The 71274-nt window shown below is 47.8% G+C and overlaps 1 protein-coding gene across 1 annotated transcript; it reads right to left on the reverse strand.

The window, feature by feature from the left end:
• Positions 1-12827: 12827 nt before the first annotated feature.
• On the reverse strand, positions 12828-50916 carry P2rx7 (purinergic receptor P2X 7). Its single transcript, XM_036172641.1, has 13 exons — positions 50556-50916; positions 40300-40468; positions 38952-39020; positions 35943-36015; positions 34472-34577; positions 31199-31279; positions 30389-30518; positions 29287-29423; positions 22822-22912; positions 21248-21313; positions 20815-20964; positions 18066-18167; positions 12828-14550 (listed from the first exon to the last, which is right to left on the reverse strand). Exons 1-13 carry the CDS (start codon positions 50678-50680, stop codon positions 14053-14055), a joined length of 1797 nt encoding a protein of 598 aa, XP_036028534.1. The 5' UTR covers positions 50681-50916; the 3' UTR covers positions 12828-14052.
• Between the last annotated feature and the right edge of the window lie 20358 nt (positions 50917-71274).

A 71274-nucleotide genomic window follows, 5' to 3' on the forward strand; every position in this document is an offset into this window, starting at 1 on the left:
AGAAGAGGGCGCCAGATCTCATTACAGATGGCTGTGAGCCACCATGTGGGTGCTGGGAATTGAACTCAGGACCTCTGGAAGAGCAGCCAGTGCTCTTAACCTCTGAGACATCTCTCCAGCCCCCCACTTTTTTTAGAAGTCAATTGCCAGTTGACTCTAAAGATTTTGTCCTCAGCCTCCGGTGGCCAACATGAGTTCTGGCATCTCACCTGCTGGGGTCAGCGGTTGCAACATTGTGTAAATAGAGCATAAGAGTCCAGGTGAACATTCTGGCTGTGACCGGAACAGAACAAAAGAGCTCCAGTACTTACTGTGTTGTGGATTTTCTATTGGTGAGATAGGATAAATCGATACCCGACTGGAAACTTCTGTTTTCAAAATGACTAGGATCTTTCCAACACTTGAATCAAAAAACCAACTAACAGCCGGGCGGAGGTGGCGCACACCTTTAATCCCAGCACTCGGGAAGCAGAGCCAGGTGGAGTTGGAGGCCAGCCTGGTCCACAGAGTGAGTTCCAGGACAGGCACCAAAACTACACAGAGGAACTCTGTCTCGAACAACCCCTGCCCCCCCCCCCCAAAAAAAAATCCCAACTAACACACTTTTAGAAGAACTTAAGTTCTAGATCCTGGCTTCTTAAACTCTGGGTCATCATTCTGCAGAACTCAGTGTGGGGTTTGCAGAAAGTTTGGCAACAGTTAAAGGTTTCTGAACACGCACCAATTCCAAATTAATTCAAAAGAAACACACAGTGGATCCGAGGTGTTTCCAGCAGCACCCAACTTTGCCGTGTGGCACAGCTTCACTGAAGCCCTGGTTCTAGGCATGCCCTTGAGCCACATGGTACCAACAAACAGCTGCCTGGAATACCGCACATTCGAGACTCTTGTCTGTGATAAATTGTGGTGTTTTCACTGTATGTTCCAAGTTCTGCTCTTATAGAAACAAAATGGTCTAATAAAGAGAAGCAAAGACTAGTATTTTCCTACTGTCCAGTCCTCAGAATGCAAGTATTGAATTCGTCTATCCATCCATTTTTTGAGACAAGGTCTCCCTATGTGTCTCAGGCTGGCCTTGAACTTGTAATCCTCTTCCTGAGTGCTGAGATTACAAGTGTGTACCAGCATGCTAAGCCTCATTATTCTAAACAGAAACCATGAAGCAGTCCCCATTTTCCTGTCCCGAGGTTCTGGTTACCCCCAATCTGCTTTCTCTTTGTTTCCATGGATTTACCTATTCTGTATATTTCCAATAAATAGACCTGTGATGTGTGACCTTTTGTATTAGTCTTTTCATTGAACACCGTGTTTTGAGATTTATCCACACTTTAGCATGAGTCGCTATTCTGCCCTTTTCATGGCTGAATAATATTCCAGTGGGTGGCTACATCACATGCTGTTTATCTGTTAATTCACCAGTAGACACAGGCTTGTTTTCTCCTTTGTGAGTAATGCTGCTATAAACACATCGAACATGATCCCTTCAATCTGTTTTCCATTCTTTCCAGTATCTGCCTAGGCATATATTTACTGGATTATATGGTAATTCAGTGTATAAACGTTTTCAGAATCCTGTTTTCCTTCTTTGCTTTTCCGACCTATGATATGTGTAGCTGTGGCACTCTTAGCCAGGCGTTCAGAGTTGTGGAGTGGCTCCATGCAATAACAAGGTTTGGTGACAATGAGCCATTGATACCTCTGATCCCTTGACCTTTCCCAGGATCCACTCTCTGTTCCAGCTGGGTGGAGCTGCCAGAAGCAAACAGAAGCCTCTCCTATAGGAGGAGCCTACCCAGCTTCTCTCTGTCAGCTCAGTAGAGACGGGCACGCTTGCATCCAGCAAACGCTCAGTGGAGGCCTGTGCTGTCTCTGGGGCCAAGGAAACAAAAGCCCTTGTCCTAGTGAGCTTGTACTCCAGCGCCAAGAGGCAGAGAGTGGACAGTGCAGACCAGTCAGAGTAGCCAGGGAACCCGCTCTGGTTCGTGACCATGAGTGTGTAATAGTCTTGGTATTTTAAAAGTCTCTTGTGTGACTCTGTGTTGTTTTTTTTTTTTCCTAGACACATCTCTACAAGCCTTCCATCTTAATAATCTTTTTAGAAGACGGCCTTTAGTTTTGTTTTCTCGAATTTTCATTTCACTGATTTCTACTCCGGCTTTTCCCTTCGTGTCTCATGGTTGGTCCTATTATTCTCCAGTGTGTTAAGTTGGACGTTTAGCTTAGTTTTTCATCTTTCTAGTTCCCCGATGAATTATTTAGGGCTGTGGGTTTCTTTCTGCCTGAAGTACCGCTTTAGTTGGGTCTCCCTGTTTTGACTTGTAGTGTTTTCATTACCTTTGATTCTATAAGTTTCCAGGAATCGTTTAGCCATCATTGACAGGGGTTCCAAGTATTTTCTGAAATGTGTCCTTTGAAAATTCATTTTGGGTTTCCCTGAAGTGTGCTTGAAGAAACTGTTCTATACTACACTGAGCACTGGGGTGTAGATGGCCTGATGCATGTCTGCCTATTTTTATAAATGTTCCATGGACCTCCTAGAAGAGAAAGTACATTCTTGGCAGAGTGTTGAATTCTCTGTGTGTCTGTTATCTGGGAAGAAGTGTGTTCGAGTCATTTATTCTGATAATTTGTGTGTGTGTGTGTGTGTGTGTGTGTGTGTGTGTGTGTGTGTGTGTGATATTCTAGGCAAAGAGAACAGCAAGAATGAAGGCCATGAGTAGGGATGAGCTTGCTACATTCCAGGAACACAGAGAGAATGAATTTAGCAGAACAGGCTAGGAAGGAAGTAGTGGAGCTCAGGCCCCAAGAGGTCACCAGCAGCCAGAGCAAGTGGGGCCTTTGAAGCTATGGTGTGGACTTTTGCTGGCACAGTGGACTCTTGACCATTTACCAGGTGGTGTGCTAAGCACTTTCCATACGCTTAATGTCAATTGTAAATTGGAATTCATCTTACATAATGGAGATTAAGAGTACCCAAGAGGTCCCGGTCTTTCCCTTTGCAAATAAGAAAACTAAGAGGAATTCTGGACAAGTTTCTGCAGTTCAGAGCAGAGTTCTGGATACCCATCCCCTGTCTTTGAAGGAGTATTATGAGTTCAAGACCAAGCTGGACTACATAGCAAGTTCCAGTCCCGTCTGGGTTACATGGCAAGACCTTGTCTCAAAGAAAGGAAAAAGATGGGCTGGAGAGATGGCTCAGAGGTTAAGAGCACCAACTGCTCTTTCAGAGGTCCTGAGTTCAATTCCCAGCAACCACATGGAATGAGATCTGGCACCCTCTTCTATAGTGATATTTTATTTGTACTGAAATGTGATTTTATTTGTATATTAATAAAGTTGCCTTGGGGTCAGAGCAAGCCATAGCAGAAGCTGGGTGGTGGTAGTACATGCCTTTAATCTCAGCACTTGGGAGTCAGAGCTACACAGGATCTCTGTGTTCAAGGACACGGCCATCATGGCGACACCAATACCAACCATAGAAGACCTGGCAGTGATGAGGAGGTCATGTGGTTGGGTTTACAACCAATGAGAAAGCAGAACAGAAAGTCTACAAAAAGAAAAAACACAGAAGTAGGTCTCTTGCAAAACACACAGAAGTAGGTCTCTTGAGGAGAGGAAAGACAGCAGAAGCAGTGAAGGGTAAGGTTTTCAGCTCTTGCTCTGATCTCGTGGCTTTTAACTCTGCAATTGGTTCTGTGTTTCTTATTTAACAAGACGGTTACATCTACACTCTTCTGTATACATAATAAATAAATAAATCTTTTTAAAAAAAAAGAAAGAAAGGAAAAAGAAGAGTCGGTGTTCATAATTTTATTCAAATGCTATTGAAAGGGATGTGTCTCATGAACCCCACTGTAAAACAAAACCCACTTACCCATCCAGGTATTTATTTTGTAAATGTAGGTTTTTCCTGCTGGGTAGTGGTGGCCGCGCACGCCTTTGATCCCAGCACTCAGGAGGCAGAGCCAGGCGGATCTCTGTGAGTTCAAGGCCAGCCTGGGCTACAGAGTGAGATCCAGGAAAGGTGCAAAGCTACACAGAGAAACCCTGTCTCGAAAAACAAACAACAACAAAAAAAGAACGTGCTGCTCTTCAGAGAACCCAGGTTTGGTTCCCAGCACCCACAAAGCTATCAAGTGGCTGGAACTCCAGTTAGAGGGAATCCAGCCATGCTTACTTCTGGGCGTCCATTCTGCTTCCACAGGTACCAGGCATGCACAAGGTGCACAGATATACATGCAAGGCAAAATACCTGCATACATTTAAAAAAGTAAAGGAGAACAAAAGCAGGAAAATGAAAAACAAGGCTAAATGGTTGAGAACACTTGCTATTTTTGCCGAGGACCTGGGTTCAGATCCCAGTAACCACATGGCAGTGTACAACCATCTGTAACTCCAATTTCAGGACATCTGACCCCTTCTTCTGACATCTGATGACACCAGGTATACACACACACACACACACACACACACACACACACACACACGTGCAGGCAAAATACTCATACATACAAAATGAAACAAACCAACAACAACTTTGTGTTACAAAGTGAGCATGGCCAGAGTCATTTCTGTTCATCTCTTTGATCTTTTACGTGGGTTCTCCATGACACTGAAGTAAGTACACCCCAAAATCCTTCAACCATCTTTTCTTTTTAAAATTATGACCTTACACTGAGCATCCTCAAGAAAGTACTCCTTAACTCAGTGTGCTCAGGAACAGACTTCCTTAAGGGAGTATGCTTAGACATGGGCCCAACCAACTCTGTGTGAATGTGTCTAAACCTCACGTTTTCTTGGCTCCACAAGGTTATGGCTTTGGAAATGACCCTGTGGTGGCCTTGCCTGCTGCAGGCAATAAATCCTCCTATCTTTCATGCCTGGGCTGGGTTGTCTTGGCTTCGCACTCACTAAGATGGGACTCCATTAGGGTTGGTTACACAGCCATGCTCTTGCAGTGACACTGTAGCCAGTGCGGGTGAACCTGAGCAAGCCAACTTCTCCCTGTGACACACAGGAGTCCTGGACTCTGCAGTGGGTACAGGGCCCGCCTGCTACCTGCCTCCCAGCCTGCCTCACAGTCAGGGAGCTGAACTCAGTGTACTTTACGAGACAGGGTTTCTCTGTGTAGTTTTGCGCCTTTCCTGGAATTTACCCTGTAGCCCAGGCTGGCCTCAAACTCACAGAGATCCGCCTGGCTTTGCCTCCCGAGTGCTGGGATTGAAGGTGTGCACCACCACAGCCCGGCAGACTTTACCCTTAGTGCCTTATTGGAGGAAGTGCTGGATGAAGACCAAATGGATGCCTCAGGCAAGGTCCAGCCTGTGATTCCACACCAACAAAGCCAAAAGGAAGATTGATATATTCCCACCTACTAGTTTATCCCATGTCTGTAAATCCCTGTTCTGTCTGTCCTAAAATGTTCCATTCTCCCCCTTTCCTTGGCTTCCTGACCAAGGTGTAGTTTCCAGTAGAATATATTCCAAATGAAATAAGGTAATATGCAATATGGAGAGTATACAAGCCCAGGAGTGAGACTCAGAAGTAAGGATAACAAGATTCAGAAAAGAAAGGAGAAGAGAAGGAAGAGTGGGGGATGGGAAGAGGAGGAGGAGGCGGCAGTGACCTGTGAGCTGGAGGCCAGCCTGGGCTACATAGTGACACCCTGTCTCAACAAAAAGAATATTCCCTTATCTCCAGAATTTTTGGTTTTGTTTTGTTTTTCCCCCCAAGACACCGAGACAGGGTTTCTCTGTGTAGCCCTGACTGTCCTGGAACTTGCTCTGAAGACCAGGCTGGCCTCGAACTCAGAGATCCACCTGCCGCCACTGGGATTAAAGGCATGTGCCACCACCGCCCTGCCAGGTTGTTTTTACTTTAAAAAATTGTATTTATTCTGTGAGGACTTTATACAATATAAGATCTTATTCTTTCCCTCCCCCCAACTCCTCCCAGATCCTGTTTTTTTGTTTTTACGGATATTGCTGCTTCAAATGGTCATGAGTGCCCGGCCGCCTTCAACCCAAAGGGTGTGTACTGAGAAGTAGAACTGATGACTCATAAGACATTTCCATTTTCACTTCTTTTTTTTTTTGCCAGAGCTGAGGATCGAACCCAGGGCCTTGTGCTTGCTAGGCAAGCGCTCTACCACTGAGCTAAATCCCCAATCCCCATTTTCACTTCTTTAAGGAACTATTAAACACAAGTATTAGATTTTTGTATCCAGAATTATTTGTCACACCATAGGCCATAACGGCACATGTCTGTAATCCCAACATTCAGGAGGCTGAGTCAGGAGGAGCCTGAATTCAAGGCTAGCCTGTGCCACCTGGCAAAACCTTGTCTCAAAAGGCTCAGGGCTCAGGGCTGGAGAGATGGCTCAGCAGTTAAGAGCACTGGCTGCTCTTGCAGAGGACCTGGGTTCAATTCCCAGCATCCACATGGCAGCTCACAATTGTCTGTAACCCCAGTTCTAAGGGATGTGGCACCCTCAAACAATCATGCAGGCCAAAACACCAATGCACATAAAATAAAAATAAATAAGTCATAAAAACAAAACAAAACAAACAAACAAAACCAACTGAGGACTGGGTGCTGGGGTGATGGCTCAGCAGCTTTGGGTTCTTTCTGAGCAAGTCTGAGCAAGTGTGAAGACCTGAGTTCAAATCTCCAAACCCATGTAACTAGCCAGACATTTGTTTATAAACACAGTTCTGTGGGTGTAGAGAGGGGGATCACTGGGGCTTGCAGGTAGCCAGCCTAATCTAAGCTCCCTGAGATACCCTATCTTAAGGGACTACGGTGAAGAGATAGATGCCATGTCCTTATGTAACATCTGTCCTCTGGGCTCCATGAGCACCTGAGTATGTATATATGCCACATACAAGTACACCATACACATAAACACACACACACAGAAAGACAACTATGTCAGGAGGCAGAGGCAGGCAGATCTTTGTGAGTTTGAGGCCAGCCTGGTCTACTAAACAAGATCCAGGAAAGGCAAAGGCGCAAAGCTACACAGAGAAACCCTGCCTCAAAACAAACAAACAAACAAACAAACAAAACAAAACAAAACAAAACAAAAAAGACAACTATGGGCTAAGGATGTAGCTCAGGAAGAGAAGACTTGCTCAACACAAATCCATTAAGAAAACTTGAAAGAGAGCCTTCACTTGATTTCTGGATACAGGAATCTACTAACCTTTTCTGGAATCTCTCAGTGATTGAATTTGTTCTTGTCCACGACACATTCATATACCAATGAAGAGCTAGGCTATTCTTTATCTACTTAAATGTGTATTCAGTTTTGTATTAGTCAGGGTTCTCTACAGTAACAGGACTTATAGAATGACTGTCCTATATATCTACATATTTATGTGTGTGTATAATGAATATATATGTGCATATGGGATTTATTAAAATGACTTACACGCTGTGGGTCCAGCTAATCAATGACGGCTGGCTGTGAATGGAAAGTCCAAGAATCTAGTAGTTGCTCAGCCCATGAGGCTGGAAATCTCAGCTGGTTTATCAGTAGACACTGGAATCCCAAGGAAGTCAGCTCCACTGCCAGTGAAGGAAGAGGCTTGCTAGCAAGGTGAGGGCAAGCAGGCAAAGAGCAAAAACCTCCTTCCATGTCCTTATATAGTCTTCCAGTAGAAGGTGTGGCCCAGATTGATTGATTGGCCTGGGGAGATGGCTCAGTGGTTAAGAGCACTGGCTGCTCTTCCAGAGGCCCTGAGTTCAGTTCCCAGCACCCACATGGTGGCTCACAACCAGCTGTAATGAGATCTGGTGCCTTCATCGGGCCTGCAGGAATATATGCAGAAAGAACACTGTATACAAAATAAATTAATAAATCTTTAAAAAGAAGAATTTCTCTCTGGCCATCCTGGAACTCTGAACTCACAGAGATACACCTGCCTCTGCCTCCTGAGTGCTGGGATTAAAGGTGTGCGCCACCATGCCCAGCAAGAAGTATTTTGAAAGTACTTTCAGATTCTTCTCTTTCTTTCTGCCGGGAGCACCAGGTGGCTTCTGGGTGATCCCATGTGATCCCAGAGTTCTGAGTGATGTCTCCTCCCCAGGGTTCCCTTCTGCTAGTGTCTCCAGGGTTGTTATTTACAATGCTGCCAAGTGAACTCAGGCCTTTCCACATGGTAAGTGGAAAGTATTTTCTCTCTTCCATTGAGCTACATCCCCAGGCTCAAGAGTATTCTTGCCCCTTCTCCCATCTTTTATGTGTGTCTGTGTATTTTTGTACATTTTTGCATGTTTGTAGGTATGTGTGGGCATTTTTTTTCCCCCGAGACAAAGTTTCTCTGTATAGTTTTGGTGCCTGTCCTGGATCTTGCTCTGTAGTCCAGGCTGGCCTCAAACTCACAGAGATCCACCTGCCTCTGCCTCCCGAGTGCTGGGATTACAGGCATGCGCCACCACCGCCCCGGCATGTATGGGCATGTTCAAGCACCTGGAGGCCCCGGGTTGAAGTCAAGAATCATCCTGATTTCTCTTCCATCTTAATTCACCGAGGCAGGGCCTCTCAGTCAAACCCAGGGCTCACTGGTAGAGTCTTGCCTGCCAGTTTGCTGTGGAGACCCACAGTCCCTGCTTTCCAAGGCTGGAATCACAGATGTCCCAGTCACTATCCGCACCTATCCTTTTGAGACAGGTCTACCTATGTACCTCTCAGCCTAGCCTTAAAGCTGAGATCCTCTGCCCGAGCCCCATTTGCACGCCTGGACTGCAGGGCTGTGTTACCCTATCTCACCCAAGGACAGGTGAGTGAGTCACAGCTCTCGTGAGACCAGACAGCCCAGCAGTGGCTCTCGGTAGCTTTACAACTTGGTCAACAACCCCAGCCCTTTCTCTTTGAAGGTTTTTCTCAGCTCATCCCCCATGTGACTGATCATCATTTACTTTCTTCTCCGTCTGGGGCATGAGACAGGCAGGGCTCTGTGGGACCTCAGCCTGGCTCACACCGTGGTATCCATGGGAACGACATTTCTCTTGGGATGTGTCTCTGCTTCAGCTTAGTGAGGCCTGCCCACATCTCATGGGCCTGTCAAGATCTCAAGATTATATGTGAATCTGCGTTGTCTGCCTCCCTTTGGGCTTCTGTTCTGTGGAATGGGATCCCATGGCCTGTGAGATAAAACAACTATAGCCATGCAACACCGAGTACTCAACAGCTAAGTTCAGCGACAGTTTACTACCCGTGGGCACTCACAGCTCTGGAAAGGACAGCTCGCATGGCCCCAGAGCCACTTACAGCAGAGTGAATGAGAGCCTGGCTTTGCAGTGTCAGGGGGTGAAGAGCTGTACCAGCTTCTTTCTTTTTTTTTTCTGGAGCTGAGGACCGAACCCAGGGCCTTGCGCTTGCTAGGCAAGTGCTTTACCACTGAGCTAAATCCCCAACCCTGACCAGCTTCATTCTTTTGCTGTGATAAAAACACTCTTGACTAAAAGCAGCTTAGGGAGGAAGATGCTTATTTGGCTTACGCGTCCATGTTGTGATCCATCAAAAAGGATCGTCAGAGAAGAAACCTGAGCAGAAACCACAGAAGAACACTGCCCATTGACTTTCTTATGTGGCTCACACATTCACAGGTGCATGCTTAGTTAACTTTCTTGTACAGCCCGGGACTACCTGCCTAGGGATTGTGCTGCCCACAGTGGCCTGGGCCCTCATACATCAATTAGTAACCCAGGTGATTCCCCAATGTCATACCCACAAGCCACTTTGATCTAGTCCATTCTAGATTGAGGCTTTCCTCTCAGATGACTTTATATCAGCTTGACAATTGGTGCTTCACTAGAACAAGGACCCAATTCTGAGGGAGAATGAGATCGGCTTATTTGGCCAATCCTATCAGTGAGCAGGAAGTACATCTGATCTGTTGGACGAGGCAAGGTGCCTGGCCAGACCTTTTCAAGGTGGGGGCTAAGGATTACCAGCGATCAGGTCATTCTCAGGTTCCTGACTTCACCAGTTAATGAGCTAGCACCTTTGACATTGTGACACAATGTCATCACCTATAAAATCCACACTTGAGGACCAGGCGATCGAGTTAGAATAAATAAAACCTCCAAACCCTCACTGTTTGAAGTAGGTTTACAGTTTGGTGTTGGACCACATTCAGAGCTGTCCTGGGGCGCAGAGAGGCCACGGGCACTGTTGGAAGACGGTTTCAGACTGTCCATCACAGGAACTCCTTGGTGGGTTCTGATGACCGCTTTCCATTTCTCCGTGTGACGGACACGTCTGTCCCTGGCCTGACACTCAGCATCCTCCCCAGCCTGGTCTGGGGAAGTTTCTAAGATCAAAGCACACCGGGGCTGCTCCTCCTTGTCTCTCACTGCTTGTCCTCTGGGAGGAGGAAGGTAAGGGAGAAGGGACTTTCATAGTAGGGAAAAGGTTGAATTTAAAACCATACCTACCCAAATTCATATTTTCTGCATAGTGATTTTTTTTTTCTTTCAGTACTAAGTCTTGAACCTGGGGCCCACAAGACAAGTTTACCAGTGAGGTCTAGCCTCAGCTTCAGAACGACCCTTTACTTTATTTATTTGTTTTTGTGTGTGTGTGTGTGTGTGTGTGTGTGTGTGTGTGTGTGTGTGTGTAGATAGGGTTTCAATATATCCCCCTGTCTGCTCCGGCATTTTCTATGTAGACCAGGCTGGCCTCAAACTCAGAGGTCTGCCTGCTTCTGTCCCTGAGTGCTGGAAGGTGTGTGCCACACCATGCCTGGCTCAGAGTGACTTTTTAAAATATTAAATGTGATCTTACCAGATTCCTGATTCAAACCCTTCGTGACTACCTGTCTACTGAGTTCAACATAAGGACATACTCTTTATCAGATCTGTGACAACCCCCCCTCCCCTCCCCACTTACCTCCCCCCCCCCACCCCCACCCCACCCCCACCCCACCCCCACCCGTGCAGGACACATGTTGTAAGCACTACCTGGAATGCTCTACCCTGCCCCTTTTAGAATTCTAGTTAACTAGGAGTTTCCTCTACGTTTTTTAGCTCAGTCATTGTTTCCCCGGGGAGAACTCCTCTGATCTCTGCACATAGGTCAAATTCTCCCATTAAAGGACCTCAGGGCATCACTTACCTTCTTCAAGCAAGTTTTTACTGCTCAAATCATTTGATCCCTGTCTATGCTCATATTCCTTAGGAGGAATAACCTCATCTACTGGGAAAATGAATGAATTCACTGAGACTCGAGATTCTCCTGGGGGAAAAAAAAAGGAATCAAAGAGAAGACTTAAATAAATGAATTTAAATCCATTTTTATTATTAAAATAGTTAAGAAAACTTACATTGCCAACCTGAAATTAGGAAACGTTTAGAAGATGGTTCCCATTAAAGAGAGAAGTGAATCCACCCTGAGTGCTGCATGCAGTCAGTAATCTGCATCAGTAAACATCTCTCTCTCTTTTCTGACTGAGGAAGCCATGACTACTGGGTAATGGACAGAACAGAATGAGGCTAACAGCGAGGAACTGGATCCTGCACACTGGGCTGCTCACAGCCCCGGACCATGGCAATACCCACGCAGGAAGGATGCACGGACCACTGCAGCTGCAGAATAGCTTGTCACCCTCACCACAGCACCAGCAACCAAGGCAAAAGAAAACACTAGAAGGATCCAGTGATCATTCACTATCTGAGGCCTCAACAAGGTAATGTAAGCACACTAGGAAGGAGGCATCGAGATGAAGGTATGCAGATTCTGAGGCCACAGGACGAGAAGCCTGAAGCTCTTACATAGAATCCTTAGACTAAAAAGTTCAACTCTGAGGTCAAATACAACCCACTTTAAAAAAAAAATCTCCAGCCAGGTGGCGCTGGCGCACACCTTTAGTCCCAGCACTCGGGAGGCAGAGCCAGGCGGATCTCTGTGAGTTCGAGGCCAGCCTGGTCTGGAGAGTGAGATCCAGGACAGACACCAAAACTACACAGAGAAACCCTTGAAAATAAATCTCCAAAACGATAGGAAAAAATGAAAATCAAAGCTGGTACAACTAGTGTGATTCCTGAGTTTAAAGCTAGATAAAACTCTGGGCTTTAAAAAAAAAAAAAAAAAAAAAAAAGGTTTTATCCGTGCTGTTTTCCATCACTACAGTAAAAGTCTCTGTTTTTAAAACTTACGTCATGTACTGGGGGTGGCCAGTGCTTGCGTGTGGAAGTCAGAGGACGCCTTTTGGAGTGGGTTCTCCCCTCCCACCACGTGGGTCAGGCCAGGCCATCCGGCTTATCAGCAAGTACCTCTCTTCATTAGGCCATGTCAGCCCCACCCTTTCAATCTATAGTTATTGCTTCTGGCTCTTCAAAGTCTCAAAATGGCAAGTCTCAGAGTAGGTCATCAGTCACAGTATCTCATAATACTCACAGTCTCTATTCTGCAGAAGAGTCTTTTAGAAACAAGCAGCCATGTCTAATGAAAAAACCATAAAAAAGAAATCTTTTTCCTTTTTCTTTCTTTTTTTCTTTTTTTAGTTTTTCGAGACAGGGTTTCTCTGTGTAGCTTTGCGCCTTTCCTGGAACTCACTCTGTAGCCCAGGCTGGCCTCAAACTCACAGAGATCCGCTTGGCTCTGCCTCCCGAATGCTGGGATTAAAGGCGTGCGCCACCACTGCCATAATTATGATTATTTTCTTAAAGACATGGTTTTGAAGCTGGAGAGATGGCTCAGTGGTTAAGAGCACTTGCTGCTCTTGTGGAGGACTCAGGTTCGGTTCCCAGCACCCACGTGGTGGCTCATGACCATCTGCAACTCCAGCTCCAGGGGCTCTGACACCCTCTTCTGACCCCCACAGGCACCAGGCATGCATGGTGCACAGACATACATGCAGGCAAAACACTCCACCTTCCTTCCTCGGCCTTCTGGGCATTGGGATTGCTCTGCATCTGGCAGTTTTGGGTAGCACTCAGATTGCCTCCACTCATTGGCTGTAAAGTCCAGGATGTTAAAGGCACAGAGGTGGCTTTTACCAGTTTCTGACAATAGTCACTTAAAACCATAGGCTAGCAATGAGGATCAGACTATAGCTTGTATACGTTAGATGTCATGGCTTCTAGGCTGGGTTAACGTGTCCTCTTACAACTGCCCAGTAGAGTGTTACATTTTGCGGTGACTCCAGGCCTCCATGTCCACCTCTTGTCCCAGTTACCTATTGCTGTGTGACAGCCTCCTCCCCACCAAACTTAAGACAGAAGGGCAGACCTCTGGGTGGACTGGGCAGTTCGAGCTTGGCCTGACTCCTGCAGTTCCAGTCACATGTTAGTAGGGGCTAGAATCACCCAAGGCAGCTTCTCTCCCTGTGTGGTGACTGGGCTTCAAGGCAATGAGCTGGCAGCAGGTTGGGTACTTCTCCATGGGGCTGCTCCGGCTTTCTCACAACAGAGAAGCCTCAGAGAGTCAGAATCTCGACTTGGGCTGGCTTCCCTTCAGCAAGAGTTCCAAGGACAGGAAGTGGAAGCTATTAGCCTCTTAAAACAAGGTCCTGGAATAGATACAATGTCACATCTACTACTGGACGAAGCCACCAGAGCTGCCCATAATGGGGAGGGGAAAACAATGTTTTGGGGTCTTGAGGGTTGGGAGGGCGGGGTGGGGGGCATCAAAGAATTTGTGGCCATCTTTAATCTCTCAGGGCATTCTCAAATGCCAAAGGTTTAGTTTTTAGGGTTGGACCTTTGCATCCAGGGAGCGATGTAAACATTTATAAGAGATCGCCTACACCATCTCAATCCATTCTCAAGCTAATTCAGAGAAAGTAGGCTAGGAAATGAGGACCCTATGTACACATTCAAGGTTGAGGGTAGCACAACAGCCAGGGTCAGACTCCAGGCTCAGATCTGCATTTGGTTCTCATTCATGTGGCCAGGGCTTGGGCGCCTGTGGGTTGGTCTAATCAGGTCTTCAACACACAACGAGCATACAAGAGAGGAAAGCTAAGTTCCCTTTGTCTGAAGATGTGGCTGTAGGTCTTGACAAGACTGTGTACGATGAGCCACCATAATGTGCCAGCTATCCTGTCAGTAGGGACACTTGAAGCCGCTGTACTGCCCCTCGGTCTTAGGGAACTCCTTCCGGATCCGCCAGCGACAGCAGCTGGGCAGGATGGCAAAGTCAGCCACGTCCTGGGAGCCGAAGCGCCAGATGGTATAGCACCTGTACGCACAGTGCCGTAGCCTGCGGTTGGTGACCTCTTCCTCCAGCACCAGCAAAGGTTCCTGGTAGAGCAGGAGTAGCTGCAGGGTTTGTCTGGATAGCACCAGCTTCCAGAAGAGCTCCGAGGTGGTGATGCAGGGTCCCCGCTTCCTCCGGCAACACAGCTCCTCCAGGGCCCTGCGATTCTCTGGTAGACGTGACGGGAGGCAGTTTCCACACTGGCACCAGCCTGGGCTGTCCCCGGACCTGGGGGCCACCTCTTCACGAAGCAGCTGCATTTCCTCGGGTTGCCCAGGAATGAGAGGTGAGTCGTGGAGAGACAGGGACAGCCTAGACAGGTTCGTGATATCCACCTGAGGCCTCTGAAAAAGTCAAGTTTCCAGACCCTTCAGCGTTGGGATTTAGGTCCAGCAGCTATATTAACCTATGTGATCACATGTAATATTACAGCAACTGGAGCAGCTACCACCTTTATATCTGTATCAGGGTGGGGCTGCTGTTCTGCCTTTGAGTCTGTTACGAGCCTCTTGTAATGCAAATGCTTGTCTCCACTTTAAATGTTTGGAATATGAAATTCAGAAAAGCCAGGTATCAACTGGGACATGGCCTCTTGCCCTGGCTGCCTTTGGAGGGCGTCTGTCCTGCTGGGTGATTCTCCCATCACATCAAGACAGTGGACTGCCTTCTTCATGGGACTGACCCCTCTGGAAGGATCTTACTAGGTAATATGTTTCTTTGGTGACTGTTGTCTTCTAGGGGAGAGCAGGAGCTATGTTTATCTGCTCCATATCCTTGGTGCCCGGGGCAGTGCCCCGTACACAGCAGATGGTGAGTATTTGTTGACTCATTCCTACTATTGCTAGACTCTCGACCTGGCATACCCATTTGTTATCTTCCCAAGTTGCCGGAAGTGCCGCGCCTAGTCTATGTGACATCTGCCTTCATTCACTGCGTGAAGAGTATGTGAATGGTCACAGCAGCACTATTTATGAAAGGCTGAACAACCCCAGGATCCACCGACTAGTGGGGAGAGAAACAAAAGCTGACCTATCCAGGCAATCTGTCTATCCACGAAGACTACTGAGCCATAAAACAGACCGAAACAGTGGCAGATCGAAACACACAGCAACATAGATGAGCCTTGAAAACACAATGTTAAGTGAAAGGGAGACAGAAGGTTCACATAGTATATGACCCACCTTCTGCAAATTTCTAGAGTAGACAGAGCAATAGGAAGTAGTGGAATATTTGTTTAATGATGCAAAGATGTGTTGCCTTCTGTTATATTGCATTTGTTTAACTCCGAGGAGCTGTGTGACTGTGCCTGTCTAAAACACCTGATGGTCTAATAAAGATCTGAACAGCCAATAGCGAGGAAGGAAAGAGGATAGGTGGAGCTGGCAGGCAGAGAGAATGAAAAGGAGAAATCTGGGAAAGGAGATCTAGGAGAGAGAGAGAGAGAGAGAGAGGAGGAAAGGAGGACTCCAGGGGCCAGCCACACAACTACACAGCTAGCCACAGAGTAAGAAGTAAAGAAAGGTACACAGAAATAGAGAAAGATAAAAGCCCAGAGGCAAAAAGTAGACGGGATAAGTTAAGAAAAGCTGGCAAGAAACAAGCCAAGCGAAGGCCAGGCATTCATAAGAAAGAATAAGCTTCTGTGTGTGTGTGTGTGTGTGTGTGTGTGTGTGTGTGTGTGTATTTGGGAGCTGGGTAGCAGGCTCCCAAAAAGTAAAAGAATAAGACACCACCACCCAGCCTTTGTAAATCAATAAGTTCCAGCGCCGAGGATCATCCCTGGCAATTCACCAAGACTTTGTCCTGAAATCACATGGGAGTCCAGTACTCCGTAGTATTACATTCCCCTAGATATTCAAGGACTTAGGTGCAAACCCCAGTATTCCCCAACCATTGAAATCATTGAAATTCACCTATTACAGGAAAAAGGAAATCTCACAGATTATTTAAAAAGAAGTAGAAAAAATATTTTTAAATTCCTTATCCATTCATGATTAAAAACAACAACAACTCCTCACAAACTAAGCACAAAAGAGAAATTTCTTGAATCGGATACCACTTTTTTTGTTTGTTTGTTTGTTTTTGTTTGTTTGTTTTTCGAGACAGGGTTTCTCTGTGTAGCTTTGCGCCTTTCCTGGAACTCACTTGGTAGCCCAGGCTGGCCTCGAACTCACAGAGATCCACCTGCCTCTGCCTCCTGAGCGCTGGGATTAAAGGAGTGTGCCACCACTGCCCATCCCTGATACCACATTCTTAAAAGCTCACCAAAACCCAGCTGGGGCTGGCAGGAGGATTCTTCCCTAAAGGCTCCAGCGGAAACCAGGGCCCTGCTGAGACCTTTAACCTCAGCCGGTTAGCTCCAGACTGGGCTGTAAACCTGCTGTGGAAGCTGCCTAGTTTGTGGTCGCTGGTTATGGCCACGGGAAATCAATACATCTAGCAAAAGTGCCCAACGGCCGGAAGTGTGGGGAACACACATGATCACAGCCACCTCGAAATGCTGAAATGGGTAAGTAAAATGAATGTTTACAAAGCAGAAATTATACAAAAATGAGCATGAACTATCACCAGTCCTCCCAAGGCAGCATAGTGAGACCTTGTCTCCAAAGAACAACAAAAACTTAAATCCTAACCCTTAGATGCAGAATGAGGACTGTTTTTAAGAGAAGATGGCAATTCAGGAGAGGCATAAAAGGGACTTCTGGAATATTCAGTCTTTTTCTGTCTTTCCTCCTCTGGATAAGTACTCTACTATTAAATCCCAGCACTTGAGAGGCAGAGGCAGGCAGATCTCTTTGAGTTTGAGGCCAGCCTCATCTACATAATGAGTCCAGCACAGCCAGGGCTACACAGAGAAACCCTATCTCAAAAAACCAAAAACCAAAACAAAACAATAAAACCCCCACAAAACTCCCAAACTCGGGCTGGAGAGATGGCTCAGAGGTTAAGAGCACTGGCTGCTCTTCCAGAGATCCTGAGTTCAATTCCCAGCACCCACATGGTGGCTCACAACCATCTGTAATGAGATCTGGCACCCTCTTCTGTACACATAATAAGTAAATCTTTAGAAAAACAAAAAACAAAAAACAACAACAACAACAACAAACAAAAAACCCAGACTCTACCATGAGCTATACAAACACATCTCATTTTACTAGATTTATTTGCATGTGCATTTGTGTGTGTGTGTGCGCGTGTGTGTATGTGTGTGTGTGTATGTGTGTGTGTGTATGTGTGTGTGTGTGTGTGTGTGTATGTGTGTGTGTATGTGTGTGTGTATGTGGTGTATGTGTGTGTGTATGTGTGTGTATGTGTGTGTATGTGTGTGTATGTGTGTGTGTATGTGTGTGTATGTGTGTGTATGTGTGTGTATGTGTGTGTGTATGTGTGTGTATGTGTGTGTGTATGTGTGTGTATGTGTGTATGTGTGTGTATGTGTGTGTGTATGTGTGTGTATGTGTGTGTATGTGTATGTGTATGTGTGTGTGTGTATGTGTGTGTATGTGTGTGTGTGTATGTGTGTGTGTATGTGTATGTGTGTGTGTATGTGTGTGTGTATGTGTGTGTGTGTGTGTGCGCGCGCCCGCGTGCGTACCACAGGAGATCAGAGTCTAACTTGCTGGAATTGGTTATTTCCTTCCCCGGACCCAACTCAGGTCCTCAGCTTTGGCAGCAAGCACCTCCACCCTCTGAGCCACCCACCAGTCCCAAAGCAACTCATTTTTCAATCTGGGTGCTGGTTCCATGAGTATGTTTACTTGGCTAAAATTTATCAACTGTGATTTATATAAATATCTACAAGTGCAAAATCTTTAAGAGCAAAATTCCCTTAAAAAAAAGACTAAGTGTTTTCACTTACTGGAACTTCTTGGCCTTTGACAACTTGCAGACTCTTCCCGAGAAGCTGCTGGTCCACCATCCGAATGTAGGGCTCGTCCACAAAGGACACATACTTTAATGTCTAGGAGAAGGAGGACAAAAGTCTGCTCTGGAGCCCGGCGGCGGCGGTGGTGACACATGCCTTTGATCCCAGCACTCAGGAGGCAGAGGCAGACGGATCTCTGTGAGTTCGAGACCAGCCTGGGCTACAGAGTGAGATCCAGGACAGGCTCCAAAGCTAAACCTGTCTGTGGCGGGGGTGGGGGTGGGGGGTTGGGGTGTGTGGGGGGTGTGGTGGTGGTGGTGGAGGCAGGTTTGTGTGTGCTCTGTACAGAAATTACAAGAATCTCCTGTTCAGACGTATGTGAACTCATCTGCTAATCGCACTGAGCACACGCCAAAGCAAGCTAGCCAAGACCTAAAGGGAAGTCAGACAAGGAACCCCTCGCACCCTAACTGGGCCTGGCCACAGTCCAGCGAGTCCCAGCACAGTGGAATGGCCTGTGCTGAGCTCTCCTGAGTTCAGTGTCCATAGGTGCAGTCTCTGGGGGGCTGTGGTGTTGTTCTTTATTTGTTTACGTGTTTATTAAATTTCACTCATCTGGGAGGGGCCATGTTGAGCTTTAGTTATAAAGGTGAACTAATCTTCCTACCTTCCTTCCTTCTTTCCTTCCTTCCTTCCTCCCTCCCTCTCTTCCTCCCTCCCTCCCTCCCTCCTTCCCTCCCTCCCTCCCTCCTTCCCTCCCTCCCTCCTTCCCTCCTTCCCTCCCTCCTTCCCTCCTTCCCTCCTTCCCTCCCTCCTTCCCTCCCTCCCTCCCTCCCTCCCTCCTTCCCTCCCTCCCTCCTTCCCTCCCTCCCTCCCTCCTTCATTCCTTCCTCTCCTTTCTTCTTCTCTCCTCATTTTCTTTTTTGAGTCAGGGTCTTATTCTCCAACCTAGACTAGCCTCAGATTCGACATGCTCCTGCCTCAGTCTACCTACTGCTGGGACTGCAGGCTGGGGCACCCCCCTGAGCTTGTGTAACTTTCGTCCCCATCATGAGCACAAAGACAGTAAACAAGAACTGTGCCTTTGGCTCCTGGAACAGGACAGTGACGTCCCGGGAAAACAAAATGACCCTCTTTGTTCTCAAGGAGCCAGCGGTTTCTCTTTGGGGAGCGTGAGAGTGAACAGAGCAGACCTGCCTCACAAATTAGTGAAATCAGAACAGGACAGGTGTGCCTACCCTCCTGCCTTAGGCTCTTTGTCAGAAGCCACCAGCAACCACTGCTGTCAACACTCCAGGACACACACAGGCACATATACATGTATATGTGTGACATGTACGTATAGAGAATGTGTAGAAGTAGATTATGGGTGCAGTTGCCTTTTGAACCTGTAAATGGTGATATATAGTTCTTCTATTTACTTTTTTCCTCTCAACAAAACATCTTGGCTATTTGCTCAAGTTCTCACCTGTACTTAAGTGGTTATAGCAGATTCTGGGGCCAGCTAGCCTCGGGGAATCCCAGCTCTACCATTTACTGTGTATGACTCTGGACACAGCAGGGTTTAATCTCGATCTCTCCCCCCCCCCCCCATCTCCATGTCTCACTCCAGACCTATGACTGTTTCTTGTTTTGTTTTGTTTGAGACAAGGTCTTATTCTGTAGCCTAGACTAGCCTTGCACTCAAGGCAATCCACCTGCCTTAGCATCTCCAGTGCCAGGAGTGTAGACATGAGGCTCCACATCCAACTTTCTGGGTTTATTTGTTGTTATTGTTGTTTTGGGTTGATCTGGAACTCAGATTCTTCCTGCCTTAGCCTCCTATGTGGTTCATCTACCTCATGCTAGTGAGTGGTGGGTGTGTGTGTGTATGTGTGTGTGTGTGTGTGTGTAGCTAAAGGCTTTATTTCCTTTCTTGCCAATAATACTGACTTGAGTGATAACTAGTATTGTTTACTATGGATTTATCAGGGCGTCTTTTGCCATTCACCCAGTGGACATTTGGATCAAACCCAGGCCTCATACATGCTGAGCAAATGTTGTATTACTGAACTATTCCTTGGCTATTAGTAATTCAACAAGTAGTATTAATAATTTAACAACATTTAGTGACCACCCTAAACACTGTGTGCCGTCTGTGTAAAGGTTTCTCTAGAAATATATGAAGAAATGGAAAACCGGGACAAAACACTCCCATTGAAATATTATTAGTCACTGCCTTATGATTTGTTCTCTGAGGCCATTGTATACATGGGGTCTGGGAGGGGCGTGCCGATTTAATAAATGACCAAATCCGGACGGGAACGTAAAAATTTATCTTCCCGGACGGTCGGTGGTGGCACAGGCCTTTAATCCCAGCACTTGGGAGGCAGAGGCAGGCGGATCTCTGTGAGTTCGAGGCTAGCCTGGTCTACAGAGCGAGATCCAGGACAGGCTCCAAAGCTACAGAGAAACCCTGTCTCAAAAAACCAAAAAAAGGAAAAGAGAAAAAAAATTGTCTCCCCGTCTATGTCAATTCTCCATTTTTGCTTCTCTTCCTTCTCAAAACCAAAGGACTCATCAGAGAGACAGTTGTTCGGGGTTGTCAAGGAACTGACCCACTTAGGGATGAAACCGTGATTATGGCCTATTCCTCCCCCCCCCCCACTTTTTAGCCACCTAGAAGAATCTGTGTGTGTGTGTGTGTGTGTGTGTGTGTGTGTGTGTGTGTGTGTGTGTGTCTGACAGGGGCAGCATGCCTTACCGGCTTCGGCTCCACCACCGATTCACACTTCTTCTTGTAGTAATACTCATTGACTGCACAGGGTTCACAGCACGTACAATAGGGGTAAACGCTGGACCTGCAGAAGGCACTTGAGTAGGTGTTGATGAGCAAGTCGATGAATACAGTGGCCTGTGGAAAAGCAGACACCGCGCCAGTGAGACGTCCTCTGCCAAGTCATGTCCTTTGGTGTTTTGGGGGCTGTTGTGTTTTCAAGCCTGTTTCTCACCATGGACACCGGGCTAGCCTCAAGCTCACAGAGATCCGCCTGCCTCCTTTCCTGGATCTCACTCTGTAGACCAGGCTCACAAAGATCCGTCTGCCTCTGCCTCCCAAGGGCTGGGATTAAAGGCGTGCGCCACCACCCGCCCGGCTTGAATCGCTTTCTTAAAGGATGGGGAAGAGAATCTCTTACCAAGCCAAAGTAGGACAGTGTGGATCCAATGTACACAACCAGCTGGATGATGTCAAATTTTCCTCCCTGAAACAGAGCGGGGAGCATTACTCTACTGAACTCTAAGTGGCACCTTTTCTTGGTAACTTGCAGTTGCTGCATCTAGCATGCGCAGAAGCCGGTGATAGCATTGAGGCACGCACCCGAGTGCTCAACTGTCAGAGAGACCGTGAGACATCATGCTTCTCCTTTCTGCCATCTAGAACGTTTTAGAGAGATGTGGTCGGTCCGTAAGGGGAGGACCTCTGAGATGAGGGTTTCAGACAAGCTCTCCCATAGTGCAGGATAGATAACTTGGGGAGTAGACGTGTCTACATCCATCTGTGCTTTGTGTGTGTGTGTGTGTGTGTTTGAGACAGGGTTTCTCTGTGTAGCCTTGGCTGTTCTGTCATTCCATGCTTAGACCAGGCTGGCCTCAAACTCACAGAGATCCACCTGCCTCTGCCTCCTGAGTGCTGGGATTAAAGGCTTGTACCACCACCACCCAGCCCATCTGTCTTGTTATTGGTCTCCTCAAGGTCCGCTCTCAGTGGCCTTTCCATTTGCTCAGTTTCATGGGTTCTATTCTCTTCCTTTCTATTTATTTATTTTGAGACAGAGTCTTACTATGTAGCCTTTACTGGCCTAGTGTGTAGCCCATGCTGCCCCCAATGAGATCACATGCCGCTGCCTTCAGAGTGCTGGGATTAAATGTGTGTACTACCACACCCGATTTTGCATGTCATTGATTCTTTTGTTACAATGTGGCATCAATCACATGCCGCCAAGCATGGTATGCTTTACATGGTGAGATCAAACCCAGGTCTTCTTATCTTTCATAGGCATGCATTCCACATGCTGAGCTACACCCCCAGCTCAGTATCAGATGTGGTTTATTTATTGACAGTGTGCACTGTCTGTTATATGTGCATGTGTATGTGTACAGGTGTGTTTACCCATGCAAACCTGTAGAAGAGGTTGATTTTGGAATATCTTTCCTCAATCTGTGTGCTTGCTTTTGAGATGAGTTTCTCAGTGAACCTGGCTGGCCACTGAGTCCCCAGAATCCTCCTAGCTCTCCCTCCAGTGTTGGGGATGACGGGCATGCACACACTGCGGTGCCCAGCCTTTTGCCTGGGTTCTGGGGGTCTGAACTCAGGTCCTCATGCTTGTAAACACTTTACCCTCTGAGCCGTCTCTCCAGCTCCGCGTTAAAGTATCTGAAAAGTTGAATGTTAGAGCTAGGTGTATTGGTGCATACCTATAATCCCAGCACTTAGAAGGATGAGGCAGGAGGATTGGGAATTCAAGGCCAGCTGGCTACGTAGCAAAAGCCGGTCCCAGAAAAATAAAAACAAAGATTGGATATTTGGATTTCCCCTCAGTCATATTTCATGTTCTTCAGATGTTTTGTTCACCAAACACAAGCCCAGATACATTTCTCTCCCTTATCTCATTCCACAAGTGAATTGCACAGAGCCAGCTCCTGATTCCGGCTGCAGCAGTCACTGCTCACTACGTTCATAATTAGACAGCCACAGGAAAGAGAGACTCACGGTGCCGAAAACCAGGATGTCAAAACGGATCCCATAGGCTTTGATCAGTGTCCGCTTTTCCACGTTGTTTTCTTTGTAGTACTTGGCGTATCTACGGGAGAAGAGCAGCCACATTTACAACAGTCTCTCCGGAAGTGCTGCTATCTTATGGGGAGAAAGAGCAAACCAGTAGCCAGTCCAGTCTTCCTCATTGGCTTTTTAAAAAAAAGATTTATTATTATTATTATTATTATTATTATTATTATTATTATTATTTTGGTTTTTCGAGACAGGGTTTCTCTGTGTAGCTTTGGAGCCTGTCCTGGATCTCGCTCTGTAGCCCAGGCTGGCCTCGAACTCACAGAGATCCACCTGGCTCTGCCTCCCGAGTGCTGGGATTTAAGGCGTGTGCGCCACCTCCGCCCGGCTTATTTTATTATTATTATTATGTATACAGTATGTATGTCTGCAGGCCAGAAGAGGGCAGCAGATCTCATTACAGCTGGTTGTGAGCCACCATGTGGGTGCTGGGAATTGAACTCAGGACCTCTGGAAGAGCAGTCAGTGCTGTTAACCTCTGATCCATCTCTCCAGCCCCCGTCATTGGCTTTTGATGCCTGCCACAGTTGGCAGAGGAAAGATTACAGTCCACCCCTTTGATTACTCTCTGCCCAAAGAGTGACCCCAAGTTACCTCACCTGCTTCCATCATCCCTGAGTAACAGAAAATTGGCTTTTAGTTTCCTATTAAAACATTCAACTTTTGCCAGGCGGTGGTGGTGCACGCCTTTAATCCCAGCACTCAGGAGGCAGAGCCAGGTGGATCTCTGTGAGTTCGAGGCCAGCCTGGGCTACAGAGTGAGATCCAGGACAGGCTCCAAAGCTACACAGAGAAACCCTGTCTCGAAAAACCAAAATAATAAACAAAATAAAAAACAAATCCAACATTTAAGGCAATATAAAATCAACAATAAGCAAAGAAACTTTATAGAGTAACTTCAGGCAATGTGTTTTTTTCTCTTCTCTCTGGGATATGTAAAGCTTTAGGTTTAAGTCCAGTGACATTGACTTCCCCATGTTATCATACAATCACCTTTACGAAGTAACCTGGTACAAATCACAACCACCCCAAACAGCTGCACAGGTGAAGTGTGTGTGTGTGTGTGTGTGTGTGTGTGTGTGTGTGTGTAACTTTATTTTTCATAAATAATCAGGAAAATGTAAACCACGTATGTTTAGCAGGGTATGGGAGTACACACCTGTTATCTTGGCACTTGGAAGGCTGAGGCAGGAGGATTGCCTTGAATTTAAGGACAGCCTGGGCTGCAGTAAATTCAAGGCTAGCTTGGACTATATAGTCAGACCCTGCCTCACAAAAGCAAGACAAAACAATGCAGTCCAGTGCAGCAGCACAAGACCACAAACCTCATGAGGCTTTGGCACGATTCTCTCTACCCTCTGCGGGTTGTTCTTACATAAAAACACACATTTTCTTTCTGAGTCGTTCACAGCCTATTTCCAGGTTCAGGAAGAGAAGAAAATAGAAGACAGATGCTCTGCCAGAATATCACCTGGAATACTTCGGATCCTGTCTGTGAAAAGCGCTCAGTTCCTGAGACTGAAGCCAGGCGGTGGTGGTGGCGCACGCCTTTAATCCCAGCACTCGGGAGTCAGAGGCATGTGGATCTCTGTGAGTCTTAGGCCAGCCTGGTCTACAGAGTGAGTTCCAGGACAGCCAGGGAAAAAACCCTGTCCCGGAAAGCCAAACCAATTAAACCAACCGAACAAGAAGAATAACAAACCCCAAGACTGAATCAGCCAGCCTCAGGGACTTCAGATTTTATTTTTAGCCAGAGGGGTTCCCATTGTCTTGATTCAGATTGTTTCATTCCGAGACAGTTCTCTCCTTCCCGCTCTGTCAAATGATTTACTTTCTAACCCACGAGGTAGCATGCATCAGTACTCCACGCTTGTGGTTGGTTTGCCTGGGAAAATTAATTTTGTAAGTACTTGAATTTCTGCTTCTGGGCTCTTGCCATTGTAGATCATAATGGAAGGCAAGGATTATATGGGGAGACTATTCAAAAAGGGGGGCCTCTGGGCCTGAATGCGGAAGAGGGGTTTCAGAAGGTCTGAGCAGTTCTAGGAGTCCATCTCAGTACGGGCAGGCAGGAGGTGCGTCTCTGAGGGACACGGGACAAGGATGTTTTCCTTCCCGTAATGGATAGTGGACCCCAAAGATGACAGGTCCAAGTACTTAACCCCAGGGCAGCACAGTGAATGTGACCTTACTTGGAAACATAGTTCTGCAAATGTATATAAGCATCTCAAGATGAGCGTCCCCTGACTTCCTGGCAGTCCTACATCCCATGATTAGCGGCATCCTTATAAGCTAAAGGGGATGGGAACTTAGACCGGAGGACCATAGCGAAGCCATTTGGGATGAAAGCAGAGATTGGCGTGGTTCAGCTATGAGGTGAGAGATTCCTGGAGCGGACAGAAGTAGGAAAGTCAAGGGAAGACCCCCCCCCCCTCCTCCAAGCCTTCAGAGAGAGCAGGGCCCTCAGGTCTCAGACTTCCCGTCTCTGTGAGAGAATCATGTAGTAAGCATTCACTGTTCACTACAATCGCCTTAAGACATTTGTGGTAATCTGTTACAGCAGCCACCGGAAACTCATACTTATCCATACATGTTCTGGACCCAAGAAATGCATCTTATACCCCAGTATCACACATATAAATCAGTGAGGTCAGGGTTAAGCTCGCCAGAGGAGGACATTCTTGCGTCGTCTTTATTTTCATGTGTGTTTGTGTGTGTGGAGACCGGGGGTCCGCACCAAGTATCTTTCTCTATCACTCCCTACATTTTTTTTTTAAAGATTTATTTATTTACTATGTACACAGAAGAGGGCGCCAGATCTCATGACAGATGGTTGTGAGCCACCATGTAGTTGCTGGGAATTGAACTCAGGACCTCTGGAAGAGCAGCCAGTGCTCTAACCACTGAGCCATCTCTCCAGTCCTGTCACTCCCTTTCTTATTTTGTCAGACATGGTCTCTCCCTGAACCTGCTGCTCACCAGTTTGTCTGGACTGCCCAGCCAGCAAGTCCCAGGAATCCCCCTGTCTCTTTTTACCCGGCACTGGGATTCTAGGCACACACCACTAGGTCTGGCTTTTCACATGGATGTTAGGGAGCCGAGCTCATGTCCTCTTGCTTACACAGCAAGCTCCTTTCTGACTGAGCCATCTTTCCAGCCCCCATACATCTTTTTCTTGAGGACAAAGTTACATAATTGTGAACTTTTTAACTTCCTGTAAAAAGAGAAAGCTATATTTCCCTAAATACCTCACAGAGCCTGTAATTTCCTTCTCTTTTGTGGTGCCGTTTGAAAAGAACTTGTTCTTTTGCCTATCGGCTCTCCACAATTTATTTTTGGCCAAAGAGTTCTCCTGGTGCTCATTCAACAACAAATCTGCTAACGCTTTATTCTAAAAAAATACTGACGTCATAACCCCCTCTGGCTTCTAGAGAGCTCAGTCCCACCAGGAGCGGATGTTCTTAGGTTCAGCTCAGAGAACAGGAGGACGCTGGCCAGTGTCTGCGTGGTACATTACGCTGCATGCTTTGGCTGACTGCTAAATAAAAATGCCCAGGGCAGTCAGGGGACCATTCTTCATGTCCTCTCTTGCTTGCTAATGGCCACAGCCTCTTCAGCACATCACCTTATTCAGTAAGGGTGATCAAAACATTACTTGAACTAAGAGCCTCTTCCTGAGCCAGGGATGAAACTCCACAGACCCAGAGGAGGCAAAAGGACTCAGTCAGCTTGATGCTGAGTCAAGAGTCTCCAACTGGGATCTCCACAGGGGCCAGGCATAAAGGATGCAGATCACAGAGAAGGACATAAAGGCCAATGGGAGTGGATGGAGGTGGTTGGTATGTAAAGTTCAAAAAAATTTTTTTTGAAATAAAATTGAGGGAGACCAACTCCCTCTTATTCCCCCAGGATACTCTTTGTTTTTATTTATTTATTTATTGGAGCTGAGGATCGAACCCAGGGCCTTGCGCTTGTGCTCTACCACTGCGCTAAATCCCCAGCCCCCTCCCCCAGGGTACTCTTGAGCAGGGAGAAATGAGGAATTTGTAGATAGAAGGATATATAGAGAAAGACAGATAGAAAACACAGGATAGCCTCGGGAGGGCCTGGGTCCAAACCCACCAGCCCCTTCGGTCTCTGCTAAAGGGCTTTTTAAAAGAATGCCAAGGGATGGAGCAAAAGACCTCCCCCAGCACAGCCAAGTGCAGACCATCCCAGACACCTGGCACACAGTCAAGCCATCCCCTAACGCAGCCCTGCTGTGTAAAGCAAGCTCAGGTCTCACTAGAAAGCCTTTGTGGGCTCCCACATAAAATAAAATGTTAAAAACAAAACAAAAGAAGGACATAAGGAAGTGGTAAGAACAGCGTCAATGAGCTCTTCCTCCAGGGCCCACACCAACTCCAGTCAGGGCTGTCCTAGGGCATCTGGGCCCAGTGTTACTTAAACTTTATAAACTCGGGCTGGCGTGATGGCTCAGTGGTTAAGAGCACCAACTGCTCTACCAGAGGACCTGGGTTCAACTCCCAGCACCCACATGGCAGCTCACAACTGTCTGTAACTCTAAGATCTGACACGCTCACACAGACACACATGCATATACCAATGCACATAAAAAATAAAGATAAATAAATGGTAAAAAAAAAAAGAAACAAAAAAAAAACAAACAAACTTTATAAACGCTTCGTCAAGCACATTAGCTTTTCAGGAAAAAGAGGAAGCCCAAATCTTTGTGTAGAATATTACAAGGTTTAAAACATTCTACAGGTGCAGAGAAATAAATGGAGTCTCCAGGGGTGTCCAGTGCAGGTGTTTGCTAAGTTGGGGGTGGGGAGGTACTGTGATGCTCTGCACCATAGCAGGCACCCAAGTGAGGCCCCTGACCCAGGTTCCGGGATGGAGCTCTGAGGACAGGCGTCTGCATCAAGCAGGGTTCAAATTCAAGTGAACAGCAGAGCCCCATGGAGACTTGTGAAAATGTCGATCACAGGCCCACCTCTGTACAGTCTGAACCAGGAGGTCTGGGCCAGGCCCAGGAATACGCGTTTTTGAGTCGCTGTGTGATGCTGGTGTTGAGTGCTGCATTTTGAGAGTTGCTAGTCTAGACAGGATGTGAAAGGGATTCATAGATGTGACTTTGTTTCCCCTCAGAGCCCAGGCTCCTGTCCTCCCTCTTAACTAGAAAAGGGAGCCACACCTGCAGGGCCCCCACCTCCTGCTTGGAGAGGCTTCCCTGGTCACAATTTCCCATCACATTATCTTGCTTGATTTCCTTCAGAGAACGTTACCGTCATTAGAAATGCCCTGGTTAGCTCTGTCTGCTTGTTCTATAGAGATATCATTTGCATGACTTGCAATGCATAAGTCTCTGTACAATTTTTTGTTTGTTTGTTTGTTTGTTTTTGTTTTTAGAGACAGGGTTTCTCTGTGTAGCTTTGCGCCTGTCCTGGAACTCACTCTGTAGACCAGGCTGGCCTCGAACTCACAGAGATCTGCCTGGCTCTGCTTCCGGAGTGCTGGGATCAAAGGTGTGCGCCACCACTGCCCGGCTCTCTGTTCAAAATTTTTTTTTTTTTTCGGAGCTGAGAACCGAACCCAGGGCCTTTGCGCTTGCTAGGCAAGCACTCTACCACTGAGCTAAATCCCCAGCCCCTCTCTGTTCAATTTTTATCTTTTGTTTGTTTGTTTGTTTTGAGGCAAAGTTTCTTGCCTCTGATTAGCTTAGGACTTTCTGTGTAGACCAGGTTGTCCTCAAACTCACAGAGATCCATCCACTGTGCTTCTGCGTGCTGGGATTAAAGAAATACACCACCATGCCTAGTCATGGGTTTTGACAAATTAATACCTTACGTTTGCATCTAAATTCCTTCAACTCAGAGCATTGCATTTTTTCAGAAAACTTTTTCCCAGCCCACAATCCACTATTCTGTCTCTTCTCACCAAAGACAAGTCTTGCCTACTTTCTAAAAAAGAAATTAGTGTGTGTGTGTGTGTGTGTGTGTGTGTGTGTGCGTGCGTGTGCGTGTGTCTCTGTGTGTGTGTGTGTGTGTACATGCACACTCATGTGGAGGTCAGAGGACAACTTGTGAGAACCTTCCACAATGGATATCCTTCTACTACGTGTTCTGAGGATCAAACTCAGATCTCTGTGCTTAGCAGCAAGCACCCTTACCCACTGAGCCATTTCCGTGGCCCTACAATTTTATCTCATTGTGGTTTTAATTTGCATTTCCCTAATGACTAATAATGTTGATGAGCTGTAATGTTTTAGTTGCTTACATTTTTGTCTATGTGCCCTTATTAGAATACAGTAGCAACCATGACGTCGCAACCTTGTCTTTTCTGTTTGCTGCTGACTCTGCCCATTGGCTCACTCTATACTGTTACCTGAAGTTGTAGCCAGGGACCAAGGACTCATTGGTATACTTGTCATCCAGGCGGCGGAAGCTGTATTTGGGATAACAGTGATGGGACCAGCTGTCCAAGTTGCAATCCCAGTAGATCTCAATGCCCATGATTCCTCCCTTGGGGGACAGTCAACAAGATCAACAAGAAGAGTCACTTAAGTCTGTTGGGTGTGGGTTATACACCAGTAATATCACTGTTCTGCTCAGTAATATTATTGCGGGGAAGGTTTTCTCTCCGTGGGGAAAATGCTCATTAAAAGGTTTCGGGGGGCGGGGGGGGTTGGGGACTTAGCTCAGCAGTAGAGCGTTTGCCTAGCAAGCACAGGCCCTGGGTTCGATCCTCAGCTCAAAAAAAAAAAAAAAAGGTTTCAGGAGTTCAATTCCCAGCAACCACATGGTGGCTCACAACCATCTGTAATGATATCTAATGCCTTTTTCTGGCCTGCAGTAATATATGCTGTGTACATAATAAATAAATAAATCTTTAAAAAAAAAAAAAGGTTTCAGTGTGCTGGGCAGTGGTAGCGAACGCCTTTAATCCCAGCACTTGGGAGGCAGAGGCAAGTGAATCTCTGTGAGTTCGAGGCCAGCCTGGTCTACAGAGTGAGTTCCAGGACAGCCAGGGCTACACAGAGAAACCCCATCCAGAGAGAGAGAGAGAGAGAGAAGATGGAGGAAGGGACTACCAACCAATAAGTAAACACCAGGAGCACAGCTGGGGAGGTAAAGCAAACATGCATTTTCCCCTGAATCCTCCAGAGGGAGTGCGCTGCTTTTGACACTGAGCTCAGCTCGGATTCTGGTCTTCTACTCCAGGCACAGAAGAAAACATGTTACTTTAAGCCGTACATCCGTGGTGATTTGTTACCGCAACCACAGGAAAAATACACCAAGTAGCTCGCTCAGGACTGTGGGAGTCCCTGAAGGAATGCAGGCGAAACCGTTGGCATGGGGCATGGTTTACCAAATATAAATGAATGTGAGCCAGGATGTCAGCCTCTCCAATCAGACACTGCCATTTGACATTTGACAACCTCTACCTCCCGACACATGTACAACCACTGTGCGAAAACCCCACCAACCTGAACTGCCACCTCTGAAAAGTTCTCTCCTGCTTCCTGGAAGATGTCCCCGAGTCGGAAAATGGGACACTGAGGGTTCTGAGTCTTATGAAAGGTGCAAAGGATGCCTGTATCTGGCAAGATGTTTCTCCTGTGAAGAATTGCAAACAGATGTTTTTTACCAACCATCTCTCTAAAGGGGAAACCAGGGCCTGCTAAGTATCGCTTGCTGATTACCGTGGTGTAAATGCTCCCATCACAGATGGTGTCAAGCTCCCATTGGGACATTGTTGAACTTGACATTGATCTACTACAAACAGATCCATCACTCATTGGTATGAGCTGTGTAGCAGCTCCCTTGTCTCCTGGGGACCCTTGTAGCATGTCCTCTTACATTGCGCTAAGAACAATCTTTGTGACCAACGGCATATTGCAGAACTGGTTGGGTATCACTTCAGAGATTTGGGGCTTCTCTCTCAGTTACCTTGCTCATCTTGCTCTGGTGAAGCAATCACCACATCCTAAGGAGACTCAAACAGTCCTTGGGTGAGATGAGCATGGTGAGGAACTTAGCCTTGCTGTCTCAGCCACATGGGTAAGGCCGGAAAAGGACTCAGCTCTGATCAAACTTAGAGCTTACAGAAGCTCTGACTGACAGCTCTGGAAAGGGCATGACCCAGAACCACCCAGCAAAGACGTTTCTGGATTCCCGATCCACAGATGAGAGAGAGAGAAAAAGCTCTTGTTAATTTTTAGGCTCCCTAGGTTTGGGATCATTTGTTCCATAACCTTGATAACGGATCCATACAGCCAGGCATTTGAGATGCTTACGTAGTGTAGTTGTGGCCGGGGAAGTCAATGTTGTTCTTGATGAGTACAGTGAAGTTTTCAGCGCTCCTCAGGAGTGCAGGCCTGGGAGAGAAAAATCAGGATCAGTGATCTCCGGGACAAAGAGTTCATGGGACCAGAGGGTTTTGAGTGAAGGGAAATGAATACAGCCACTTCCCAAAGTTCTCCATAAGGCCCTGTAGCTCCTCCTGGAGACCTTTTCCCTTCTCAAGACCCTCATGGCAGTTACGGAGTCATGTCCAACACCGATACAATTGCGTGTTTGGCTATTGTGCAGGGATGTGTTAACATCTGACAACTAGCTCCCCAAGGACAGACAGGAAAGAGTCTGACATGTAGCACTTGCTGATTATGGTGCTCTAAGTGCGCCGACTGTGGCTGGAGTCAAGCGCCATCCACCAGTAAACCTGAACCTGAGACAGACTTAGCTGAACTGGCTTTGAGACAGTCGGCTTTTTTTTTTTGTCTTGAGCTGAGAATCGAACCCAGGGCCTTGTGCTTGCTAGGCAAGCGCTCTACCACTGAGCTAAATCCCCAACCCGCCAGTCAGCTTTTGAGCACCCACGTTTGAGGCTTTCTGGATAGGCTTGAAGTCCCTGCAAGGCTGATTGATAATTTTATTTTGATATGCCCAGGTCTTATCACAGGACCACAGACAGAGTTGTCTCTATCATTCATTTATCCAGTCATTCATTCACTCATTCTTCCATCAGAGGCTCTGGGTAGCATTTAGTTCTACACTGAGTTAGAGGAATCAAAATTCCAGGCCACAGGAAGGCCACCTACCCACCAGCCAGACAGCCACTCATTAGCAAATAATTGTGGTATGGGACGTGGAGCGGGGGCACTGGGATACAGTGATGAACAAGACCATTAGCAGTTGATAAGCTATGAAAGATGGAGGCTGGCTGCAGGTTAAAATGCTGAGCAGTAGTGGTGCACACCTTTAATCCCAGCACTCGGGAGGCAGAGGCAGGCCGATCTCTGTGAGTTCGAGGCCAGCCTGCTCTACAGAGCGAGTTCCAGGATAGCCAGTGCTACACAGAGAAACCCTGTCTTGAAAAAACAAAAACCAAAACAAAACAACCCCCCCAAGACAAAAAACCAAAGCACAAACAAACAATTCTGGTACTGCTTCTTGCTACTTTAGCAGCAGCAGGCAAGGGTAGAAGGGGCCACCAAGAATCTGACTTTCATTCCAGGATTTCTGGAACCTAGTTTTGGTTCTGTTGGGACATAGCTATGGAGAATACTGTCATTTTTTTGCCTGTCCAACATCCATACTGGCGCCTCTTGGCATATAGTCTCAGGTTTTCTCCCTCTTAGGCTTCCCAGCCCACAGATGCTCCAGAGGATTGAATGGGGACAACTCTACTTCCTGTTCATCTGGAGTGTCCCACATGGACATGTGACCTAAGGCTGGCCGCATGGTGCCAGCCACTCTCCCCTTGACCACAGTGATTGGTTCATAGAGGTCATAAGACACAGTCATGCCAATGAGAACTTTCCAGCACTTTTGTGGGAACAAAAGTAATCTTTGAACACTTTGAACTACAATGTGAGGAAAAGTCAAAACAGCAGAGAGAATAACTAGAAGGGAGGGGGTGGGGGAGAAGAGAGAACCTCACACCTTCAAAGCCTGGAACCAGGGACTCTGGATGTCTCATTTATGCAGTAAAAATTAGTTAACTAATTAATTTAAAAAATTATACCTTCCTTTTCTGTTTAATAAAGTTGGAATCATGGTACATGCATAAAATAGTATTTACAACGAATTCCTGCTTTGTTCTGGATTCTGGCCTAAGGATATTTTAAATTTCACTAGATGGTAATGGCACATGCCTTTAATCCCAGCACTCAGGAGGCAGAGGCAGAGGCAGGCGGATCTCCGTGAATTCGAGACCAGCCTGGTCTACAGAGTGAGTTCCAGAACTCCACTGAGAAACAAAACAAACAAGCAAAAAGATATTTTAAGCTTCATGCTTTGGGTAGACAGTGCTTCCATAGAAGACAAGAGTTGGCTGAGCGGCGGAGGCGCACGCCTTTGATCCTAGCACCTGGCAGAGCCAGGTGGGTCCCTGTGAGTTCGAGGCCAGCCTGGGCTTCAGAGTGAGATCCAGGACAGGCACCAAAACTACACAGAGAAACCCTGTCTTGAAAAAAAGGAAGAAGACATGAGTTATTAAATTAAGATCTCAGTGCCAGATGTGGGATACTTCCCTATGAGAAACCGCTGGGGGTGGAGGAGGCAGGGGTCCTGTTGCCATTGGTCCTGGTTGCTCATCATACATAGTTGATAAGACTGTATTACTGAAATCATAACACACTTTGGACATGGGAGAATCCAGCTGGAACTGACCTGAAGATTTCCTCCTTGCCTCCTTTCTTTCTTTCTCTCTCTCTCTCTCTCTCTCTCTCTTCTCTCTCTCTCTCTCTCTGTGTGTGTGTGTGTGTGTGTTATGCATGTGTATACAGAAGCGCAGACTTCAGAATGCTCATTTGTGGAGGCTAGCAGTTGGTATCAGATATCTTTCTCCATCACTCTCCACCTTACATTTTTAAAAAAAGATTTATTTACTTATTTATTATGTATACAGTGTTCTACCTGCATGTATGCCTGCAGGCCAGAAGAGGGCGCCAGATCTCATTACAGGTGGTTGTGAGCCACCATGTGGTTGCTGGGAATTGAACTCAGGACCTCTGGAAGAGCAGCCTCTGCTCTTAACCTCTGAGCCATCTCTCCAGCCCTCACCTTACATTCTTGAAGCAGTGTCTCTCACTGAACCTAGAGCTCACCAATTTGGTGAGCTAGACTGGCTGGCCAGCAGCCCCTGGCTGACTCTGCAGCCATCTGCTGCTACACCTGGCTATTCATGCCAGTACTTGGGATGCAAACCTAGGTCCCCAGGCTTGCTGGGCAGGCCCTTCACTCACTGAGCCGCCTCCCCAGCCCTTCATATCCTTTGTCATTTAATGAGCACAGATGGGTCAGAGTCAACCCTGCTCTTCCAGAGCAGCCATGATAGGCAGGGCCACCTAAGGGTGGTCCAGGTCACAGCTCCATGCCAGATGGTTCAGGACTTCGGCAACATGTTAAGAGCTGGCAGAGCCTTCCTAGAGATGGTGTAGAGGTCTCCAAACCAGCACTTTGCAGCCAGGGCTATGCTGATCAGAGAAGCTCAGGAGCCAGGGAAAGGCCTCACCTGGCACTGCCAAGGCCATTGTTTGTGCCCCCACACACACCATGCAACTCACCGGGGGGCTTCTTTCCCCTCCTCAGTGGGACACCAGGCAAAGACTTCACAGGTCTTCTTTTTCTTGTTCTTATCATCATAGGGTATACACTTTCCAGTCTGGATTCCTATAAGTTTTAAGGGGTTGAAGAACCATAGATGTGAATGTACTGGAAGAGGAGTATCTCTAAGGGGCACCATGTACTTTGCCCACACAGACATGATGCTACACTCTTGTTTTATTTTGGTTTTTCAAGACAGGGTTTCTCTGTGCAGCTTTGCACCTTCCTTGGCACTCACTCTGTAGACCAGGCTGGCCTTGAACTCACAGAGATCCGCCTGGCTCTGCCTCCTGAGTACTGGGATTAAAGACATGCACCACCGCCACCTGGCTCACTTTTTTTTTTTTAAAGTTTATTTATTTATTATGTATACAGTGTTCTGTCTGCATGTATGCCTGCAGGCCAGAAGAGGGCGCCAGATCTCATTACAGATGGTTGTGAGCCATCATGTGGTTGCTGGGAATTGAACTCAGGACCTCTGGAAGAGCAGCCAGTGCTCTTAACCTCTGAGTCTGCCTGTCCTTTGTTTTGTTTGTCTATTTTTGCTGGGAGAGATGCCTAAGAGGAGAGTTCTGTATACAATGTATACTATACATGGACTGAAGTATAGCTTCTCATGTGGCATCTGAGTGCCTCCAGGGGTCTGGGGATGTGTGAAGCCACATGATGAACTTGGGGAGCATCTTTCTGAAGTGTCAGGAAGAGAGAGAACTGATAAAAGGCAAGCCACATTACAATGATCTCCATGGCAACCCACATACACATGTTGTGGAATGAACGCAGGGTGCTTTTCTGTGAGCATGAGTGTGTACATTGTAATCACTGGTGGCTCTTCCTTCCTTGTTTTGAGACAGGGTCTCTCTATTTAAGCTCCGACAGGCCTGGAACTTGCTTTGTAGACGAGGCTGGCCTCGAACGCACAGAGATCCACCTGCCTCTACCTCTGCCCCAGGAATGCTGGGGTTAAAGACCTGTACTACCACACTAGAGTCTTGCGCCTTTTAAAAGTTAAAACATGAGGCAATGTCTTTTTGCAAGGTTGGAACTGTAGCTCAGAGGTAGAGTGCTTACCCAGCTTGCAAGAAACCCTGGAAAGAAAAGAAAAAAGCAAGCGGAAGGGAGGGAAGGAAGGAAAGTAAAATTAAAAAGCTAAACTCCCAGGTTTGGAGGTTCAAGTTCCTCCACCCTTGGGGAAGTTCTCCGACAATTAGACCCTGAACCTACATCTCTCCCTGGGGCATTCAAGTCACACTTACAGGCTTCAGTTGGCCAGCTGGGGACAAATCAGAGGACAGACAGCCTGACCTGTGATTTGGTGGAAGAAAAGGCAACCGAAAGCCGGAGGCTGAGGACTCGAAACTGGACATCAGGAATGTCAGAGACGCCAGAGCACCCCTCCTCAGCAGTTCAGGGAAAGGCAGAGAAAAGTACCTTTGCTTTGCGGGTCCATCCACCCCTTTGTACAGTCCTTGTCAGAATCACACTGCGTACCTTGGCGGGGATACTGCAGGAAAATGAAGAGTGAGCATGCATCCCCAAGAGCCCACAAACCCCTGCTCACCACTGTTCACTGCAGCACTGTGCCCAGTGGTCAGAAAGTGAAAACGGGTCAGATCCATCGGGGGGGAGACTGGACAAATTAAAGGTGGTTCACTCATAAGTGGAGCGAGTGTGTGTGTATGTGTGTGTGTAAGCCAGAGGTCAATGTCAGGTACCTTTCTATCACTCTCCACCTTATTTTTTGAGACAAGGTCTCCCACTAAGACTGTAGCTCACCTACTTGGCTGGTCTGGCTAGCCTTCCATCAAGCCCTGGGGGTCCACCTGTCTGCCTCCCTAGCACTAGGCTCACAAATGAGTACAGCGACACCTGGCTTTTTACATGGATGCCGAGACTCGAACTCAGATCCTCATGCGTGAATAGCAAGTACTTTAATGGCTGGCCCATTTTTCCAGCCCCACACGTGGAGGCTTGTTCAGCCAGGTCTTGACACATGCTACATCATGGACTGACTTCAAAACAGGATGCAGTGTGGAAGGGACCAGACACAGGAGGCCATGTCCTGTATGGTTCTATGTACAGGAAATGGATAACCAAATCCACAGAGGGAGAGCAGACGGGTTGTCCATGGCTATGGAGACAGGGAAGAGATTGGTCACTAATGGAGACAATTTGTTTGAGGAATCAAAGTTTCCTGGGCGGGTGGTGGTGGTGGAAAATTTTGTGGAATTAGGTAATTATGGTGATGGTTTATATGATGTTGAAATCACTAAATTGTATACTTGGAAGTCATAGGTTTTAAAGTGTATGAATTATATCTCAAAAATAAAAATGTAAACAGCAGATGTCAGGGCAGCCAGGGGGCACTTTCAGGGATGGCCTTTGGGGTAGAGAGCAGGTGGCGAGGTTGAGGTTGTAGTGGCCTTGCAGCCACGGGACCGAGAACCTGACAGGTACCCAGGCGCGGCAGACCGTGTGGGAAGAAAGGACATTGCCAGCACACTGCTGGCCGGAGAAAATGGGTCAGCTGTGTCTGGGGCTGAAGGATGGAATAAGGGAAGAGAAAAGAGAGGGCTTGGTGTATGTTTGACTTCATGCAGCAGGTCCACTGGCCAGTCTCAGGAAAGACAGAACAAACACAGGTGTGCAGTAGCCTCTGCTCGTGGTCATCGGGGCATTTGGTTGGTTTTTGTTTGTTTGTTTGAGACAGGGTTTCTCTGTGTAGTCCTGGCTGTCCTGGAACTCGCTCTGTAGCCCAGGCTGGCCTGGAATTCACAGAGATCCGCCTGCTTCTGCCTCCCGAGTGCTGGGATTGAAGGCATGTGCCACCACCGCCCGGCTCATCTGTGGGTTTTTTTTTTGGTTGTTGTTGTTTGTTTGTTTTTTTGTTTTGTTTTGTTTTTTTGTTTTTTTAATAAGATCAGGGCAAAGCTCTAGGTCTTGAGTCCAGGTACTCCTGGGTTCCGTGAGAGCAGCTTCCTCTGTGGGTTGTGTTACCTTGGCCAGGTCAGTTCACTTCCTCTAGGCTGTGTTTGACCCATCACAAGGAGGGTAAAGTGCCTTGACTTGCATGGATGCTTGGAGATGGAAGTAATTTTGGAAAGAGGGCTTGGCATGTAGTCCTTGCTCAGTGAATAGTTCCCAGTTTTCAGACTCATTCTCTCTTTACTGCCTGGATTGCTTTCTTTCTATGGCCTACCAGGTCCCCGGGTTCTCCTCTTGGTAACCCCTAAATTCAACTATGAATCTTTTACCTGCAAAGCCTCGGTCACATCTCTATAGCCTAACTACCTGCCCGACTCATAACAGGGCTTGATCATTGTAATGTAAATAAATGAATGAATGAGTGAATGAATGAATGATTACGTACTGTGGCTTTGGGGCAGTTGTGATTTTCATTATCAACTATAAGGAACCCCTGAGAAAGAAGATAAACCAATTCTATTCTTGTCTGTAAAAGTAACTCTAACAACATTAGTTTTGTGTTTGCTGCATGGGTTGGAGAGGGTCCCGGTCACTCTCCTGACCGACAGATGAAGTATTTCCCTCCCTTTGGAGCTGACTCTGTGTGTGAGCACAGAAGTCACAGAACTAACACGGTGCCAGCTCCAGGCTCAGACCTTCCTCTGCCCTTCTTGGCTCTGGGGTCCCTGAGCTGCAGTTTGGAAAGTTGGCTGCTCTTCTGGAGTACGCATGTGGAAAGACCCCCGAGAAGAAAAACCCCAGAGAGTCCCTGGAAGTGAAGAGGTGCTCAGCACTTTGAGCTGCCAAATGCTGCTTAAAGGCAGCGGCTTTGCAACCACAGCTCTGTGAGGGACGAGCCAAACCAACAGAAAGCCAGTCACCCAGCTTAGCCCAGCCCACCACGGAACTGAGACTAAACCAAGCTGTGTGAACCCCTTCAGGTGCACAGGAGTTTGAAGAGCTGGAAGAAGCCACACATAGTCAGGTGTACATTAGGGCTTGGCCACATTTATTGAGATGACCAGAGATGGTGTGACTATTGACAAGCAAAGAGAGGAGGCACATGTCCAGGTGGAGTGACCCAGGCCACACTGCAGGTGGGCTAAAGTCCCCTCCCCAGAGTCATGTGGTACCCTCCAGGCTGGCAGTACCCCCCCACACCCCCGTAGAGGGAGGCCTTGGGTTTCATCTGCTCTGGGTGATTTTTTTTTTTGTTCCACAAGCAGCACATTTTCTGAGGGCTTGTAGTGTACCGTGAAACGTCTTAAGTGTTTTCTTGTGTCAAATAGAGCCTAGGAGTTACCCTCCTGAATTTGTGAGGCTCTGGTGAAATGTGAAATAACACAGGCCTGGAATCATGTCGCTGGGAGCAAGAGTGGGTGTTCACTCAGGCCCCTAGACTAAGGAGAGCGGACAGAGATCTCTTTCCCAGAATGCATCCCCCTCTTGACCTCTCTGAGAGGGTCCCCTACTTACCTCAGGACACAGCTTCTGTTCTTGGCCTTCTGACTTGAGGAAATTTGTCATTACGAAGAATGAGTTCCCCTGCAGAGAGAAATGGAGGGGTAAAGGCAAGACCTTGGGGAACAGAACTCCTTAAGCAGCATATGTTTCGCTAAGTGCCTGGGGGCGAGCCTTTGTACTCTGAGAAGCCTCTAGAAATCAGCCGTGGGCAACATAGACTTTGCCAAGGGCTTAACATCAAAGCTGCAGGAATTGTCTCACCGGGCAAAGGGGGAGCAGGGGAGCTTTCAAATGTGGGGAGCAGTCATTTTCCGAGCCAGCCTCAAAAAGCAGCTGTGTTATTTTCCTGACACAGTAAAATCCCATTAAATTGAGGCTCTGGAGAGCTGGGGAAGCGGAGGTGGGGTGTGGGCCGCACCCTGGGCAAGCTGTTCAGATTTCTCCGGGCTTAATGGAAGGCTGTGGGGCTTCCCACTACCTGGGCAATCAGTGGCTTTTATGGTTTGTAGCTAGAAACAAATAGCAGCCTGGGCCTGATGGTTTTGCCAAGTGCTCCGGCTCCGCAGGGTTGCACATGGGTTCCTTGGTCCTTCCCACCCCCATCTGTTCCTAACTTCTTGGCCTCACTTTTATTTCTCCTTTTTTGGTTAATCGCTTCATTTCTCCTGCGTTGCAGCCTCAGCCAGCCGGCCAGCCACACACTTCTCTGCGACCTACACCTTTTTTTTCCTCTCTCCGTCACCACATCCTTTCTTTAGAGAGATTCAAGAACCTTCTCCCGGAGGCCTTTTCAGTGATAGAAGGTCATCACACAAGCAGATGACAAGCTCTCTGCCCTTCTGAATCCTGGCTGAGCTGGCTATGCGCTGGCCCTGCTTCTAAAGCCGCTGGCTTGCGCATGGGCGCGCCAGTGAATCAGATCCCATTTGGAATGCGCCAGGATGCGCTATTTCCAGCAGCCCTGAGGACTCGAAAAAGCAGAGACGCATCTTCTTTGAGCTGCTGGCTGTGACCCAGTTTTGCAATTTTTAGGTTTTCTCAGTTGGGATTTTCACAGGCTTTTAAATCGGGCCAATGCTTTTCTTTTCTATTGAGACAAGGTCTGACGTATTCCAGACTGGCCTCAAACTCACTATGCCACTGAGGGTGACCTTGAACTCCCAATTCTCCATCCTTGACCTCCTGGGGCTACAGGCTTATACTCCCACCGGTTTTATGTGGTGCCAGGGACTGAACCTAGGGTTTCATGCATGCTAGCCAAGCATTCGACCAGTTGAGCTAGATCTCTAGTCCCAAGCCAACTTTTTTTTTTTTTTTTAAATGAGGCAGTGACCAAGGGCGCCAGCTGCCTGGTGCTCACCTGCAAAGGGAAGGTGTAGTCTGCCGTGTCAAAGACGCTGTGCAGAGACTTCAGCACCCCACCCTCCATGACGTTCTCCGTCACCTCTGCGATCCCTTTGACCTTGGTGTGCACCGAGCTGATAACAGACTCTTTCCGCTGATACAGCTTGTCACTCACCAAAGCAAAGCTGAGAAGGCAGATGAAAAAGCGTCAGTGGTTTTCTCCCAACCCAGGGCGGTAGTGTGGGCTGCAGACTCTGTGGTCGTGGGAGATGCTTCTGCCCGGCCACCTGCTTCCTTGTGATGCTCTGTCTCTGCAAACTGGGACCAGCAGCTGTACCTCTCCCACCCCTTAGTATTACCTACTACTATAGACAGAATTTCAACTCAGTCCCATTCCTGGTGGGTTGACTGGCTCTGTCCCAGGGTTCAGGGACACCTCAGCTCTGCTTGCTCTTATTTCAGCTCGTTAGATTTTTTTTTTGTTCTGTCTTTTTGAAACAGGGTCTCTCTATGTAGTCCTGGTTGTCCTGTTGTAGACCAGGATGACCTTTGAACTCACAGAGATCCTTCTGCCTCTGCCTCTCGAATGCTGGGATTAAAGGTGTGCACCACCACACCCAGCAGGTCATTTCATTTATAAGAAATATGCAAAATAGATAAATCTATAGGGACAGAAGATGGATAGTGGCAGGAGAGAAGAAATGGGGAATGATAGTTAATGAATATATTATTTCCTTTTAAGATGACAAAAATAGCCAGGTGGTGGTGGTGGCAGAGGCAGGCGGATCTCTGTGAGTTCGAGGCCAGCCTGGTCTACAGAGCGAGTTCCAGGACAGGCACCAAAGCTACACAGAGAAACTCTGTCTCGAAAAACAACCCCCCCCCAAAAAAAAAGGACAAAAATGTATTGGTAGATAAAGGCATTTATTATATAACAAACATGTGTTAAATGCCACCTGTGTGTTCACTTTAAAATAGTCCTTTACTCCCTGCCCCCCAAGTGGTCCGTTTTATGCTATATGAATTTTACCTTGATAGGTAAGATAAAAATTGCATACGCCTTTAATCCCCGCACTCAGGACGCAGAGGCAGGTGGATCTCTGAGTTCCAGGCCAGCCTGGTCTACAGAGTAAGTTCCAGGACAGCCAGAGCTACATAAAGAAAACTTATCTAAGAAAAAAATTCACACATTTTTATAGATACAGACAACACATGGAACAAAGGAACAAACATCAAATTCACGATGATGTTTACCAGGGGAAAGAGAACGGGATGAAGGATGAGTTTACAGGGAGCAAACCTGGATTAGCACGCTTCAGTTTCTTAAGTTGCACAGTAGCACATAGTAGGTATTATATTATTCATGGCACATTTTAGTGTTTCTCCAACAGTGATGAAAGAAGGAAGGAACTGGTCCAATGAGATGGCTCAGTAAGTAAAGGCACTTTCCAACAAGACTGACAACCTGGGTTTGATCCCCAGAACCATACAATGATGGACGGAGAGAACTGACTTCCAAAAGTTGTTCTCTGACCTCCACATGCACGCCATGGCACATGAGCACGTGCACTGTGGTATATGAGCACAAAATGTGAACAGTTTTTTTTTAAGGTGTTGGTGCTGGAAATCCAGATTCAGGACCCACTCGACATGTACGATACAGAGCTTAGTAGAACAGTGTAGACAAATACAGTTATGAGAGTTCAGTCTCACTTCAGTCTCAAAACACATACAAAATTCTTGCAATGTTCTTTCAAGTTATCCATTGCAACATCCCCCCAGAACAACACATGCTCTACCATTTGGGAAGCTCAGTCTGATGCATCATAATCTATTCTAGAATGTGCAACACAATCATCTTTAATAGAATCCAGCCCTGTCAAAAATCATAAAGGCTTTGCAAACATAATGGACCTTTGTATCATAATGAACATGAAATTATTATTTTTTTTTCAAGACAGGGTTTCTCTGTGTAGCCCTAGCTGTCCTGGAACTCACTCTGTAGACCAGGCTGGTCTTGAACTCACAGAGATCTGCCTGCCTCTGCCTCCTGCCTGAACACATGCTGGGATTAAAGGTGTGCACCACCACTAGCCAGGGAGCATGAAAATTCTATTAACACATCCTAGAGATGCATCAAAGGAGAAAAGAGAGTTTGCAGTATCTTGCCTGTTAGAAAGAACAGTCTAATGATTAATCCAGTCACGAACTCTTGACCTTGTGTGATGATTCAAGAGAAACCAAGCTTCCTCTCTGGGCCATGGGCTCAGTCCTTGAATGAGGTCACAATTCTCTAACCTCTAATCCTGGTGACTATTAGCTCTAAGAAACTGATGTTCAATGCATCCAGGTGCACACAAAGTCACCAGGCCCTGGAGCAAGCAGTGTTAAGGAGCCAGGTATCTAGCTGTGCCTGGTAGAATGGGTAAGATGGAGAGGTGGGGAGGGAAGAGCTGGAGAACCTGGCCCACACAGGAGACCTGAAACAGGAGAAGCTAGAGTCACCCACCGACCCTTGCAGACCAGTCTGGCCAAAGAGAAGGTAGCCAGGAGAGAGCGGAGGTGAAGAGGGAGGTTTGGTCCGGAAGCCCTGGGACTGACTGGCTCTCGCCTGACTCACCAAATGTAGATGCAGATGGCCACTAGAAAGATTTTCTTCAGAGTCCCGACCCATACGCTTTGGATATGAAGGACTTTCACCGATGTGTAGCTGCAGAGCTGGTCCACAGACAGCATGATGAGAAGGTTCTCTCGCCCAGCTCCCCAGGCAGGAAGTGCCTCTCAGCAAAGTCTGCCTGCCTCTTAGAAAGAACCCTGAGTTCTGAGCAAAGGTAACTCTAAGTGAAAGCGCGGGAGAGAGGCCTGCCTTTACGTTGGTTTACTCCACAGCTAGTCCCAGGACCTCGCTCCCGCCTTTGCTGCCTCTACACCCTCTCATGTTGCCAGTCCTCCTGAGGTGAACCACCAGGTCAAAGGGCATGCATATTTATGTCTCAATTCCTTGGATCAAACTACAGAAGGTGGCGTTGTCTCATGCAAAGCAAAAGCGTGCACACGGACGGCCTTTCACAAAGGTCTTGACAGACAAGGGCATGGTCTCATGGGCGTGGCTGAGGCGGGGAAGGGTCTGGGTGGCACCCTGGGCATCGGTATGGTGATGAGGATGGATGTAGCAGTAGTGAGGAGCCCTCTCAAGGAGAAGGGTGCAGAATGGAGCTGTATCGTGAGTACAGAAAGAAGGGTGCCCCGCGAGCTTTCCCTGGGGTTGCTAGCTGGTGCCGGTGAAGATGACAGTGACCGTGGTGGTTTTTCATTTATGCCATCCCTCTCCCTCGTTCCCCCCATCTGCATTTAAGTATGACTTCTCATCTTAAAAATACAGCCCCTCCCCCATTCTTCTACCACGTGCAGGGCCTGGCTCCTCCTGTGCAGCCCAGTCTTTCGAAAGAGTGAGTCACCACGTCCATTTCCGCATCTCCATTCACTCCACTCCAGTCTGGCTCCCACCCCACACTGCTTCTCCGATGCCTCCTTTGCCAGCTCACTCCCTTCCCGGTCCGGCAGACATGCTACAGACGACGTGATCGGCTCTGGTGGCCAGGGCCCACTTCCTTCTCCTTCTTCCCTCAGCCTCGAGGAGCCTACAGTCTCCTGACCTCCTTGATCTCTCTGGCCTCTCCATCTCTGAATCCCTTGGGAACTTCTGCATCTCCCTGCCCCTTGGATGCCAGCTCTGGTCCAAGCTTCTTGCTTTCGTTTTCTTGCTGGTCAGTTGAGGATGTCCATGGCTCCAATTACCATCTATAGGCTGGTGATATATAATCTATCTTAAAGCTCTGAAAGCAAGTATCTACACAATCAATATGCACAGCTATGAGCCTCGTGTACCATTCAAACTCAAAGCCTTAAGCTCAGAACTTAGCCTTTGACCCCAATTACTTTTCCTCCTGAACATACTAACTCCAGGAAGGCATTCCATCAACTTCTCACCAGCTGCCCAGGTCAGAAATGTGACACATTCTTGACCCATTCTCTCTGTAAGGGTCATACATTGTTCATGTATGGAAGCTACCCGGGCAGCCGGCTCCTCTGCTCCACTGTGCCACAGCAAAGGCTTCTGGGTAGACTGATGAATACCCAACGGCTTCTGGTGTCCACTCCAGCCCAGGCTGAGGTAGGCAAGCACGCCACTTGGGTGGTAGCGGCAGGAGGTCAGCTGCACTGGAAGTTACTTGAAACCCTGTCTCTGATCCGGCTGATGTTGCTCAACTCCACCTGTCCTCTGTCGCCTCCTCAGTTCAGATCACCATCAGTTCACAGCTGCATGGCCCAATACTGTTTGACCTCCCACCAGGCCACCTCCTTCACGTTCCAATCTGAGCATGAAGTCTGGATACGATGTTCAAAGTTCAGTCTCAGCTCTGCCTCTGTGCTTCTGTGACTTTGGTCACCAAAGGGATTTGTAAAGGTTATTGGACAATTCCAAACCAACAGTCCCTCTCAATGGGAACCAGGCACCAGGGCCTCAGCTGCCGCTGCCCCCTAAAAGAGCTGGATACTATCAGTAGTCCTTCCTGTTGCCAAGGATTTGCCGATCCTGACCTCTAGCAATGGAACCTTATCAGGGAAGAGTATAGACATGAATGAGGACTTCGAGATGGGAGATTACCTTCGGTTACTTGGGCAAGTTCCAAATGCCCCCGTGTCCCTGTCAAAGAGGCAGAGGGCAGCCTGACACCCACGCAGAAAAAAAGAGGTATTATGAGAACACAGAAGACAGAGAACCGAAGAGGCGGCCTCCTCTTCATGTTTCCCAGCACCCTCAAGATAAAGCTCAAGTCTGTCCAGAGTCTGGGCCCTGCTGGTTTCTGCAGTTCCCCGGGGCCACCCCTCTGAGACGCTGTAATACCAGCCCAATGCAGTTAACTCATGGTCCAGTGTTGTGTTAGCAGCGGGGGAGGCGGGGCTGGAGTGGACACCAGAAGCCCTGGGTAAGCACCAGTCTACCCAGAAGTCTCTGCTGTGGCACAATGGAGCAGAGGAGCCAGCTGCCCCGGCAGCTTCCATAAAGCTAAAGAGAAAGGGATTGTGCTTTCTTTTCTTTTTTCTTCTCTCTCTCTCTCTCTCTCTCTCTCTCTCTCTCTCTCTCTCTCTGTCTCTGTCTCTCTCCTCTCTCTCTCTCTCTTTGAGATTATATGTTTCAGAAAATTTTTTAACATTTTGGGGCTAGACAAAGGACATCACAGTGGAAATAGAACATTTTAGCTGCTTGCTCAGTATCTCCACCAGCCCTGACCAATGAGTCAGCCAGCATACCTCTAAAGGGAGGCACAGGGTCTTGCACGGGCACAGACAAAGGCATCCACATCCACAGGACACTTGAGCCACCTCTCCCCATGGCAGGTCCATCTCAACTTGGTCCACATCTCTCCAACTCCACTGCCCATTCTAGCCCATTTGGATAACTTCAGCAGTCTCTCAGGGGCATGTCTACCCCATTCCGGTCCAGCTACATGTCCCCTTCCCTCTGCACAGCGGCACTGGAACCTTTAGATACACCAGTCAGGTGGCTCTGCTCCCCAGTGATAGATAGGTTCTTCAGAGAATCACAGTCCAGCTTTTATCCACCCCGGATCCAGCTCTTCCTTACTTAGGTCCTTATTGTCCTTATTTGCTTCCTCAGTCTTTGCACATACTGGCCTTTGGGTCCCATGTGTCACATGACTGGATTCTTCTCCTACAGGGGTCTCCTCCTCAGTGGGCCTTTTCTAATCCTCCAGCTGCCCAAACTCTACCATATCACCTGGGGCCAAGGTGATGAATGGCACATTTCATTTCTCTTGAGGCCATCAAGCTGGGGCCTGGGTTGGGTTTGATATCCGGTATCTTCTCCACCTCCAAGGTTGTTTCACAGAAGAGGCCCAGCCTTCCAGGTATGAGGCCACCCTTTGGGGAACAGCCAGTCAATCTGGGACTCCATTTTAAAAACCATACATAAGCACAGACACACCCTCTTCCCAGCAAAAAAGCAGCCTGGGGCTTCAAAGGACAACATTGTTGGCAGGTAGTATGTATGTATGTGTACCTGTGTGGGTTTATGTGCAGCATGTATGTACAGAGGCCCGCCAAGGCCACAATGTTTCAGATCCCCTGGAACCAGAGTTACAGGCTATTATGTGTGTGCTGGGATCTGAACCCAGGTCTTCTATAAGAGCAGCCAGTGTTCTTAATTCCCAAGTCATCTCTCCACCCCCAATCTCTGGCTTTTGAAATGAATTTATAGCCGGGTGGTGGTGGCGCACGCCTTTAATCCCAGCACTCGGAAGGCAGAGCCAGGCGCATCTCTGTGAGTTCAAGGCCAGCCTGGTCTACAAAGTGAGATCCAGGACAGGCTCCAAAACTGCACAGAGAAACCCTGTCTCAAAAAAAACACACACAAAAAAAAAGAAAAGAAATGACCTTATAATAAACGTTTTGTTTTTGCTTACCAACCTTCCTTTTTTCTTATTTTTCTTTCTCTTTCTTCTTTCTTTCTTTCTTTTTTCTTTCTTTCTTTTTTTCTTCCTTCCTTTCTTTCTTTCTTTCATTTATTTTAGTAACAGATTTTTTTTTTCCATTGAGATAGGTTTTCACACAGCCGAGACTGGCCTCAAATTCGATGATGTAGCTGAGGCTACCTTTGTTACTTTGTTGAAACCCTTACATAGTCCAGAACACAGAGCCAAAAAAGCCGTCCCAGCTTCCGGTGGGGCCGCTGGAGCCCATTCTTCTCCAGCTCTGAGGAAAGCTGCCATTTTTCCCGTTTATCTCAAGGTGGAGGTGGTTGACTCACTAGGAGCCCTACTGGGTGGAAGGTTTACATCTTGATGAACAGGTGGGAGAGTAAGGCACTGAGAAGCAGGGAGAGTGAAGGTTGATAGGGGACCCTGAACCAGCTAACCCCTCACATTTATGATGACAGGCACCTAACTGCGTGGTCAATACACTACTGAAACTGCTCTCTCCTGCAGAATCTGCGTAACTGAATTTGGGGGTATTCAACACATGTAAGGCTTGATTCCATCACAGGAAAGAATCTAGTTATTATTTTTAAAGATTTATTTCTTTGTTGTTGTTTTTAAGATTTTTGAGACAGGATCTCACTGTGTAGCCCTGACTGACCTGGAACTCACTCTGGAGACCAGGCTGTCTTTGAACTCACAGAGATCCGTCTGCCTCTCCCTCCCCAGTGCTGGGATTAAAGGCATGTGCCATAACACTTGGCTGGTTTATTTATTTTTATTTTGTATGCATGGTGTTTTGCCTGCATTTATATATGCATACCATGTGTGTACAGCTCCCACAGAGGCATTGGATTTCCCTGGAACTGGAGTCACAGGTGGTTGTCAGCCACCATGTGGGTGCTGGGAACGGAACCTAGGTTCTTAACCATTGAGCCATCTCTCCAGGTCTGGAACTGAGTGTTCTAAGGAGTGTTCATGGTTATCTGTTTGATCTGCTGTGAAGAGGCCATGTGTTGGACAGGTGTAGTGGCGTACATCTTTCATCCCATCATTAAGAAGGCAGAGGCAGGCTAGTTCCAGGCAAGCCAGGGCCACACAGTGAGACCCTATTGCTAAATAAATAAAACAAGAAATCCTTTACTGGACCTAATTAATAAGGCCATAAAGTCACATTGTTGGGAGAAGTGTGACACCATCCATATAGTAACACAAAATGAGCATTTACTAACCAGTGTTCTTGGCCATTGGTCCTTTGCCAGCTGGTCAAAGGAGCATCTTATTTTTCATTTTTGACATATATGTTTGTCATCGATGTTTATTGGATAGTAAATACACAGACCAAATAGTAACACCCCTAATAATAATAACTAAAACCAAATGAGGGTTTGCCAAATGCCATAGAGTTCTCCAATAGCTTTGTTATTAGCTCATTTAATAGTCCCAGTGATTGTCCCTGTTTTGTAGATTAGAAAACTAAGACCCAAAGAGACAGAGAGGTTGGGGAAATGGCTCAGTCAGTGAATGCTTGTCATAAGAGCATGAAGGCCGGAGTTCTCACATGAAGGCCAGGTTTGGTGGCATATGCCTATCATGACAGTGCTGGAAAATCAGAGAGAAGGAACTCCCTGGAGCTCATTGGCTGCCAGCCTAGCCAAATGGCTAAGCCTCGGGTTCAGAGAGAGACCCTGTCTCAAAACAGTAAAAATGGAGATCAGAGAACACATGTAAACATCTATACACATGTGTGTGCACATGCACATACAGAGGGACTCCTTCAGAAACATGCAAGGGGAGGGCTTTGAATCCACATCTCTACATCTTAAACCCAAGCATGGTTGTGGTTACTCTGAGGCTCAAAATAGAGGATGGATATAAAAATATCCATTCTGCTCACAAAGACGATTTCTTAGAAATAGCTACCAGTTGTGGATGGCTCCCATCAAAACCATGATAAGAGATGGACTTTTTCTTCTTTAGCTATCCAAACCTTGCATGAACAGACAAAGAAGCAGCAGTGCGCTGGTTAAAGTGACTTGGCCAAGAAAATGTATCCAGGACCAGGACTATAACAAAGGCCACCTTTGAGCTTGAGCAGTGGCTCTGGGGGCTGTGTAAACATAAAGACCCAAATTCAACCTGCAGCAACCGCGTACAAGTTGAGCATAGCAGAAGGTGCCTGTAATCCCAGCACCAGGGAGGCAGAGCCTGTAGGATCCTGGTGCTCAGTGGGCAGCCAATCTGGCTGAATTGGTAAGCTTCAGAGTTTTTGTTTTTTGTTTTTGTTTTTGTTTTTTTGCTTTTTTGGTTTGATTTTGATTTTTCAAGATAGGGTTTCTCCATGTAGTTTTGGAGCCTCTGTCCTGGATCTCACTCTGTAGACCAGGCTGGCCTCGAACTCACAGAGATCCACCTGCCTCTGCCTCCCGAGTGCTGGGATTAAAGGCGTGAACCACCACCACCGCCCGGCTAAGCTTCAGGTTTTGTGAGAGACACTGTCTAAATCATAATAACAGTGAGGAGGAGAGCTACCGAGGAAGTTGACCTCTGGCCTCCACATACACACTTACCCTCACACACAAACAAGTACACACACACAGAGGCCACTCTCGCTCTTAAACCACAGCACCTCTGCGTGTTGTGTCAAAAGCACCATGGTTACCATGGGCTGAGAAACACACGGCAAAGCCACAGGAGAGACCACATCACACCTGCGAGGTTAGATATGATCAGAAAGCCACAGTATCGCGTGTTGGCGAGGAGGCAGGACCGGAGTCCTCATGCTCAGGTGCTGTGAAAAGGGGAACCTCCCGTGCAAAGCAGCCCAGCAGTGCCTCCGAGAGTGACATGCAGCTGCCGTGTGACCCAACAAGTCCCCTTCTAGGTAAACCCAGGAGAAATTAGGGCCTGGGTCCGGATGGCAAGAATAGAAACAATCCCACATCCATCACCTGACAAATGGAGAAGTATTTTACGTACAGCGGACTGTCATCCAGTCATAGAATGTAGACAGCATTAACCCACGTGACAATGTAAGTGAACCCTGGAAACATGTTAAGAGGAAGAGCCAGTCACAAAGGACCGAATGCTGTGTGGTTCTGTTGATATGAAATGTGAGAAATAGATAAATCCATGGAAACTAAGGGACAGTGGTGAGGTCAAAAGTGATGGCTAGAGGGTGGGGAGATTCATTTTGGGGAAAATGCTTTTTTGATGTTGGTGGTGGTGGTTTGGTTTGTTTTTTTGAAGACAGTGTTTCTCTGTGTAGCCTTGGCTGTCCTAGAACTCGCTCTGTAAACCAGGATGGCCTTGAACTCAGAGATCCACCTGCCTCTGCCTCCAAGCTGTTTTAAAGGGGCCCCCTCGACAATGCTCCAAAACAACATTTCCAAACCTGGTCCTATACCTCCTCAGCTCTGAGGATGACTCAGACTCTCCAGGGGAAATCCCCGCCTCCACTCTGGGAGCCCAGGATGTTGGCCTGTGTCTCCAGGTTCCTCAGGCATGCCCTGCCCTGCTCATCCTGGCATCTCTCTGCTGCAGTTGAAAAGGCTGAAGGGAGCCACAGAGCCCCGCCACCCTTTCTTTGTGGCTTGCTTCAGCTGCAGCCAAGGGCAGCTTCCTCCTCCCGTTTCCCCTAAACCATCTAGGAGAGCGTGTGTCTCAGATTTAACCACCGAGTGGAATCCAGCAGGTGCCCCTGCAGCTGCACTCTGTGGGTGTTGGTGCTGTCCAGTGCTGCAGAGATCGGCCCATCCCACACCCCACTTACCTAACATAAGAAAAGACGATCACGTGCAGGAACCACTTAATGGTGCCATAATTCATGCTCTGGATCCGGGTGACTTTGTTCGTCTCATATTGCAAGACGTCATTCCAGTTGCAGCAAGCCGGCATGGCGGCGGGCTCGCTCTCTGTTCAGGCCGGACCTTGGCTAGACCCTCCCAGGCTAGACCTCAGCAGACACCCAGCTAAAGCAAATGCACCAAGTCTTAGCAAGAACATTGAACTTCCAGTTCTTCCAGTGGCTGCGGTGGGGGCGGGTCCTGGCAGCTGCCGCAAATGTGAGTGGAATAAACAAGAACTAAGTCGTACAGGCTTGGCTGGCAGATGACCCCGCCCTGCCATCCTCCCCCAGACACCCGCACAAAGATGGTGTTCAGGAGATGGGCATTTTTTAAATTCCCCCTCCCCCTCTCCTGTTGCTCTTTTGAACCCGGTTCACTTGGGAGAAAGGGGCGGCCCTTCAAATGTCAAAGACCCCACGTGACTCAGAGAGGGGCCTAGATACTTCCATTGCCTCTAGCCCCGTTAAGACACATCCGTCTTGTTTTCTTTTGCTGTTCCTGTTTTTTGAGACAGGTTCTCAAGCAATCCAGGCTGGCCTCAGATTTGTTATTTACCAGAGGTTGGCCTTGAACTTCTGATCTTCCTGCCTCCATCTCCAGAGTGCAGGGATTATTGAAGTGCACCACTCCAAATCACAGAAATTACCTCTTCATTTTTCCACAACCCTTTGTTTGGGCCACATGTGCAGGTGCACGGGATGAATGAATGCATGCGCAGGGTGAATGAATGGGGCTTTTGTCCTTCCCTGCTCCCGGCAATACGCTGGTCCGCAGATGACGGTGGGCGGGATCAGAGTCATTATGGGATAGGAAGACTATATTTACACTGCTTCTTACTTACTCGATCCTCTAGATTCTGTCCTGCTCCATGCCCTGGCAGGTCAACCCATGGCTTGGGCCAGTCAGCTGCAGACCACTAAGAACAAAGCTACCATCCAGCAGAAGTGGCTCTCTTGAGCATGCCTGAGGCAGACTATCTGCTGGAGGACCAAGGATATCCCCAGACAGGAGAAGAGTAGGGTTCCGAGGAACGTGGAGTTGAGATGACATCTTGTTTGATTTTTTTTTTTTTTGACTTGGGTTTTTTGTTTTGTTTTGTTTTGTTTTGGGACAGGGTCTTATGTAGCTAACTCAGGCTTCTTTTGAACTTCTAAGTAGGTGAGACTGGCCCTGAACTCCTCATCTGCCTGCCTCCACCTATCAAGTTCTGGGGTTACAGTTGTGAGCTACCACGCACAGGCTGAAACCCCTCTGGGCAGGCTGATGGAAAGCAGGTGTATAAAATGGGCAGCTTCTGACACGGGTTGTGCAGCGGACCCAGGGCCTGTGTAATAACGACATGGTTGGCATCGATCGACCTCTGTGTCTGAGGCTCTGCACTAACGTGGACATATGGTGGCCATTTCTCTGCATCAAGACTTAGGACCCTCCAGGCACAAGTGGAATGTTTGATTCTGAGAGTCTGACTTCAGAGGACACTGCTCCTCCCTAAGAAAGAAAAGAGTCACTAGCTAGAAAGAGTCTTCTCTTTGCAACCAGCTCAACCCACTGCTCTCTTTCTGGCCTGATTACTGGCCAGGCAGATTTGCACATTTCCCATCTGAGTTTGTCCTTTCTCTTCCCTATAAGCTCCATCAAGGCTGCTGTCCCCACCTCGGCTGGCTCCAGGTCAAGAGGCTAGGGGACAGGGAGGCTGGGTGAGTCTCCCAGCCCTCTCTGTTCAGACTCTTACTTGGGAACTCTGGCTTTGTCCTTTAGGCTCGGGGGTTGGGATGGGAATGGGGGGGGGGGTAAGAGCTTCCCTCTGTTGCAGGACACAGGCAGCACACTCTAACTGCTGTCTCTTAATCCTGCCCCCACCTTTGTACCAGCACTGGTATTCTCTGAGGAATACGGTAATCTTCATCTGTAATTAGAATAGATGGGGCCACTGAGATGGTAATAGTGCTTACCACCAAGCCTGCTCACCTGAGTTCAATACCTAGGACCCAAATAATAGGAGAGAAATAACTCCATTGAACTTTACACACACACACACACACACACACACACACCCCAAAGATGAATGTAACAAAAATATTTAAATAGCAGATACACAGGGTTCCCATTAGGGCAGTCAAGTCTGGTGGTTAGAACTAGAGGGCTAGCTGCCTGATTTCCAATCCTGGCTTTGTATTCTATCAACTATGGCTTTGGACAGTTCTGATCATGCCATTCATTCATTCATTCATTCATTCATTCCCAGGAACACGAGGAAGTAGTGGATATAGCAATGAACAGGTATGCATTCACTAAATGCCACTCACTAAAATGTCCATTCACTAAAGGACAGATCAAGAAAACATGGCATATGTGCATGATGAAATAGTATTCAGTCATAAAAAAGGAATAAAGAACAGATAGATGCTGTAACTTGGATGAACCTTTGGAGATGTGAAAGGAACCAGAACATCTGATAATTCAATTTCCAGAAATGCCCAGAGCAGGCAAGTCATTCTGTTTTCTTTACACCACCCACTGAATATCTCCCATGGATATTTCATGGTCTCTCTTTCCTTCAGTGCTCTGTATTTTCACCACCATATCACTCCATGAAGGCTGTTGTCTGGGTTAGTTACTGCTATGAAAAGACACCACAACCACGCCAACTCTTACAAAGGAAAACATTTAATTGGAGCTGGCTTACAGTTCAGAGGTCCGGTGCATTATCATCATGGCGGGAAGCATGGTGGTGCGCAGGCAGACACGGTGCTGGAGAAGGATCCGGAAGTTCTACATCTGGATGCCGGCAGCAGGAAAAGAGAGAGACCCGGGGCCTGTCTTGAGCATTTGAAACCTTAAAGCCCGCCTCCAGTGACTCACTTCCTCTGAGAAGGCCACACCTCCTAATAGTGCTACTCCCTGATGACTAAGCTTTCAACTCTGTGAGCATATGGGGCATGCCTATTCAAGCCACCAAAACTGTCCTCAGTAACACTTCTCAGCGGTCAGATTCACCGAACATATAAATATATATATATATATATATATATATATATATATATATATAATATATATATATATATATATATATATATATATATATATATATATATATATATATATATTCCTTATTTCGCTTGGCCTCTTGGACTCATTCAACAGCACGGCCCGGCCACTTACTCTGTCCTTCTTGGGATAATTCTCCCTTGATTCCTCTGACACCCCTGGTCTCATGCTGTCCCCCGGGGCTCTTATCATTCTCTGCCTCCCTTCTCCTCACACCCCAGTTCCAGCAGCTCCTTCTCAGCACTCCTGTGTTCCTGTCAGTCAGCACAGGACAGACTACGCAGCCATTACTAAGCACCCTCGAGGTTTCGTCCTCATCCGCGCTACCCATCCAACCCTAACGGAGCAGCCTCATCTTGAACTTTTGAATGAGAACTCTGGCATTCTCGCAGCAGCAATTAAACACTGGCCCAGAAACAAAGCACTTACTACTGCTTGTCACCCATTGGCCAAATCACTTGGTCCCACCCATCCACTAGAGAGCCTGGGAGCTCAGTACATCCCCGGCACATCCCCGGTGTACCCAGAAACAGAGCAGCAGAACTATTTGGTGAATAGTGTTGGTGGCTATAACTTTCCCTCCCTCCCTCCCTCCTTCCTTCCCTCCCTCCCTTCCTCCCTCCCTTCACCTATGCTGTTTTAAGAATTACAAAAAAACAAAACAAAACCAAAAAACAGGGCCTGGAGAGAGAATTCCACAGTTAAGACCACCTGCTGCTTTTCCAGACAACACAAATTCAGTTCCCCAAAACCATGCGGGGGGGGGGGGGGGGGGGGGGGCACCACCGTCTGTAACTTCAGCTGCAAGGGATCTGATCTTCTGGCCTCTGCAGGCACCTGCATGTACATGTGTGTACATACAAGCAGACATACATAAACAAAACAAAACAAAACAAACAAACAAAAAAACCTTTAATTAAAAAAAAAAAATCACCAAAATCTGTAGCTGGGCTGTGGCTCAGTGGTAAAGTGCTTAAATAGCATGTGCCAGTCCTTGAGTTCTAATCCCAGTGGTGCTTTCTTATTTCTTTTCTTTTTTTTTGGGGGGGGGTTGAGACAGTTTCACTGGGTGGTCCTGGTTGTCCTCGAACTTGCTCTGTAGACCAGGCTGGCCTTGAACTCCACCTGCCTCTGCTTCCCAAGGGCTGGGATTAAAGGACGGACACACACACACACACACACACACACACACACACACACACACACCCCTGGGACTAAAGGACACACACACACACACACACACACACGCGCACACACACACACACACACACCCCTCCCCTATAAGAGTTGATCTAATGGAGCTATGCTGTCAAGAAAAATTAAAGGAGAGGGAATTAAGATGTGAACATTAGAGGCTCTCAAAGAAGAAGTAAGCTAGCTAGACGGGAACACGGCTGTCGGTGTCCGTCTCTTTGTGAAGTAGGAAGCCAGATTGTGATGTGAACAGGGATTGTAGGATTTAAAGGGTGACTTTCCTGGAAAAGCGTATGTGTGCGTGCGTGCGTGCGTGCGTGCGTGTAGGTGTCTGGTTACAAGTTACTGAAGGCCGGGTTTCTTTAGGGGAAAACTGGGGGTTTTCCTTGAGAAACAGATAAAGCGGACTGCAATGGTAACAGGAGTCAGCATTTCTCTGTAACTATGAGAGGATCTGAAATGTGGCCTGAGCTCCTGCGAACCTGTTAGAATCGGAAGCTGAAATCTCCCTGTGCTGAGGTTGCTCTTTCAATTCCACTCATCTGAGCCACGTGGTTCTGTCTCTCTGGACACCCACTCGGTGTCTCTGTAACATGTGATTTCTCTGCTTCTCAGGAATCATCATCCACCCCTCACCACTCCCTCCACGGCGCTCTTATTCAAGCACAAGCCCAGATCCACTGGATTCCAGGATCCAAGGAGAATGAATATGATTGGTTCTGCCGCCTCTCCATCAGCCACGCCTGTGGGCGGGGCCACGGGACAGACGTCATCTGGAGCAACCTCCAAAAGAGGGAGAATGAGAGATGGTGGCATGGGGGTGTGCTTCTCAGAATAGACCCGAGGCCAGGGGACCCACTTCCTCTCTCAGATAGGACAGCTCTGTGGCCTGTCTAGGCCATCTCCCAGGGCAGCAAGCCCGGAAACAGGGACTGGCCTTGACTGCTTCCGCTTTCTTTCCTCCCAGCCCTGTCCCACTTCTCCATTGTCTTTCCCCAAGCAAACTACTGATTGTGAGACTCTTGCTGGACCTGGGCAGTGACACACGCTTTTAATCCCAGCACTTGGGAGGCAGAGCCAGGCAGATCTCTGTAAGTTCAAGGCCAGCCTCTTCTACAGAGTGAGTTCCAGTACAGGCACCAAAACTACACAGAGAAACTCTGTCTCAAAAACAAACAAACAAAATAACCACCACCAACAACAACAAAAGAGTTTGGGAGCCTCAGTGGAGTAGGCCCAGCAGAGGGGATCAGTAGCCGCCTGAGGACACTAGACCAGAACAGGCAACTGGGAAGGAAGGAAGAGCAGGAGACACTTGGAAGAACACTGCTCCAGGGCTGGAGAGATGGCTCAGAGGTTAAGAGCACTGACTGCTCTTCCAGAGGTCCTGAGTTCAATACCCAGCAACCACATGGTGGCTCACAGCCATCTGTAATGAGATCTGGTGCCTTCTTCTGGCCTGCAGGCAGAACACTGTATGCATAATAAATAAATCTTTAAAAAAAAAAAAAAAAAAAAAAGAACACTGCTCTGCTCTAATAAGCTAGTGGTCATAGACTGTAAGAGCAGACAAAGCTTCGTCGTTAAGTAGCACTAGTGAAGGGTGGGCAGATAAACTATAAAACGGGACAGAGTCAAGGGTTAAGGAGGGCGAGAACGGGAGCTTGTTGTGGAATATTAGTTTAAGATGTGTTACATCCTTTATGCTGTGGAACATTTGTTTAATGATGCAAAGCTGTGTTGCATTCTTTTATGCTGCATTTGTTTAACTCTGTGAAGCAGTGTGACTCTGCCTGTCTGAAACACCTGATGGTCTAATAAAGAGCTGAATGGCCAATAGCAAGGCAGGGGAGAGGGATAGGTGGGGCTGGCAGGCAGAGAGGATAAATAAAAGGAGAAATCTAGATTGGGGAGGATACCAGGAGCCAGCCACACAGCCAGCCACAGAGTAAGAAGGAAAGAGATATATGGAATGAAGAATTTTTTTTTCCTTTTGCATTGAACATGTGGCCTGGGGATTCACGTGATCATTGCCTGTCTCCTTAGGACGTCGTTAGCAATTCTCTTCATGTAGATTCTCCTGTGGTTGTTGTCCTGCAGCGCTCCGAGTCACATTTTTTTTTTTTTACATTTTTTATTGTGTTTTACATTTTACATTTGTGTTGCGGGAAAATACCCCATCATCATGCCACCTAGAGGGTGAGGGTCACAGGAGGGGGAGGTTTAAAAAAACAAAGCACCAAGTCTCTGGGGGTAGCATCAGCCACTCACCTGAGCCCCAGTGGAAAGAGGGGCTGCGGCTGCCACTGACAAACCAATTGCCAAGAAATTCTCAAGAGTCACCGGGACTCAGGAAGCCCTACTTTGGTGGCACTTGGTGACTCAGGAAAGAAGAGGGCTCCTCTTTCCATACAGAACCTGAATTTGGCCTCAGGGCCTTGGGGAACTAACTGAGCATAGAAAGTTTCTGCAGTTGCAAGAGGCAGGTGAGACTTGCGGGTGGTGCCTCAAGGGCGCTCCCTGGAGGTAGTGGCGAGAAGCTGTCTACAAACCCATGGGACCAGAGCAGGAGAGGGCATCTCTGTGGATGGCAGCTGACTATATTTGAGAAGCCCCGTTCCTGAAATTTCCAAGAAGTAGATGAAAGTGAGATTAGGCAGGCAGGAGCCCTGTCTGGGCATTCTGGGGACACAGAGCAGGTGCTATCTGCAGGGATTTCTGATAGGCTAGTTTCTTTAGAAAAGTGGACATTTGTGATCAAATTTTGCTTCTGTTGTGGTTACTGAAATTAGAATTGGTTGAATCTTAGCCTGCAAGAGACTGTGGGACTGAAGACCTTAACATCTAAAACAAACAGGCCCTTCTGTTTGTATTAAGTTACCTGGCTTTATTTTTCATCTGTTCAGAGAGCTATATTTTATTTATGTTATTTAAGTGAGATTCCTATTCATCTTCTCCTTCACTGTTTGATTTATGGCAGATATTTTTCTATAGGCTAATCCATAATCTAAAAAGATTTTAGCCTCCCCTCTTGAAAGTACAGCCAGCATATCCTTTCATCAGCTTGATATGGTACAAATTCTTATCCTAATAGTGAAATGTTTCACTAAAGCTTGCCCAGTGATTGGGCAAAACCAAAACTTGTTATAAGCCATAGTCATCCTAGGGTCCTCCCTGCTTGGCAGCCTCCCTGGATCTGTGGAGGAAAGAAAGATACACAGAATAAAGAAAGCTAAAAAGCCCAGAGGCAAAAGGTAGTTAAAGAGAACTGGGATAATTTAAGTTAGAAAAGCTGGCTAGAAACAAGCCAAGCTAAGGCTGGGCATTTATAAGTAAGAATAAGTCTCTGGGTATTTATTTGGGAGCTGGGTGGCAGGCCCCAAAAGAGAAAACAAAACAAAACAAAGCAAAAAAAAAAAAAAAACCCCAAAACAAACAAACAAACAAAGCTACAGGAGCTCTATGGTCCCAAACATCCAGTAGAGTCTGGGAAGGGCTGGCCAGCCAAACGGTGTGGAGGTGTCAGAGATGGGCACTGTGGTCCTTGAACTCATCAGGTTTGAGGTGCTTAGCTGTAGGAAATGGGCTGAGCCGGGTGGTGGTGGCGGCGCACGCTGTAATCCCAGCACTCAGGAGGCAGAGGCAGGCGGATCTCTGTGAATTCGAGGCCAGCCCGGTCTGCAAAGCAAGTTCCAGGAAAGGCGCAAAGCTACACAGAGAAATCCTGTCTCGAAAATCCAAAAAAAAAAAAAAAAAAGAAAAAAAGGAAATGGGCTGAAGCAACCCAGAGTGAACTGGATCAGTACACAAGACGGGTTTCCTTCTCTTTAGATTGCTTGCGTTTGGCACCAAGGAGAAAACATGCCTGGTCCTCCTTTGCAGTAGCTCACGGGTGACGTCATCACTGGCACATCTCTCCCTGGCTAGTGTTGGAGTCTAGTGTTGGCGTCTTCCTCCTCCTTCCGGCTCAGGTTCTTTGTTCCTGTCGACGCTATCATGGCTTTGCATCAATGATGAGAGCCTCCCACGGTCCCTAGGTATATCATCTTTCAGTACAGTTCACCGTGGTGGTGAAAACAACGCCAGGTGGTACTGTCCCCTCTCTGTGGCTCCGTGGCACCTGGTAGTGAGTGTGCTCAGTGCCCTCTTGGCCTTCCCTCTTCCTCATGCCCTAATCCAGATGAATTAGAGCCTGCTGCTCCGTGGTGGCAGAGGCTAGGAGGAAACTCTGGATTTAAACAGGCTTTTCCCTAAATTAAAAAAATAGGCTTTTTTCCGATGAGCTCCAAGCCTCTCCCACAGGCAGCTTTTTTAAAAATTAATTTAGGGGTTGGGGATTTAGCTCAGTGGTAGAGTGCTTGCCTAGCAAGCGCAAGGCCCTGGGTTCCATCCTCAGCTCCACAAATAATAATAATAAGAATAATAAGAATAATTTAAATAAAATAAAAACTTGAAAGCATTTGGTTACACTAGCCACATGTGCCTAGTGGCCCCCCTTTTAGACAGAGAAGATGTAGAAGGTTCTAGGGACAGAGCAACTGTCTCTGTCAGTGGGGGGAGAGGAAGAGGAGAGTGTATTAGCAGGTCAGTGATGAAGGGGGAGGCGGTCCCAAGTCAGGTAGCCTCTGTTTTCTGCAGGAAGTAAGAGGCATAGTATCCTGGAGGGAGGGAAGGGGAAGACCCAGGGCTCAGTGATGGAAAGGCAGTGCAGAAAATTCACAGTTGTTGCTATGGTGAAGAAGGCAAAAGAGCCAGGAGGAAAAACAGGAATGTCAGGGTGGTGTTGAAAACCGGAGCCCATGAATTTGCTATCTCAACAGTCTGCATGGCTGTGCATGTGTCAGGCTTGGGCCTTCCCCCCAGTACAGCCCAGCAACCCATCAGTGCTGGCCAGAAGGTTGAGAGATGCTTAGGACTTGTAACCATTGGTACCATCTGAGTATGGGCATCAACGGTGGTTCCTGAAGCTGCAAGCAGGTCCCAAGACACAGGAGCAGAAGGCTGACTCTATTTCTCTCCCCTGTGTAGACCAGGCTGGCCTTGAACTCCCAGAGATCCAGCTAGATCTCTGTCTCCCAAAAGAGTGATAAGATTAAAGGTGTATGCCGCCACTGTCTGGCCTCTATGTCTAATCTAGTGGCTGGCTCTGTCCTCTGATCTTCAGGCAAGCTTTATTAGGGTACACAATATATCACCACACCTAGTCTTTCTTTTTATTTAAATTTCAGGCAGGATCTCAAGTAGCTTGGCCTACCCTCAAACTCTCTATGAAAGTGAGGATAACCTCAAAATTGTGATCCTCTGAGGTCCCGCCTCCCAACTGCTAGAATTCTAGGCACGTGCCCCCACATGAAGCTTGAATTTATTTTTATCGGTATGTGTAGATGTATGTCATTTCTTGCCTGTGTGTAGAGATCACAAGACAACTTGTGGGAGTTGATTCTTTCTTCCTGCCACATGGGTCCTGGGGGACAAATGCAGGTCATCAGGCTCGGTAGCAGACTCCTTTATCCACTGAGCCATCTTGCCCCATCAAGCCATCTCGCCTTGAGTTATTTTCAGTATACAGTTCAGTGGCAGAAGGTGTCACGTGGTGGAAAAGCAAGTGCATGCCTTAGCTCTCTCTCTGACTCTTCTTATTAGGATCTGTCCTCCTAGGCAAGCTGGCCTTGACTCATGACCCTCCTGTTTCAGCCTGGTAAATGCTGAGATTATAACTAGGAGCCACCATGCCTAACCGTTTGTTTATTTGTTTTTTGTTTTGTCCTGGACTAGCTCTGTAGACCAGGCTGGCCTCGAAATCACAGAGATCCTCCTGCCTCTGCCTCCCGAGTGCTGGGATTAAAGGCATGCACCACCACCGCCCAGCCTAACTGTTTTGTTTTAAGACAAGGTCTCACTCTGTAGTCGACCTTGGCCTCACTGCGTAGCCCAGGCCGGCTTTGAACTTGGGGCAGTCCTGTCTCAGCCTCCTGAGTGCTGAGATGACAGGTGTGAGCCAACACACCCAGCTCCTGCTTTTAATTCTTCTGGGTATAAATAGCTCCCAGAGGGATTACTGGACCATATGGTAATTCTATATTTGAGCTCCTGTGGACCGGTGTTGTTGTTTTTTGTTTAATCTACCAGAATATCCACACATGTCAGAGAGCGGCTCCGTTTTAACCCCAACGCTGCACTCTCAGAGGAGGAGACACTCTTACGTCAGTGAACCTTCATGGCTCTCATAAGCAGAGCTGAAAAGATGTTGGTCTGCTTCCGGCAGGGCATTCCACCTCCGAGAACACAGAGGAAGACAGAATGAAGCTATCCTGGGTAGAGAAAATTCAAAGTGGGAGAGGAGAGAGGGAATGATTGAAGGGGGGAAGAGAAAGGAGCAAGAGAGAGGGGGAGGCTGTGATGTGAGGAACCATCAGCTCCCATCTTCTTGGACTCTCCCCAACAGAGACTTGCTCACAAGCAAGCCTGACCTAATTGCGACTTCCCGAGAAGCCCCGTCTCCCATTATTCTTCCTTAGCATAATACATCCTTACAGTATGACACAGGATTACTGTCGATTACGTACAGTCAGCACCTTTATGCCTATGTTGCAGGGCCTGCATCAAAGAAGTCTCAAGAGGGCCAGACGAAAGGGAGAAGAAGCCAGTGGAATTGGCTGGAACTAAGGGCAAGTTCCTAGGCCATCGTACTGTAGGAAAAGGCAGGGTCGGCAAACAGGAAGTGAGGTGAGAGCCAAGGAATAGGAGCGAGAACTAAACTCAGGATTTCTTGTGGGGAGGGAGCAGGGGTAAGAGGGGGAGAGAACCCCTTGTTTTTGCCTCCTGCTGAAGAGGGGAAGGCGTGGCTGTGGCTGCAGAGCCCAGGACACCAGGCTTTCCCATCCAACTCGTTACTCCCATGAAAACCTTTCTTCTCATTGCCCATCTTATCAACTCAAGTCCCTTCCCTTTGTGCTTACACTCCCCCAGTAACAGTGCTCTCCCTGCCCCCAGCATCCGCATGCCCCTGTCCCTTGCCTTCCCTTACAGCTCCACCCACCAGGACTCTGATTAAGTGCAAGCTGAATATCGGTACTTGTTCCCCTGAAATGCACATTTTACATCTCAAACGTCCCTGGGGCTGCGGTCCACAAAGAAAGAGCTCTGATTGCCTAATTCTCATTAAGGGAATTGTGAAATTGCTAAGAATAGGCACCATACTTGAAGTCCAGTGAAGCACAACTGTGAACATGATGATGGTGGCGGTGGTGATGCTGATGATAGTGATGCTGCTGCTGATGGTGATGATGATGATGATGGTTGTGGTGATGCTGATGATAGTGATGATGATGATGGTGGTGGTGGTGGTGGTGATGATGGTGACAGGCTATAAGTTCTTAGAAGACAAGGATCATGGCCAGGTTCAGAACCACAATATTTAAATGTTTAATTGTTGCAAAGATTAACATATTTTCTTTCTACCATGCATGCCTGTGGTGGGTTGAATAATAATGACCCGTATAGGATCATATATATTTGAATGCTTAGTCACCAGGGAGTGATAGGATTCCTTTGATCGGATTCCTAGAATTAGGAGGTGTGGCCTTGTTGGAGGAGATGTGTCACTGGGGGTGGGCTTTGAGGTTTCAAAAGCCCATACCAGGCTCAGTCTCTCTTTCTCTCTTTCCTCTCTCTCCACCCTCCCCCGCACCCCACCCCTCTGTCTCTCTCCATCTCTCTCTCTCTCTCTCTCTCTCTCTCTCTCTCTCTGTTTTTGGATCAGGATGTAGCTCTCAGCTACTTCTCCAGCACCTGCCTGCACACTACCACGCTCCCCGCCATGATGATAATGGACTAAGCCTCTGAAACTATAAAGCGAGCCTCTAATTAAATGCTTTCATTTTTAAAATAAGAGGTGACTCAGTCACGCTGTCTCTGCACAGCAAAAGAACAGTGTTTCCTTTCCAGCTTCAATCTGAAATCAAATGTCCTTTGTGTCCTTAGCTGTGACTCACTGGACCAAGGAAGGGCTCTACCCAGAAGAGTCAGACCATTGGCTGGCTAGCGGCTAGTCATGGCTGCTCCATCATGAATATGAATGAGGGAGTTGGAAAGACAGCTCAGTGTTTAAGAGCACTGGCTCCATCTTTGCATCTTTGGGCATGGCGCTGCTCTAGGCCAGTTCTCTTTTGCAAGGGCTTGTCTGAGTGCAGGTTTTCAACTCTTCGGGGGTTAAAAACAAATCCAAGAGAATTGCTGCACCATAATGCCACCAGCACACAGTAGGTGTTTTACAGACCTTTCCACTATTGCATCATCACAGTTTGCCCAGCAAATACCATTTTGGGCATTTAGGCATGCAAAACACACACTAGTTTAAATCATATGTTCTTTCTTCATTTTATTTATTTTTGAGACAGGGTCTACCTTTGTAGCCCTGACTGTCCTAGAACTTGCTATATAGATCAGGCTGATCTTTCTTCATTTAAAAAAATTACTACATTTATTCACATGAGTGCACGTGGTGTGTGCCTGTGTGCTGTAGTGTGCAAGTGGAGGTCGGAGAACAATTTGTGGGTGCCATTTCTCTGCTCCCACCATGCGGGGACCTGGGGATTGAACTAGGTCTTCAGGCTTGCTAGCATGTGCCTGTAGTCATTGAGTAGCTCAAGCAGTTCTTGTATAATATTTTCAATACAAGTCACCATATTGGCTTGCTTCCGTTTTGTATTTTGGTGGTAGAATGTTTACTCTGGGGGCTGAACTTGAGTGTTCAAGTCGGGCATCTGTGTTTATTGACTGTTGGACCCCAGACATGTGTCTTAACTTCTCTGAGCTTTGTTTTCCTAGCCTACCTTACAAAAGATGCCTGATAAATAAGCACCCGACACTCAACAGAGCTTAGGGCCTCTGGTCCACAGGCAGCTACTGTGGTGTAAGTGAAGTGAAAAGAATGGCAGAAAAGGGGGGGTCCTTTCTCTAACAAAAGCAACTCAAGGGAGAGGGTTTATTCTGGGTCACAATTAGAAGCGAAGTCCACAGCGACAGAGGAAGTCAAGGCCACAGGAGCTTGGGGCAGCTGCTCACGCCGCATCCACACTCAGAAAGCAAAGTGAAAAGAAAGAACGTGCTCAGCTCCCTCTCTCTTTACATGGACCATGGGCCCAGGCCTGGGAATAGGTGCCACCCACAGCCGGAGAGTGTTCCCACATCGAGGATCCCAATCAAGAGACTCCTCCTTCCCCAGCCCCCGGGATGTGCGCAAATACATCTCTTCCAGGTGAGCCTAGATTGTCAGGTTGACAATTAACACTTACCATCACAAGTGGCAAAGGAGGAGGCGGGGGGGGGGGGGGGGGGGGGGGGGGGGCGGAGATCTCAAACTGTTTGGAAAACTCCAAGAGCCTAAGAAGCTTATAACACACGAGTTTCTAGTACTTTTTTCTCTCTTTACTCAGATCAGAATCAGTAGACCCCCCAGTCAACATACTGTCCACTCGGTCTGTCCAAGGATAATAGCTCTGTGCCCTTCCCCTTGATGTGCCTGTGGTCCAGGGGCCAGGGACATGACCAGCAGAGGGCAGCAGTGCACCAATATTCACTATGGCGTCTGCGCTGCTTTTGGTCTGACCCTGGACAGGAAAACGGGTGAAATAATGCATGCAGTACGTCCCTCTTTTCTAAGACGGTTATTTTACCCTCAGTGCACAGTTGGAACAAGGTCTTCCCACTGGGTAAAGTTGAAAAAAAGTTGGGTCTCCAAGGCATAAGAAATATAACAAGGCTATGTATAAACAGTAGACTAAGAGTTGGGGTCACAAGTGTCCTAAATTTAGACGTGTGACTGCTGTGTGTCTGGGCTGCAGAGCACTGATGACCTTCCACTGGCTTTATGCTTCCCAAAGCTCTTTCTGAGCCTTGAGATGAGAGAATTCTCACTTTAATTCCCCAGTTTGCAGGTGAGCAAACTGTGACCTCTAAAACTCATTTGGTTTGGCACTTGGCTTAATCTTATAGGCTGATTAATAGTAGATACTCAGGAATAGTAGCCTAGTAACAACACAGTCTAGGTGTTCTGCAGGGTTGTTCTTTTTAAATTTAACTTTACAGGTGCGCGTACCTGTGTAAGTTCATGAGCATGATGTCTGTGTGTCTGTGTGTAACATGTGTGAGCAAGTGCCTGGGAAGTCCAGAGAGCATAAGATGCCCTGGAAGTGAGATTGTAGATGTGCATGCTAGGTGTTGAACTCAGGTTGTCTGCAAGAGCAGTAACTGCTTTTAACTACTCCCCAGCCTGTTTGGTTTTTAGGTGTGTGTGTATGTGTGTGTGTGTGTGTGTGTGTGTGTGTGTGTGTGTGTGTTGTGTCCATTTGTGCATGTGTGAGTGCAAGTGCCCTCAGAGGCCAGACGGCGGCGTGGGACCCCTTAGAGCTGGAGTTACAGGCAGTAAGCCACCCAGTGTGAGTACTGGGAACTGATCTCAGGTCTTCTGTAAGAGCAGAAAACATTCTTACCCATTGAGTGGTCTCAGCCCGGTTTTGGTGTGATAATGCAGGGCGATTTACCTTGTCAGTCTTGACTTAAGACAGTAAGGCAAGCTGCTCCTCTAACTTAGTGAATCTGCAGCAGGTGTTAGCAAATCCTTCTAGAACTGGAATGGCTTTGGATCCACAGCAGTCCTCAAAGGACAATCAGAGAAACCCCGCAGCAGGTGCTGCTACCCACCCTCCGCTGCCCACTCGCTGGTGCTGATGGCTGTTTGGCCAGTTTGCATGTGGACTGTCTTCAACAGACGCTTGGGTTGGATACGATGATGTAATAGGAAAGCACGGCTCAAATTAGCTTCAACATAAGGAACATGTAACTTGGATTTAACAAGCGCATCGCAAGATGGTGCGGGCAGCCGTTCACCAGCTTCCGAGGGTCTCTAATTTCTTAGTATCGTCCGGTGCCTTTGCCTGAGCACCCTTCTCTGCTAGGTACTGTATTCCCAAACACGGGGCTGCAAGACCCTGAGAACAGTGATCCTTTGAAAAGAAGCTACCCTCCACCCATTTGCTCTCTCATTTCATTGGCCAGAAGCGGATCACATGATCCTGCCTAAACCATTCCCAAACCGGGGCAGTGAGATTGCCGTAGAAGTTTAGACCAGGTTAGCAACCAGAGACTGGGCTTTGTGCAAAGGCAATTAGCGATGTTTGTGGTGATCCCCGGTGCGGATACCCTAACTCTCAGGGAGCAATGACCAGCTCTGACACCGTGGTCCCTGCCTTTAGGAGCGAGGAACTAAGAGAAAACCAAGTCTGGGTCCTGGTCTCCCATTGCCCGGCCCTGGTTGTTTGTACCACTTTACTGCCTTTATGTTGTGGCCACTTCTGTCTCTTCCTCATGATGGAAAATATGACGAGGAAGAGAAAAAGCACAATCCTGATTGCCCACGACCCCACCACTCAGAGGTGGCTGCTGCCGACGGTTTTCCTCCCATCCCGGGGACTGTTTCTAAAGTTGGACATCCAAGCGCACTGTCTCCCCAGACTTCCTTCAGCCCCAATGCTGCGACATGCCACTCGGATTCTCCAAGTCCCAGGAATTCTCACACAGTTTGGCCCAGGGAGCTTGAATCTAGGAGGCTCAACATAGACACCAAAGTCCAGTTAAAGGGAGGAAGGGTAAAGGTTTAAGGGCGGCCTTTGCCCAAAGAGAGGGCAAGCTTCAGGAACATTGTAAGTGGGGCAAACGTCTTTGTGTGTGTGTGTGTGTGTGTGTGTGTGTGTGTGTGTGTGTGTGTGTGTGTCACCCAGCATTCATTCCCTTTTCTGATAACAGAACCCATCTGTCCTTGAGAGGAGTCGCTGTTAACCTTCGGTCCTTTCCTCTGGTTCCAGCCTGTTCCCTGATTCCCCGTGATTGGTTCTCAGAAGTGGGCACATGACCAGATCAGGCCAATCAGGATCAATAAGGCTACCTACCGGTTAGGACGTACTGTTAGGACAGTCCGGTTGGATTTGACAGCTGGCAGTTACCTTTCCATGACGAATGTAGAGGTTGCTTAAAAATAGAGCCAAGGGGATGGAGGTGTGGCTCGGTGGAGCGCTTGCCTAGCACGCACAAGGCCCTGGGTTTGTTCCCGAGCACGGAATAAACCCGGTGTGGTGGTGCATGCTTGCAATCCCTGCGCTTGGGAAGTACAGATGGGGGTATCGGAAGTTCAGGACTGTACTCAGCTACATAGTGAATTCAACACCTGCCTACATGAGGCTCTGCCTTAGAATAAAATAAAGCCAATATGGTAAAGAGTGCATGTAAGAGACAGAGAGAGGAGAACCCAAGAGCAACCTTGCAGCTCCTCCATCTTTGCGTTGAAATCCACGGCCTCTTTGGACTTTAAATTACACAAACAAGTCAATTGCCGTTCATTCTATATATGTGTGTATTTTTGAGATGGGGCTTGCTATCTAGCTCATACGGCATTGAACTCATGATCCTCTGCTGAGTGCTGGGGATTACATATGTACCCCATGACTTGTCAATTGCCTATACAAGTTTTAGTTAATTTCTGTCACGTAGGAAGGCAAGGCGCTCAGTGGGTAAAAGTGTTTGCTGCACACTGATCTTAGTTCCAACCTCCCAAAGCCACAGTGGAAGGACAGAGCCGACTCCCAAAAGCTAGGCTCTGGCCCCGCACACATGTTGTGGCATACAGGCACTCAAACACACCACACACACAATAATTATGTGACCTAAACATTTCTGTCTTGTGCAACAAATGCTCGAATCCATTTTGTTGCTGAAAGTAAAGGGGGAAAGTCTCAAGACTGAGGGTCAGGGGGGCTTTGCTGTGCCACACTGCCAACCAGCTGTGCAGACGGGTAAGTCCGCTCACCTCTCCGGACTCAATGCTGGGAAGTCATTCGTACCTTTTTGGGGGAAGGGTGGGGGAAGTGATGGACTCTTTGGAGCTGACAAGTGCTTCATGAATGTGATGAGAAATAAAAATGTAAAGGATTCTTCTGAAATGTCAGGGATAATTTTAGAGATTCCAGAAGGGCTTAGAAGGGTGGCACATTGAGAAGTAAACACATATGCTGCGGAGCTAAATGGCCTGGAGAAGGAAGGAGGTGATGGTTGGGATAAGGGAGTTCCCGGAGCTGGGCATAGTGGGAGTGCACGCCTTTAACTCCAGCACAGAGGCAGAGGCAGGTGGATCTCTGAGCGTTCAAGGCCAGCCTGATCTACATAGGGAGTTTGAGGCTATGGAGAGCTACGTAATAGAGAAACTCTGTCTCAAAAACAAAAACAAAGAAAGATCCTGGGCTTTCTGGCCTACCCTTCCTTTCCCTTTTTTTTTTTTTTTTTTTATCCTGGGTTTTTCAAGACAGGGTTTCTCTCTGTAGCTTTGGAGCCTGTCCTGGACTAGCTCTGTAGACCAGGCTGGCCTCGAACTCACAGAGATCCACCTGCCTCTGCCTCCCGAGTGCTGGGATTACAGGCGTGGGCCACCATGCCCGGCTTCCTTTCCCTTTTTAATAGATAGACTGGCAAAGGACTAGTAAGTGCCCTAAGAACATGGCAACAGAGTCTGGAGATGTGGCTCAGTTGCAAGAGTACTCGTCTAGCATACCGGAGGCCCTGGATTCAATCCCTAGCACCACGTAAACCAGATGTTCATGCCTATAAACCAGATGTGGTGGTGCATGCCTATAAGCTCGTCATGTAAGAGGTAGAGGCAAGAGGACCACAAGTTCAAGGCTATCCTCAGCTGCATATGGAGTTTGATGGTAAGCGGGATACATAAAACCCTGTCTCAAAAAAGGGTAGGAGGAAGCGGGGCAGACGGCTTAGTCAGTAAAGTGCCTGAGATGCATGGATGGGGATCTGTGTTCTTTTTTTTTTTTTTTTTTTTAAGAATTTTTTTAAAGATTTATTTATTTATTATGGTGTGAGCCACCATGTGGTTGCTGGGAATTGAACTCAGAACCTCTGGAAGAGCAGTCAGTGCTCTTAACCTCTGAGCCATCTCTCCAGCCTCATTTTTTTTCCTTTTTTTTTTTTTTTTTTTTTTTGCCAGAGCTGAGGACCAAACCCAGGGCCTTGTGCTTGCTAGGCAAGCGCTCTACCACTGAGCTAAATCCCCAACACTGGGTTATGTGTTCTTATCTCGAGGATGCACGTGAGATCCTTCCCTGTAACCTCAGTGCTGGCGCTGACGTGAGCCGGGACAGAGACAAGTGATCCCTGGAGCTCACTGGCCAGCAGCCTAGCCAGATCATGGAGCTCCACGCCCAGGGAGAGGCACAGCCCAGTTGACAGAGTGCTTGCCTAGCATGTGGGAGGTTCTAGGTTCAAGTCTCAGCGCTACAAAAACAAAATTGAGAGCCAATTAGAATCTGCCTCCTGCCTTCGCTGAAAGGCCTTCACCGAGGCCGGTGAGTTAGGGTGGACTTCTCCATCATGGAGCTGGAGAAAGCAAGGCTCACGGAGAGCCTACATCCACAGCTGCTAACAAGAGGTACCTGGGGGGAGGTGTACTGGAGATAGAGGTGGCTTTGAAGATCACTCAGAACAAAGGATGAAGATACCTTTGCCTTAACTAGGGTGTGGCCCCTGCCCTTTTCGTCCACTGCATTGCTGATATCTTGGAGCTGGGAACCAACTCCAGGGATGCCTGCATGCTCTCTGCTTACCCACGCCCCCTCCTTCCTTATGGTCCCTTTTGGATACCTTTCCCTTACAGTGACTGTAACCACTGGGAAATGCTTTATGACTGACTTGTAGCTCCTGTTTCCTCCCGGGATTCTGTTTCTGAGAGCACTGTCCCCTCCAAGTTCCTGCTAAGGCCAACCTTCCTCCCTCTGGGGGGCCAACCGTGGTGGCATCTCGGTGCCAGCTCTGCTGTTCACAGACAGTTGACCCCTTTTTCCTGTGCCTTAAGTAGGTTCCCCTAGCAAGGAGGCCAAATGCCTTTGGCAAACTGATGACTGAGTTCCTATCCACCCTCCTCTTGCACTGCCCACTACCCCTTCCTTCTTGGTTTCATATGTTTGAATCCTTGATCCCTAAGCTGGAACTGTTTTGGGAAGGTTCTGGAACATCTAGGAGGTAGAGCATGACTTGAGGAAGTGCGTCACGGGAGGCGGGCCTTGAGATTTGACAGGCAGGCTCCACTTTCCATCCTCTCTTCTCCTGATTGAAGGTGCAATAGGACCAGTTGCCTCACATTCTTGCCACCGAAATGAACTCTCCCTTCCCCTCCTCCTCCTCCTCCTCCTCCTCCTCCTCCTCCTCCTCCTCCTCCTCCTCCTCCTCCTTCGTTTGAGACAGGGTTTCCCTGTGTAGCTTTGCACCTTTTCTGGAACTCACCTTGTAGCCCAGGCTAGCCTCGAACTCACAGAGATCCGCCTGCCTCTGCCTCCTGAGTGCTGGCACTAAAGGCGTGCGCCACCGCCGCCCGGCAAGTTCTCTTCTTGTAAGGTATTTTGGTCACGGTGACAAGAAAAGGAAAGACTATGACTTCCGTCCCTTCTCAGCTCCCTTCCACGTTCGCTCCTTCCTTGGTGTTTGCTCCTCGGAGGATCCAAATGGCCAGAGGTCTTCGTGAAGTGAGCTCGTGGGGGTTTCAGACATCCAAACTCATGGCCGTGTTGCCAAGGAGACAGGGTTCCACTCTGCCGCGGTTAGGACCACAGGTTTAGGACCCGGCAAGCCAGAGTGTGAGTCCTCCTCACAACCTCTTCACTCACTCTGCACCCTCCTCTTCCCCAGCCCATCCCGCCCCCAGCAGTGGTTCTCAGCCAGAAGTAACCTTGCCATTTTCCCATCCCCAGGACATTTACCATCCACGTTTTGTCACGACCGGTCAAAAAGGCGGTAGCTGCTCCTGGCTTCTAGCAGAGGTCTGAGATACTGCTGAATGTTCAACCGTAAAGACACAGCCCTCTGCAACAGACTATCCAGCCCCAGTGTCTACCATGGCAAGGTGGAAATGCCCTTTGTTAAATGGAGATATTCATGGGAACTACTCGAAGAGCTGACTTCAGAACCCAGGGTGCAATAGGACATCATTTCCTCCTCCTTTCAACCTTCTGAGTCCACCATGGCAGAGACCAGATGACTCTGTGTCGTGGGTGATGAAATGCACAGTTAGGCAAATGCTTATTAATTTTTCGAGACATTTGTCAAGCCTTTCCAGCCCTGGTTCAGTGCCCGAGGGCATAAACGAATCTCAGTATTTGCTGAATGGCGGAATGACGGATGCCGGCTTTTTCAGCCCACTAATTTCTGTGCTTTGGGAGAGTTACTGGAGACTCTTGAGAGACAGGCCTGCTCTTCCTGTGTTCTGCAACGAGGAACATGGTTCGTCAAAGAAATGCCCTCAAAAGACTGGGACATCTGTCAGCCAACCTTGGAGCAGGGAGCCGGGAC

This window comes from Onychomys torridus, chromosome 22, assembly GCF_903995425.1.
Source record: "Onychomys torridus chromosome 22, mOncTor1.1, whole genome shotgun sequence".
Classification (NCBI taxonomy): domain Eukaryota; kingdom Metazoa; phylum Chordata; class Mammalia; order Rodentia; family Cricetidae; genus Onychomys; species Onychomys torridus.

Excerpts from the sequence above, each read along its gene's own strand:
- P2rx7 (XM_036172641.1), bottom strand. The coding sequence starts at position 50,680 with ATGCCGGCTTGCTGCAACTGGAATGACGTCTTGCAATATGAGACGAAC. Across the intron at positions 39,021-40,299 it reads ACTACACCTTCCCTTTGCAG|GGGAACTCATTCTTCGTAAT; the intron begins GTGAGCACCAGG and ends TTCTCTCTGCAG. Across the intron at positions 34,578-35,942 it reads GATGGACCCGCAAAGCAAAG|GAATCCAGACTGGAAAGTGT; the intron begins GTACTTTTCTCT and ends TAAAACTTATAG.